We start from the raw sequence: 64,713 nt of genomic DNA, 5'->3' as shown, positions 1-64,713 counted from the left end.
GAACCGCTCTCACTGTCAGAAAGTTCTTCCTAATGTCTAGATGGAAACTCTTTTGATTTAATTTCAACCTGTTGGTTCTGGTTCGACCTTCTGGGGCAACAGAAAACAACTCGGCACCCTCCTCTATGTGACAGCCCTTTGAGTACTTGAAGATCGTTATCATGTCCCCTCTCAGTCTTCTCCTCTCCAGGCTAAACATACCCAGCTCCTTCAACCTTTCCTCATAGGACTTGGTCTCCAGACCCCATCACCATCTTTGTTGCCCTCCTCTGGACACGTTCCAGCTTGTCTACATACTTCTTAAATTGCGGTGCCCAAAACTGAACACAGTACTCTAGGTGAGGTCTAACCAGAGCAGAGTAAACTGATACCATCACTTCGCGCAATCTGGACTCTACTGTTGATGCAGCTACCAAGATTTGCCTTTTTAGCTACAGCATCGCACTGCTGAATCGTGCAGTGTTTGGTCTACTAAGACCCCAAGAACCTTTTTGCACACTACTGCTAAGAAAAATCTCCCCCATCCTATAATTATGCATTTGATTTTTTCCCCCTACCTAAATGCAGGACTTTACATTTATCTCTGTTGAAATGCATTTTATTGGTTTTAGCCCAATTCTCCAGCTTGTCAAGATCATCCTGTCTCCTGGCTCTGTCTTCTACTGTATTTGCATCCAGTGGCTCCATCCTAACCGCCTCCCCCCTCCTTCTGAACCTCAGGATCCCTCCTCGGACTCGTGGAGACGAGAATGAGCGTCGGGAAGGACAGGGAAGGGAGGGGGGTTGGATCCGGTCCCCCCTTTGCCTCCCTTTGCAATTAAACCGGAGTGAGGCTCGCTGGGGAAACCGCTGCAGCCTCTGGCGGGGCGAAGCAAGCAGGGGAGCTCCTCTTTTGCAAAGGGCAGAGAGCCCATCTGTGTGATTTGGGTGGGGGGTGGGGGTTGTGCATTCCGTGCATTGTGCAGGGGGTTGGACTGGATGGCCCTGGGGGGTCCCTTCCAACTCTATGATTCCATGGATCGAGGGTTAAGGGGGGGGGGAGGTTTCCATTCCTAGAGAGGCACAGACCTAGAAGGTGACGTGGCCTGCTGGTGCTTTTCCGGTGATGGGGAGACGAGGCGGCGCCAGATGTTTTGGAGCCAGAGGTGAGCCGTAAAATGAGGTTTCTTTTGCAAAACGCCTCCCTGGTTGCGAGCGCGGAGCAGCCCGGAGGAGGAGGAGCTGCATTGGGGGGTCTTGCAAAAAAAGCCCTGCAGACCCCAAACTGCAGCAAGAATATCCTCCCCCTTTAACATCTATGAACAGGCGGGCTCCGTTTCCCAAAGCCCCCTTTCCCCTGGTTGCTGTCTTGGCATCTCCTCCTCCTCCTCCTCCTCCTCCTCCTCTTCTTCTTCCCCGGAGGCCGAGCTGGAGCCTCTTTCCTTCTGCAATCCGGCTTCTCTCTCTCTCTCTCTCTGCACGGGCAGCTGCGGCTCTTCTTGCTTCGGCCCGTCCGGCTGCTCTGTGCAAAACCTCCGACAAAACCGCCCCTCCCTTTTGGGCCATTTCTTGCCATCCTGCCCATCAGCCTGGCTTCGTTGTGGGGCAGGCGGAGGGTCCCGAAAGGCGTGCGGGTTTTTCTTCTGGCTGTTCGGGAAGAGCAAACATGAGTGGGTTTTTTAAAAGGCTTCCTTCTCCACTTCTGCAGCTTTTGGCACACTTTGGGTGGCCTTTTTGCCAGTGCCAGATCTCTGCCTCGCTGGAAAGCTGCCTCTCCCCTTGGGGGGTTTGCAGGGACACCTGGGGAAGGTCCAACCCCCCCCCCCTTCTTGATGAGCCACCAAGACCTCCAAAGTCAGCCTTGGGTTACTCAAACCGGCCACAAACTCCGAAATGTCTCTGCCTCGCTTTGCTTTCTTGTAGGGTAAAAAATATTCACTTACAAATGGGGACCCGCAGGGAATGGTGGGAGGCCTCTCATGGGCCCCCCTGTATTGCCTCTTTCCTGAAAGCCCCCATAGCCTCTCCCCCTTTCCTGCCTCCTCCTCGCCTTCTGGGGTTGCCAGCCTCCAGGTGGGGCCTGCAGATCTCCGGGCACCACGACAGATCTCCCAACTAGAGAGATAAGCTCCCCTTTACTGTTGCCAAATCCAGGTTGGGAAATTCATGGTGATTTGGGGGGTGGGTGGACCCTGGGGCGTGCGTGGTTTGGGGAGGGGTGGGACCTCAGTGGGTTGCAATATCAGAGTCCACCCCCCGAAGCAGCCACTTTCTCCAGGGGGAACTGATCTCTGTAGTCTGGAGATCTGTTCTAATTCTGAGAGATCTCCAGCCCCCACCTGGAGGTTGGCAAGCTTAGTTCCCCAGGCGGAAATGGCCTCTTTGGAGGTTGGAGGCTATGGCACTATACCCCTCTGAGGTCCCTCCCCTCCTCAATCCCCACCCTCCCCTCCTCAATCCCCACCCTCCCCATGCTCTACTCCTCCCAAATGGTAACCTGGAGATTTTGGCAACCCCGTCTCCTTCCTACCCAACAGCCAACCTACTTTTATCTGCCCATCTGTCTCCACCCCCAGGCCGGCAGCCCCCACCTAGGAAAACTTTGGCCCGGTTGTCTGGTGTCTGCCACTGGGCCAGGCCCTCTTGCAAGCTAGGGATCCCTCAAGGGTTTGTGGGGGGGGGTGGCACCTCACTTTCCCCTGCATCCCCCCCTCCCCACGCTATTTCTTGTTTCCATCCTCCTCCCGTCACCATATCTTCTCCCTTTTCCCTTCCTCATTTATATCCCACCTTTCTCGAAAGCAGCTCACATTCTCCTCTCCTCCTTTGTGTCTGCACAACAACCTTGTGAAGTAGGTCTGGCTGAAAGTATGTGACTGGTCCCAAACCACCCAGTGAGCTTCCATAGCCCGATGGGGATTCGAATCTGGGTCTCGCAGGCCCTGCTCTGAAGCTCGAAACGCCACACCAGACTGGCTTTCGCAGGGGAGCTGCTGTTGAACAGTTTCAAGCAGCCAGGCCTAGCTGAATCATGGAAGTCGGGTGGCATCAAGTCACTCAGAGGTTGCTGCCAGGCCTGGGGGTGCCAATCCCCAGCTAGGACCTGGAGATCTCCCAGAATTACACCTGAACCCCAGATCACAGAGATCCGTCCCCCTGGAGAAATGGCTGCTTTGGAAAGTGGACTCTGTCGTGGGCATGGGACCTTTCAGAGTTCAAAATCAGATCTTCCTGCCCCTTCAGCTCCTACACAGCCCGGCTGGTTTCCGTGAATAAGCCCAGCTGCTTGTTGGGTCTTCTGCAATTGTTTGTGGCAGGACTGGGGCCATCCGGCGCCTCTGGGACTCGAAGCACCTCCATCCTGGTGTAGTGGTTAAGAGCAGTGGTTTGGAGCGGTGGAGTCTGATCTGGAGAACCGGGTTTGATCCCCCCACTCCGCCACATGAGCGGCGGAGGCTAATCTGGTGAACTGGATTTGTTTCCCTGCTCCTACACACAAAGCCAGCTGGGTGACCTTGGGCTAGTCACAGCGCTCTCAGACTCACCTACCTCACAGGGTGTCTGTTGTGGGGAGGGGAAGGGAAAGGTGACTGTAAGCCGGTTTGATTCTGCCTTAAGTGGCAGAGAAAGTCAGCATATAAAAACCAACTCTTATTCATCCTGCATCTTGTTCCCTGTATGCCGCTTTCCAAGGTAAAAGTTGTCCCCTATGCAAGAACCGGGTCATTACTGACCCATGGGGTGACGTCACATCATGATGTTTACTAGGCAGACTCTGTTTGATGGGGTGGTTTGCCATTCCCTTCCCCAGTCCTCTACTCTTTACCCCCAGCAAGCTGGGTACTCATTTTACTGACCTCGGAAGGATGGAAGGCCTTGAGCCGGCTTCCCACTCTGTGCCACTTAACTCTCAGGGAGTCCAGTCCCCTGGCCCCAGTCATCTTTGTTTCATGTTTCTAATATCATGTATAGTTCTATTTTTCTCCCCAGTGGGGACCCAAAGAGGCTTGCCATGTTCTCCCCTTCTCCGGTTTATCATCACAACAACACTACAAGGTATGTCAGCCTCAGGGCGTGTGACTGGCCCAAGGTCACGCAGCAAGCTTCTGTGGCAGAGAGGGGGGATTCGAATCTGTGTCTCCCTCATAGAATCATAGAGTTGGAAGGGACCACCGGGGTCATCTAGTCCAACCCCCTGCACAATGCAGGAAATTCACAACTACCCCACAACCCCCAGTGAGCAGAAGATGGCCAAGATGCCATCTAACCTGACAGTTGCACCACTACACTGCATGTCCCCTCCTACTCCACACCCTTGAGTCTAGTATGAGTTTTCGTGAATCACAGCTTGCTTCACATATGAGCGTGTATGTATGTACATACAATGTATGTACATATGTATGTATGTATGTACACTGTACATACAATGTATGTATGTACACACAAACTTCAAATCTCAATCCAAACATCAGTCTTTCCTTTGCAGGTGGTCAGAAGAAGAAGAGTTGGTTCTTATATGCCGACTTTCTCTACCACGTAAGGGAGAGTCAAACCGGCTTACAATCACCTTCCCTTCCCCTCCCCATAACAGACACCCTGTGATGTAGGTGGGGCAGAGAGGGTGACTCACCCAAGGTCACCCAGCTGGCTTCATGTGTAGGAGTGGGGAAACAAATCCAGTTCACCGGATTAGCCTCTGCAGCTCATGTGGAGGAGAAAACATAAATCACTGTTGGTTTATACAGTTTACAGGTTTCCAATGTTTAACAAAATTTCTACTAACATATATATTTTGTTAAATCTAACATCTTTTTGTTAGTTATACAAAAGAAAACACAAAATATAGCCTACTAGTACACAGGTTCAAAATGATATATTCTCTTATTGGAGTGAAATTTCTCATCAGACTGAAATCTTATTCGCTAAAATCAGCAAGTGGTTAATTCATCAGGTAAAGTTCAGAAAGGACAAAATGCTATATTGTCTTTTCAGCTTTTCACACACACACACACACACACATCAAATCTCAATAAAAACCTCAGTCTTGGCTTTGCAGATGGTCAGAGATCTGGCTCTTGGCTGTACAGAAGAATCTAGCAGAGGAGGAAGGTGATCTGTCAGTCCAGGTGGAACCTCTTTGGAGAGGAAGGGAGGATGAGGGGAGAGCCAGACCCAGCTGTCCATGAATCAAGGAACGGCCTTGATGCCTCTGAGGCTGGGAGCAGAAAGGAACTGTGGGAAGGAACCATGCAGAAGAGCCCAGAAAACAACCTCCTCCCTCCAGATATGCAGTGCCAGCAATTCAGGCACTTCCGCTACGAGGAAGCTGAGGGCCCTCGAGTGGTTTGCAGCCGACTCCACCGACTTTGTCTCCAGTGGCTGAAGCCAGAAAGGCACAAGAAGAAGGAGATGCTGGACTTGGTGGTCCTGGAACAGTTCCTGGCCATCCTGCCCCTGGAAATGGGGAACTGGGTCAGGGAATGTGGGCCAGAGACCAGTTGCCAGGCGGTGGCCTTGGCAGAAGGCTTCCTCTTGAGCCAGGCAGAGGACAAGAATCGGGACCAGCAGGTGAGACGTTTTCACCAAGGTAGTGGGGTGTGGGGCATAGGATAAGATCCATTATGCCCTCAAAATCAACATGGGTTGCCTCACCTTTATGGAACCCATGTCAGCATGTTTTCTCTTCCTTTTCTCATCAGTCTTCCCTTTCTGGGATCATAGAATCATAGTTGAAAGGGACCGCCAGGGTCATCTAGTCTACCCCCCTGAACAATGCAGGAACCCCACAACTACCTCCCCCCACACCCAGTGACCCCTACTCCATGCCCAGAAAATGGCCAAGATGCCCTCCCTCTCATGAATTGCTTAAGGTCATAGAATCAGCATTGCTGACAGATGGCCATCTAGTCTCTGCTTAAAAACCTCCAGGGAAGGAGAGCTTACCACCTCCCGAGGAAGCCTGTTCCACTAAAGAACCGCTCTAACTGTTAGAAATTTCTTCCTAATGTCTAGATGGAAACTCTTTTGATTTAATTTCAACCTGTTGGTTCTGGTCTGACCTTCTTGGGCAGCAGAAAACAACTCGGCACCCTCCTCTACATGACAGCCCTTCAAGTACTTGAACATGGTTACCATATCCCCTTCTCCTCTTCAGGCTAAACATACCCAGCTCCTTCAACCTTTCCTCATAGGACTTGGTCTCCACACCCCTCACCATATTTGTTGCCCTCCTCTGGACACGTTCCAGCTTGTCTACATCTTTCTTAAATTGTGGTGCCCAAAACTGAACACAGTACTCTAGAAGACCCCAAAATCCTTTTCACACACACTACTGCTAAGACAAGTCTCCCCCATCCCATAATTATGCATTTGATTTTTCCTACCTAAACGCAGAACTGTACATTTATATCTGTTGAAATGCATTTTATTAGTTTTAGCCCAATTCTCTAGCCTGTCAAGAGCATCCTGGCTCTGTCTTCCACCTCATTTGCTATCCTTCCCAATTTTAGAATTACTTGCAAATGTAAAGTGCTAATAAAAATGAAAAATGTTAGATATAAGATAAAAGATTATGTAGAAAGTAGTTTGTATAATATTTTAAAATTAGAACAGTATATTTTAAGGGGAAAGTTAGTATGAAAACATCCTTATACATGAATTGGTATATTGTTTGTATTGCGGTGTGTTCTACCCCTCCCAATTTAGCATCATCTGCAGATTTAATAAGCATCCCCTCTATTCCTTCATCCAAATCATTTATAAAGATATTGATAAACAACAGCTGAAAGATCTCAGGTCAGCAGCCTTTGCTAACCTCAGATCATTTATTTCTATTGATAAATCTAGATAAACTATGTCTACAGCATTCCCCTGAGCCAGCAAGGTAGTAGCTTTCTCAAAAAAGGAGATAAGATTAATTGACATGACTTGTTGTTGAGAAACCCGTGCTGGATCCCCACTTCTGTTTCAGGTGCAGGAGAAGATCGCGCAGGAGCGTTACCACAGAGAAGCTTTCCCAGGTAAGAATGAAAGGAGTGTTATTCCCATTGCATGGCCTCCTCTAGTGAAGGTGAGCTGCTCTGATGCCCCCTGGTCGTGTGTGGGAAAGATGCTCCACTCCAGCTTCTCAGTTTACAAATTGTGGTTGGAGAAATAAAATCTAAAATCGATTTAATTTCACTGCAAGATAATTGGACAAATACAGTCAGGGAGTTGAGGGCAAAACTTCCTCCAAACACAAATTATGATGGTTAATGTCAAAAATTGTGAAAATAGTGCATTGGGCCAATAAAAGGGGGACAATATCTTAAGATTTCAGGAGCTCTTAGACCATAGTAACTTCCAACACTTTTAGGGCAAGAGCTTTTTGCTTCCCAGTTTTCAACTAGGCAAGGAGTGTTCAGAGTTGAGAAACCTCGAAAGGATGGGGGTGGAAGGCGGCAGTCGGGTGCTTTCAAAACTACTGTCAGGCTGCTATCTCGGTTTCGTTATTGCCTCTGTCTCTGCGTTGTATTGTCTGCCCCCCAAGGTCGCATACCTAGGCCTGGGAACCCAGCTCCTGAGAAACTGTATTCAGCCTGTACGTGTAATCTCCCGCCTTCCCTGCCTTATAATATCTCCCAGCTAGTGAGCCTCTCATAGCTGTCATTTTATTCGTTTGCACTGTATGCCTAATTGACCAGTAAAAGCCATCTGTTTGGACTCTATATGACTTTGTGGTGATTTCTGGTTCTGTGGGCCAAGGGCTGACATTATGACAGCTATCCCCTTCTCTTCACCATTCTACTAGCCAGGCTGGAGCCCAGGGGGGTTCGCCTGCCATTTGGATGGGAGCTGTGCTCTCCAGGTGATCTACACCCTGGAGCCCTTCTCTGAGGATCCTACTCTGTTACAAGACTTAATCGCTGAACTTTTCCGGACGACCCGAGAGGTTTGCCGCTTGAGGGGACTGGTACAGGAACAGTGGCAATCTCTTAAAGGACGTCTCTGGATGTTAACGTCGGAGGATACTGATGCTCGTCTAGATCTTCAGGACTTGGATCAATTACTGGACGATGCCCGATTGGCGACTGAGGATTTACAAATATTAACTGGACTTCTGGATAATCTTATTTCTCGAGAAACTCTTTCTACCATGGCGGGAGCCCCACCGGAGGGTTTTTCCCTGATCCCGGATGCAGCCAGCTGTCAGGCTGAGGCCAAACGAGTCGCTATTAGCACCGCTCTTCTCCTTGTGGAATGTACAAAGGACACCCCGGTAGCCACCTTGGCTCAAGTTTTGACCTCGACCTTCGGAGCCGAGGCACCCGCACTGGCGGTTCGAGTACAACCTCTGCTGGGCGGGGAACCCGACCCCATACTCTCACTCCTGGAGACAGAACTTTTGCCGTGCATTACGGCAGAGGCTGCCCTGAGACTTGAGAACGCCAAAGTTCTTGCGGATCAGCAAGCCGCCGAAGCGGCTAAGGTCGCAAGAGAGAGAGAGGCTGCGGAAGCAGCCAGGGCGGCGGCAGCAAGGATTAGGAATCAGGCGAACGTGGACACGCGCCCTAAAGGCAATGTACTAGGGCTATCAGGTCTGTCCTTTTCCCCGGCGTTTGTCCCGTCGCGCGCGACCCAACGCGCACGCCGTTTGGCTGACCGACGTCGAGACTCAGAAGAGTCTGAAGACGAGGATTTATATGGGGATAGCTCTCAATGGGCCACAAGCTTCCGGACCAGTAAGCCTCATCTTACTGGTGGCCCAAGTGAGGAGGCTCATCTCTTAAGAGCCCAGAATCGGGAGCTCTCCGACCGTGTTGATCAACTCCAGGAAGTAATGGAACGTATGCTTCAGGAGAACAGGCAATTACAACAAACCCTGATAGCTCTGAGACAGCCCGTTCCGATACCGGGTCAGGGGGTACCCGTACAGCCACCCGCTAATGTGCCTGCTCCACCCTTGCCTCCTGGAGCTCCTGTTGCTCCTCCGCCCGGACCACCCGTGCAACCACCCGCTAATGTGCCTGCTCCACCCTTGCCTCCTGGAGCTCCTGTTGTCCCTCCGCCCGGACCACCCATGCAACCGGGTCAACCTGCGCCCGGCCCTTGGAAGCAACTCAAATTGAGGACTACGTATGACGGATCTCTCGAGACTTTGCCTTGTTTCTTGCATCAAGTGGACAGTTATATGCGAGAACAGGGACAACTTTTCCCCACGGAAGACAGCCGGGTGCGTTACGTAGCTTCCCTTCTGACAGGTAAAGCGGCTGACTGGATGGTCCTCCAGTTTGACACCCGCTCTCGTGCTATTCGTTCCCTCAACAACTTCATGACTGCCCTGAGAAGGAGGTTTGAGGACCCCTTCCTGGGGGAAAGAGCCAAAACGGAACTCTTACAATTAAAACAAGGCTCTGCTACAGTTCGAGAATTTGCCGATGAATTTCAACGACTGGCAAGTAAAATTGTAGGTTGGCCCGAGACCATCCTGATCCATCATTTCAGGGAAGCCTTGCATCCTGACATTTTGAACTGGTCTTACATGCGAGGCGATCCCGATACCCTCGAAGACTGGATCCTATTAGCCGAGGAAGTGGAAAGCCGCCGACGCTTCATTTCTCTCGTCCGTCAAAAGCACAAGGAAAAAGGCACCCAAAAGCCTCAACCCAAGGCACCACTGCTCGTCCCACGAAATCCCCCACGTCCGCCCCAGGAACGTGAAGCCCGATTTCAGAGGGGTGCCTGTCTTACTTGCGGGGAAATGGGCCACTTTGCAGCCGTTTGCCCACGCCGCCAGGAAATATTTCGTCCCAGCACAACAACCCGCGCCCGAGGTCGTCCACCACGCAGAGGCACCGCGGCCACCCGCAGCGCAGCTCCGGGAAGACCCACACCCTCTGCACTCCATGCCGGGGACCCAGCCTCCCTGCCTACTACCAACGACCCCGCCGGGTCTCGGATTACAAGTGCCCCATTGGGGGACGATTTTCCCTCTTCGGATGAGGAAAATCCTTGGATTTCTCCAGCCTTAAACCTGGAATCTCCCCTCGACTTGTCAAAAAACGGCTCCGGTCTGTGGTGAATGGAGCGTCTCCACAGACCTCTCAGGATCTTCCTATCAAACCGAATGCTCCTACCAAAATTAAAGACGTGGACTCCACCGTCTACGTGGATGCAGTTTTACAGCAACTTAACGGTGGCCCACAAATCCCCGTCAAAGCACTAATTGACTCCGGTTGCTGTCGCACTCTCATAAGCGAAACCACTTTTGCTGCACTCAGAGCCGACTCTGAGGCTTTACCCGCCCCCGTCCAATTTGCCCAAATGGACGGAAGCCATTTCCAGGGGGGTCCAGTTGATCACCGCACCATAGGGGTGGCAATGGGAATTGGTTCCCACTGGGAACAAATAGACTTCACTATAGCCCCTATCCGATTTGAAGTGGTCTTGGGAATTAACTGGATTAAAGGACATAGTCCCAGTATTGATTGGGATACAAACACTATCTCCTTCGCTAGTCCCACCTGCGACCAGCATCGGCAAAACTTTGCTCTGCCATATCCGCCCGTTCCAGCATTAACCTCTACTGCCCCAGCACCACCGGCTCTACCCGCTATATACCGAGACTTTGAAGATGTCTTCGACCTTAAGGAATGTGATGCCTTACCCCCCCACCGGGCCTCAGACTGTGCGATTGAAGTGGTAAAGGACTGCACATTAACCAAGAGTAAGATTTACCCTATGAGCGCTTCCGAGCGCACTGTCCTCCGGGACTTTTTGGACAAAAACCTCGCCAGAGGGTTCATTCGCCCTTCGAATGCCCCAAACTCGGCCCCCGCGTTTTTCGTCCGGAAAAAAGAGGGCGACCTTCGCCTGTGCATTGACTTCAGAAAGCTCAATGCGGTTACCCAGACCAATGCCTATCCTATCCCATTAATATCCGATATTTTGGGACAATTACAGGAAGGCCGTGTGTTCTCTAAATTAGACTTGGTGGAAGCTTACTACCGAGTCCGTATCCGCGAAGGGGATGAGCACCTCACTGCCTTCTCTAGCTGTTTCGGAATGTATGAATTCCTTGTGATGCCGTTCGGATTAAAAGGGGCTCCGGGGGTCTTCATGCAACTCATCAATGAAATCCTACATGACCTTCTATATCGTGGGGTGGTGGTCTACTTAGATGATATTCTCATTTATTCGAAAACTATGGACGAGCATGTGGCTCTGGTCAGGGAAGTTCTGCAACGCCTGCGTAACCATCAACTTTTCGCAAAACTAGCTAAGTGCGAATTTCACCAAAGCAAACTCACGTTTTTGGGATACATCATCTCCCACCAAGGTCTTCGCATGGACCCCGCCAAAGTCCAAGCCGTCCTCGATTGGACTCCCCCCACCAACCGGAAGCAAGTCCAGCAGTTTCTGGGATTTGCAAACTTCTATCGAGGATTCATCCCTAACTTCGCCCAGGTGGCTCTACCCATTACGGACCTACTGAAAACTAAGGGAAAAATAAGCTCGGCTGCCTTGCCCTCCGCGAAAATCCTATGGACTGAGCAATGCCAAGCCGCCTTTCTAGCCCTCAAACGCCTCTTCACTTCGGAGCCGGTGCTACAGCACCCAGACCCAAATCAAATGTTCATTGTGCAAGTCGATGCTTCCGATGTAGCCATGGGAGGGGCTCTCCTCCAGCAAGGACCGGATGGTCTTCTTCACCCTTGCGCTTACTTTTCAAAAAAATTTGCGCACGCTCAATTAAACTGGCCCATCTGGGAGAAAGAGGCCTCAGCAGTTCATCATGCACTGACTCTATGGCGACAATTCTTGGAGGGGTCTAAAGTCCCCTTTGAGGTTTGGACCGATCACAAAAATCTAGCTGCCCTCACGGGGTCCCATAAGCTATCGGCGAAACAACAACGGTGGGCGGAGTTCTTTGCGCAGTTCCGTTTCACCCTGAAGCACGTCCCTGGGAAACAGAACGTTCTTGCGGATGCCCTCTCCCGTTTACCACAATATCCGGTAAAACTCGAAAGACCCACCAACTCTCTGTTCACCCCTATGCAACGTGGGGCTCTACCTATGCTGGCTGTACAAACTCGATCCCAGCATCAACACACCTTACCCAACGTACAAGCTCCGCCAGCTCAACCGGCTGCCCAGCCGCCACCACAACAAACCGGAGTTCCCGCCCTTCCTACCCCTCCGACCGCCCAGCCGCCTGCAGTCTGCGCGCCGCCGCACGTAAGCACTAGCCCCATAACTGTTTCTAAGATCTCCATGGCCGACGGGGGGGCCCCCTCCAAAATCCCCATTTCCGAGTCCTTTTTAACTGTCCTTCGGGATCAGTGCCTTTTAGAACGTTCCGCTCATACCCTACCTCCTGGTGTTTTGGAACAAGGAGGATCCTGGTACAAGGACTCGAAATTATATGTCCCCAAGGCTCTCCGAAAGGACGTTTTACATTTAGCCCATGGAGCCAAAACAGCTGGGCACTTTGGGTTCCTGAAAACCCTTCACTTATTGCGCAGACAGTTCTGGTGGGGGGGAATGCGTTCCGACATTGACTCCTTCATCCGCAGCTGTCCCGTTTGTGCCGCTGCGAAACGATCGCAGGGCAAACCCCCGGGACTGCTACAACCTCTTGAAACGCCCAGCAAACCTTGGGAAGTGATTGCTATGGACTTCATGACTGATCTCCCTCTCAGTGGGGGTAAAACTGTATTGTGGGTTGTTACTGATTTGTTTTCTAAGCAAATACATTTGATTCCATGCGCAGGAATCCCCTCTGCTCAGAAACTGGCCCGCCTCTTCGTGACGCATATCTTTCGTTTACATTCGTTTCCGCGTAAGATAATTTGTGACCGCGGCAGTGGTTTCGTTTCTAAGTTTTGGAAAGCTTTCCTCAAGTTGGTGGGAGTGGAACAAGGGTTGTCTAGTGCATACCATCCTCAAACTGATGGTCAAACTGAACGTGTCAATGCTGTACTTGAATGTTATTTACGCTGTTATGTTAACTACCACCAGGATAACTGGGTAGAACTGTTACCTTTAGCAGAATATGCCTACAATAATGCCATGCATCAATCCACAGGTTTTAGCCCATTTTTTGCTGTGTATGGACAAGATTTCAGTCCCATCGCTCCTACAGATGATATAGAGGGGGAGGGGAACCCCGACATTGCCTCCTGGGCACACGCCCTCCGTACCACTTGGCCCTGGCTCGTTAGCAACCTCGACCGAGCCAAACGTAAATACAAAGCACAAGCTGACAAACATCGCTCCCCCGGGGGTGATCTGCAAGTGGGTACTTTGGTTTACCTTTCCACCAAAAATCTCCGTTCCACCCAACCGTGCCATAAGCTCAGTGCCAAATACATTGGCCCTTTCCCCATCACCCGGGTCATAAACCCTGTCACGGTGGAACTGGCTCTCCCCAAGTCCTTGAGGCGTGTGCATCCTGTTTTCCACATTAGCCTCCTCAAACCCCATGTTGCTTCTCCACGATGGCATCCGGACCCACCTCCTGCGCAACCCATCATGGTGGGGGGGGAGGAACACTTCGAAGTCTCCAAGATCCTTGACTCCCGTGTTCACCATGGCAACCTGCAATATTTGGTCCGTTGGAAACATTTCCCCCCTGCCTATGACGAATGGGTACGTGCACGGGATGTCTCCGCCCCCGACCTCGTCGACGCCTTTCACATTGCTTACCCAGATCGGCCAGCCCCCTTGCGAACTGGGAGGGGGCCTTGAGGGGAGCAGAATGTCAGGCTGCTATCTCGGTTTCGTTATTGCCTCTGTCTCTGCGTTGTATTGTCTGCCCCCCAAGGTCGCATACCTAGGCCTGGGAACCCAGCTCCTGAGAAACTGTATTCAGCCTGTACGTGTAATCTCCCGCCTTCCCTGCCTTATAATATCTCCCAGCTAGTGAGCCTCTCATAGCTGTCATTTTATTCGTTTGCACTGTATGCCTAATTGACCAGTAAAAGCCATCTGTTTGGACTCTATATGACTTTGTGGTGATTTCTGGTTCTGTGGGCCAAGGGCTGACAACTACGTTCCATCTGACTAGGCGTTGAGTGCCAGGGTACGAAAAGTATTGTGTCCAAAAGTGGTCTCACCCATATTTGGTAGTAGGCCATGGCTGGCCTTGTCATTCTCTAAGAATATGATATTTTGTCATCATTATCATAAATAAAATGATTAAATATTTATTATTAAAACATATCAATATCAAAACCTTTATTGGCATAAAATAAATAAATAAATACATATTAGGATAAAAACAGGTTTTGAATATTAAAACATCTTGTATAATACTCCACCTTTCTATCTGGGACTGGAGGGAGAATATACAAATGATCAATCAATAAGCAGATTAGATATTATTCAATAAGCGGATTAAGTATTATAATGTTGTTCAATTAACAGATTAGAAGGTGAGATATTTGAAATTAACAAAGATGCAATAATGTATTTGGGCTAGGACTGTAGGCTGGGGGGAAATGCAGAAGAAGTGAGGCGACTCTAATGGAGAGAATGCGTCAGTGGCCTCTCTCACTGTGTCGCCAGCTGGGATGTCAAGATGGGAAGTCTTTGGTCGTCCACCAGTCGCAAGGCTGCCTTTTCCCATCTGTTCTGTTCTTTCATACCATTGTGAGATTTAGTACCTGTGGTTCTGCCCGTGGGTTTAGAAGGACCTGTTAGTTCTTCCTTGTGAATTTTGGACAGACCACAGTTTTGTATATGATAACTGTATTAAGACTAGATTTGTCAAAAGTGTGGAAGCAAAATATTATCCGAAATACGGCTGCAAGGATAGTTGCGACCATGAGTCAATACAGGGAGAACCTTATCCTCCCCCTCAAGGAACTGAAAGGCAAAGTACTAGGAAAGCATAAAATGTCATACAGCTACCTTTTTATCCTTCCAGATGTTGCCGTAAGACCAACGATGGATTCTTTGCCGTCTCTTTCTGGCAGAGAGAAAGCAGCTTTCTTTTATCCTTATCAGGTAAGTTTGGAAATATGGCTCATGGCCTTAGTGCTTCCCCCACCCTCCATAGGTCCGGGAGAATCTCTCACTGTCTCTTTCCCTCGTCTGCTATTTCTGCTGCTTGCTGGATAGAAAATAGAAACCTCTGATGCATCAACATCCTGTTATATTCCTTTTGGATTGCACTTTAGAAGAGGAAGAATTCTTACATTATCTTTGAAGATAGAGGGGTTTCTCTCTGTGTGTCTATTCAGGATCTGGTGACCTTAGAGGAGGTGTCTGTTCATTTCACCGAGGAGGAGTGGGCTCTGCTGGATCCGGACCAAAGAAGGCTTCACAAGGAGGTCATGGAGGACAATTGTCATAATGTGGCCTCTCTGGGTAAGGCTCTCCTTTCCCTTGATTCACAGATGCTGAAGGCAGAAGTTTTTCCTTCTCAGAAGGACCCCAGCTCTGGCCTGGATGGCCCAGGCTAGCCTGATCTTGGAAGCTAAGCAGGGCATGTCCTGTTTAGTATTTTGATGAGAGACTACCAGGGAAGTCCAGGGTCACCATGCAGAGGCAAGCAATGGCAAACCACCTCTGAATATTCCTGGTAGAGCCAGTGCAGTGTAGGGGTTAAAACTAATGTAGTGTTTGATTCCCCACTCCTCCACATGATGCCTGCTGGGTCACCTTGAGGCAGTCACAGTTCTCTCAGACTCTCTCCCATGCAGAGTCATGCAACAGCAAATCACCTCCAAGCATTTCTCACCGTGAAAACCCTACGTGGCCATTATAACAACTGTGCCTTGACAGCATTTTCCACCACCACCAGGACTCTTCCAATGGACGTACTCAAAAGGGATATGAGAAAGGTCTTAACACAGGATAGGGAAGGGGTTCTCTGAATTTACTGGAGTCCATTAGTGTTGGCTTGTAAGCTAAACTATTGGTTTGTAAATGAAAAGGAAGATGACAGAGGAGGAATGCCCACCCCCTAATTGCCCATGGAGGACTGAGTGGACTCATTGTTCTTCAGGGGGAACAAATCAGTGTAGGTGAAAATCCATGGAAAGCAGGGCAGGAGGGGGATTGTCCTCAGCAACAGTTTATGGGATGTCAACAGGTCATCCTCTTTGGCCTTTCAGAGCAGCTATGGAAATGAGCATTTAAAATAAGATTTGTATTGGTACAGGGCCCTCAGTATGCATTTTTCAAAATTTGAAAAGACATTTGCTTGCCCCAAGGACATTACAGTGTCCCATAGGAATTGAGGGAGGAATAAAGGTGGGGTGGAGGAGGCAGATGGGTTGAATGGAGGTCCTTTTGCTTTGTTCATTCTACTTAGAACAGTGTAGGCTTAGGCATGGCTCACAGATTCAGTAAATGAGGCTGCAGAGCCCTGAAGAACACACCAAGAAAAACGGGATTTTATCAGGGGAAGATTGGCTGTGTCGTGATGAGCTTCACTTGCTGAATTCCTGCCTGCCTGGCTTATTGTGAATTCAGATGGGGAGGTACTATTCCCCTGTTTTAGGCTGAAGAGAAAGAGAAGAGAATGTATGTTGTTCTGTGTACTTTTCAGGTTGAGTGGTATAAAAAAATGTCCTCAATACAGAAGACAGATTTATAAGTCTTTTAAAAAATGTAAACAGGACTTTTGGGATCCATCATCACCTGTTCCCATACTGGAAGGACTGTGGGGTCTCTTCAAAGGGAGAGGAGCCTGTAGAGGAATGCAGGCACCTCCGCACCTGGGTCGCTCGTTTGGGGCAGCTAGCAAAATCACACTTTAACAAACACTGAGCAAAGAAACCCTCTAAACTCCGTAGGTAGCCTGCCACCAGCCCTTAATTAACCAGTTTAGCCTCAGGCAGAGGATAAGGGCGGCTTCTGTCTGTTGGTAACAAATTAGCAAGTAGTGCTCACCTTGCAGAGTAGGACTCTCAGCAAGGTGAAGCCACAAAAATACAAGGTTTAAGTGGACCCCACTTAAACAAGGAACTTAGACTTAGAGCTTGAAGCCAGTTAAAGTCAGGAACCTCAATAAGAATAGTTTAAAGTTTTCTTCAAAAGTTTGTGCTCGTTACAGAAAGGCAAAAGATTCGTGAATCGAAGAAGTAGACAAAATAACAAAGCTTTTAAGCAACTAACTACACAGTAAGGTTTCCTTGGTTCAAAGTCGCACAGCATTCAGTAAGGCATTCCAAAGGTTCAGTTTGGCAGAGTCCCGCCCTAAAAGACATCAAGAAATCAACAGGGGTTTTGATGGAGTCTCCATGCTGCCTGCATGTCAAGACACCACAAACTATAGCTAAAACTGGTCACCTTTATTCCCAAGAACCTGAGTGGGGCGAGCTCAAAGACCCAATCAGGTTCCGAGAATGCCAATAAACCAGGTGATTAATGATATATCGAAACATTGACCAAAAGGGTTGCATCAGATGGGCCAGAGGTGAGAAGTGCCTGCAGAACACAAATCACCTGGAACCCATCAGTGACAAGGTAAGAGCCTAATTGAGAGAGTTATTTCCTTGGTAACCAATTGACCTTCAATTTAGGGAGGACTCAGGAAGGAGGCAACATAAACACCCCACAGCTGGGTGTTATCTGTTAGAAGTGAAACCTTTCTCACAGTTGTAAATTAAGACCTTGCATTCCAGAATGCCCAGTTTGATATCACAAATGGTCAGGCCACAGCCTGAACCAACGAAAGCAGCAGCAAGGGATTGTGGGGAACACAATTCCTCGACAGAGCCCTTAGACAGTGGCCCTTTGTCAGAGCCTCAGTGGACTTGTATGTCGGGTCTAGCTTGCCTTGGGAGGGGACTAAGAACCATCTCCTGGTGGCTCTGTCTGGGCTCAGGCTTTGTTTAAAAATCTGAATATTTCTTGGAGTTGGAATGTCTGGAAGTGACCAGTCTGTTTCTTTCCCCCAAAGAAAGACTTCTGGTTCCCAAACCCGATTGCATATCCTCAGTAGAAGAAGCAGGAGATCCGCTTGTCCAAGATGCAGAAGAAAGAAAGAGATCAGCAGGTATCTGCTTACTTGTGTGGCGGAAGTGGATAGGACTCCTCTTGTGTGGAGAAATTTCTCAAGAGGCAACAGGCCAAGAATGGCCAGGAAAGCTTTCTGAAGGGAGAGAAGTTAAAACGGGGAATGGGGATGGAACGCTGCCTTGTTTATACCGAAGCTTGGCGGGAAATGTTTATAGAATGCTCGGCTTGATTTATTTGTAAGCTGCCTCTCCACAGACCTCAGTTTGGCTCAAAAATAAAAACATTAGCATGAGATCCTAAATTCTTCCTAACTGTTCAATTTAAAAAGCCATGGGCACAAAAAAGCATCAAATAGCCACTGAGCTGCCTCAAAAATATCCTGAGAACATTCCTCAGGTCAGAAGAAGACCATAAAACAACTAAATTGATAAATCCCAAAGTTAAAGCCTGTTTGGAAAGACATGCTTTGGCCTTGCTCTGAAAAGATAGGAAGGTAAGGTCCAGTTGAGCTTCAAAGGGAAAGTCATTCCCCAGACGAGGGGCCACCAGTGAAAATACTCTGATTCTAGGCACCACCTTTTTCAGCTCTGCAAGCAGGGCCCCAGAACACAGGGCTTGGGAGGCCTAATTTACCTGGGGGTCGAAAGTGTGGTGAGCTTTATTAGTTCGGAGCTCAGATTGGGATTCCATAGTTCAGGAGGATACCTCTGCTCCAAACTCACTCTGCAGTCAATGCAGTCATTTCTGTGTTCGAATCCAGGAAAAGATTGGCCAGAGATCCCTGAAGTCCAGTCTCCACTGCCACACAGTGGTCAACAAGAGTCCCTGGAGGTGCAGATCCAAAGCATCTTTCTTTAGCGAGAGAAGACTGCCTCTAAACATTGAGTTTCCACAGAGTCGCCTTGTCTCTGATGGAACTACCCTTCAAAGAAAAAATCAACAGCAGATTAATGAAGGGCAGAATTTGTGTCCCCTTCAATTGATTACTGTTATCTCATTATCAAACACAGTAAATGGCCTACTATTCTTGATTTCGCTTTGGCTGGAAGGTCTTACCAGTCTTTTCTCTTTACTCCAGAGGCTGATTATCCACAGAAGAAATCTGAGGAAGAACCAGAACACCTTCTGTTCGACATAAAAGAGAAGAAAAGCACTGGAACAAACCAGAAGAGGGGGAATGAACGGTCTGCGTCTGAGGGTGCTGAATCCCAGGTCTTTGATACTCACCGAAGAATTAATACAGCAGAGAAAGCTTATAAGTGCTTGGAGAGTAGAAGGAGTTTGGGTTGGAAGACAGTCCCTTCTGGCCATCAACGACTCCACGGCGGGGAGACACATAAATGCCTGGAGTGTGGAAAGAGCTTTGCTAAGAATTGCCTCCTTGCTGCTCATCGACCAATCCACACTGGCCAGAAACCATATAAATGCTTGCAGTGTCAAAAGAGCTTTGCTACCAAGACAGTACTTTCTGTCCACCAACGTATCCACACAGGGGAGAAACCATATCAATGCTTGGAGTGTGGAAAGAGCTTTGCTTCAAGTTCACACCTTAGTTACCATCAACATATCCACACAAGGGAGAAACCACATAAATGCCTGGAATGTGTAAAGAGCTTTGCTACCAAGACACAACTTACTGTACATCAACGTATCCACACAGGGGTGAAACCATATAAATGCTTGGAGTGTAAAAAGAGCTTTGCTCAGAGTTCAGACCTTACTAAACATCAACGTATCCACACAGGGGAGAAACCATATAAATGCTTGCAGTGTGGAAAGAGCTTTGCTATCAAGGGACAACTTACTGTCCATCAACGTATCCACGTGGGAGAGAAACCATATAAATGCTTGGAATGTGGAAAGAGCTTTGCTACCAAGGGACAACTTGCTGTCGATCAACGTATCCACATGGGAGAGAAACCATATAAATGCTTGCAGTGTGGAAAGAACTTTGCCACCAAGATACAACTTAATGTCCATCAACGTATCCACACAGGGGAGAAACCATATAAATGCTTGCAGTGTGCAAAGAGCTTTGCTACCAAGATACAACTTACTGTCCATCAGCGTATCCATATGGACGAGAAACCATATAAATGCTTGGAGTGTGGAAAGAGCTTTGTTCAGAGTTCAGACCTTACTAAACATCAACGTATCCACACAGGGGAGAAACCATATAAATGCTTGCAGTGTGGAAAGAGCTTTGCTACCAAGATAGAACTTACTGTCCATCAACGAATCCACACTGGGGAGAAACCATATAGATGCTTGCAGTGTGGAAAGAGCTTTACTACCAAGGGACAACTTACAGTCCATCAACGTATCCACATGGGGGAGAAACCATATAAATGCTTGCAGTGTCGAAAGAGCTTTGCTACCAAGTTACAACTTAATGTCCATCAACTTATCCACATGGGGGAGAAACCATATAAATGCTTGCAGTGTGGAAAGAGCTTTACTACCAAGGGACAACTTACTGTCCATCAACGTATTCACACAGGGGAGAAACCATATAAATGCTTGGATTGTGGAAAGACATTTGCTCAGAGCGGTAACCTAGCTAATCATCGAAGAAGCCACACTGGGGAGAAACCATATAAATGCTTGGTTTGTGGAAAGAGTTTTGCTCAGAAGAAACAGCTTACTTGCCATCAACGTATCCACACGGGGGAGAAACCATATAAATGCTTGGATTGTGGAAAGAGCTTTAAACAAAGTTCAGACCTTACTAAACATCAGCGTATCCACACTGGGGAGAAACCATATAAATGTTTGGAGTGTGGAAAGTGTTTTGCTCGGGGTTCAAACCTTACTTACCATCAACGTATCCACACTGGGGAGAAACCTTATAAATGCTTGGATTGTGGAAAGAGCTTTGCTTGCAGTGTAAATCTTAGGACCCACCAACGTATCCACACAGGGGATAAACCATATAAATGCTGGGATTGTGGAAAGAGCTATTCTTTGAGTTCATACCTTACTTACCATCAACGTCTACACACTGGGGAGAAACCATATAAATGCTTAGAGTGTGGAAAGAGCTTTGCTATCAAGACACAACTTACTGTCCATCAACGTACCCACTCTGGGAAGAAACCATATAAATGCCTGGATTGTGGAAAGAGCTTTGTTCAGAGTTCTGACCTTACTAAACATCAACGTATCCACACTGGGGAGAAACCATATAAATGCTTGGATTGTGGAAAGAGCTTTGCTCAGAAAACACAGCTTACTTACCATCAACATATGCATGCAGGGGAGAAACCATATAAATGCATGGATTGCGGAAAGAGCTTTGCTAGGGGAGGTCACCTAGCTACTCATCAACGAATCCACACTGGGGAGAAACCATATAAATGCTTGGATTGTGGAAAGAGCTTTGCTCAGAAGACACAGCTTACTTACCATCAACATATGCATTCGGGGGAGAAACCATATAAATGCTTGGATTGTGGGAAGAACTTTATTAGGAGAGGTAACCTAGCTACTCATCGACGAATCCACACTGGGGAGAAACCATATAAATGCTTGGATTGTGGAAAGAGCTTTGCTCAGAAGATACATCTTACTCATCATCAAAACAAACATGTGGGGGAGAAACCATATAAATGTTTGGAGTGTGGAAAGAGCTTTGCTGAGAATTCAGGCCTTACTAAACATCAACATAGCCACATGGGGGAGAAACCATATAAATGCTTGGATTGAGGAAAGAGCACTGCTTCGAGTTCGCAGCTTCCAAGACAGCAGTGTATCCACACTGGGGAGAAACCATATAAATGCTTGGAATGTGGAAAGAGCTTTGCTCAGAGGTCAAACCTTAGTTACCATCAATGTATTCACACTGGGGAGAAACCATATAAATGCTTGCAGTGTGCAAACAGCTTTGTTCAAAAGGCACATCTTGGTACATCAAAATATTCACACGGGAGAAACCGTATAAATGTTCAATCATGTTTTGCATCAAATAATTCACCGAGGAGAAAAACCTGACAAACATTTCCAGTGTTCCTAATTTACCTAAAAGACTCGATCATTAAATCATGGCAACAACGGTTAAACAAGTTTGTTTGGAGTGGTAAAAAAACAAGGTTTAGATTTAAAGTGCTTCAAGATGAGAAAAAAATAGGCGGCTTGGGACTACCTAACATAAAGTTGTATTACCAGGCAGCATGTCTAGTTTGGATTTCAGACTGGATTGTAAACCCCGAGGACAGAAAGGACAGGCTTGAAAAAACTGACATTATGCAAGGATTTCATTTTCAGCTATGGAAAAAGAACGATCCCAGGATATTACGATCTATAAATGCTGATGATTGTAGCATCTGTAGTCATCTTTTAAAAGTATGGAACTTACTGGAGATTAGACTTAACCCTACCCCGCCAATAATTATGTCATGAATTGAAGGTTATTTGGACTTAGACGATAAAATGAATAAAAATTATTTAACTTATAGTGACTTGATAACGAAAGAAGGGAAAATCAAGATACTTGTCAGGAGCAGGCCATGAGGATGGTATGCGATTGTGCTGCTTGCAGGTGCTGTTGGGCTATTCTGTCCAAGGCCAGTCTATGTTCCGTGTTTAGTCTTCATAGATTCCCATACTGTGGGAATCGCCAAGTACTCCTTCCTCTGGGAAGGGGGTTGCCTGGTTAACCAGTTATCTCCTTTTGCTCTTCCATATATGCTATGTATCTTGCCTTTGACCCTCACTAGTGTCCTTTTGAATATGACTTCTGAAACCTGTCGATTCTAACCAATAAAACTGCTTTCGTGGATTTGCCGTCTGCTGGAATCTGTTTATAGGTTTGCAGCAGGACTAGAGCTTACAATACTTCAAGACCTACACAAGACGGGTATGAAAATTTCATGGTTCACGTATTGCCAAATAGTTGACCGATTAAAGCCAGATTGTTTAGCAGGTGGACCACCAAGGGAAGTCAACAGAATTTGATTCAATAATATCCAAAACTAAAGGTCACCTATTGACAAACATATACCAACTTCTTTTAAATTATGATACGGAAGCAGAACAAGTAAAAACATGTATGATCAAATGGATGCACAACTTTAGAGAGATGATTCCAGTTAAACAATGGGAACTATTTTGGACATTGGAGAGCATAGAATCCAGAGTCATCCAGTCCGACCCCCTGCACAATGCAGAAATTTCACAACTGCTTTCCCCAAACACCCCCAGCGACCCCTACTCCATGCTCAGAAGATGGCCAAGATGCCCTCCCTCTCATGAACTTCCTCAGGTCACAGAATCAGCATTGCTGACAGATGGCCATCTAGCCTCTGCTTAAAAACGTCCAGGGAAGGAGTACTTACCAACTCCCGAGGAAGCCGGTTCCCCTGTGGAACTGCTCTCACTGTTATAAAATTCTTCCTAATGTCTAGACGGAAACTCTTTTGATTTAATTTTAGCCCGTTGGTTCTGGTCTGACTTTCTGGGGCAACAGAAAACAACTCAACACCCTCCTCTATATGACAGCCCTTCAAGTACTTGAAGATGGTTATCATATCCCCTCTCAGTCTTCTCCTCTGTGGGCTAAACATGCCCAGCTCCTTCAACCTTTCCTCACAGGACTTGGTCTCCAGACCCCTCACCATCTTGGTTGCCCTCCTCTGGACACGTTCCAGCTTGTCTACATTTTTCTGAAGTGGTGGTGCCAAAATTGAATACAGTACTCTAGGTGAGGTCTAACCAGAGCAGAGTAAAGCGATACCATCACTTCACGTGATCTGGACACTATACTTCTTTTGATGCAGCCCAAGATCGCATTTGCCTTTTTAGCTACCGCATCACACTGCTGACTCAGGTTCAGTGTTTTGTCTACTAAGACCTCGAGATTGTTTTTCCACACACTACTGCTAAGACAACTCTCCCATCCTATAATTATGCTTTTGATTTTCCTACCTAAATGCAGAACTTTACATTTATCTCTGTTAAAATGCATTTTATTGGTCCAAGTCTCCAGCCTGTCAAGATCATCCTGTATCCTGGCTCTGTCTTCTACCCTGTTTGCTACCCCTCCCAATTTAGTATCTGCAAATTTAATAAGCATCCCCTCTATTCTTTCATCCAGGTCATTTATAAAGATATTGAACAACACAGGGCCCAGGACAGATCCCTGAGGAACTCCACTAGTCTCTTCTCTCCAAGTGGATGAGGAACCATTAACGAGCACTCTTTGGGTTCGATCTGTCAACCAGTTACAGATCCACCTAAAAGTAACAGGTTCTAAATCACATTTTCCCAATTTGTCAACAAGAATATTATGGGGAACCTTATCAAAAACCTTACTGAAATCTAGATAAACTATATCTACAGCATTCCCCTGATCCAGCAAGGTAGTAACTTTCTCAAAAAAGTAGATAAGATTAGTCTGACATGACTTGTTCTTGAGAAACCCATGCTGCCTCTTAGTCATCAGATCCATCCTTTCTAAATGTTCAAGGACTGACTGATGATTTGTTCAAAAACCTGATGGGTTGGTAGTTACCCAGATCCTCCTTTTTCCCCTTCTTGAAGATGGGGACAATATTTGCCCGCCTCCAGTCTTCTGGCACCTCGCCTGTTCTCCAAGAATTCTCAAAAATAATGGTAAGAGGCTCAAAAATTACATCTGCAAGTTCTTTAAGTACCCTTGGGTGCAATTCATCCGGCCCTGAGGTCTTTGTTTCATTTAAAGAAACTAGGTGTTTGTGCACTACCCCAATGCCAATCCTCAGCTGCACATCCCTTCCCTCATCATGTGTTCTGATTACGCCATGTTGAGGACTGCTCCTCTCACAAGAAAAGACTGAGGAAAAGTAGGAATTGAGGAGTTCTGCCCTCTCTTCATCTCCTGTTACAATTTCACTTTCTGGTCCCCACAATGAGCTTATCTTGTCCTTGTTCTTATTTCTTACTCTGTACATAGGAAAAGAACCGGTTTTTGTTGTGTTTAGCATCCCTCTTTAGCCTAAGCTCATACTGAGCTTTAGCTTTCCTAACACTCTCCTGACAAGCACTAGTTATTTGTTTATATTCCTCTTTGGTGATAAGGCTCTCCCACTTCCTAAATGAGTTTTTTATTTCTCAACTCTGTAAAAAGCTGTTTATGGAGCCACCCTGGCCTCCTTAGGCTCCTCCCATTATTCCTTCTCATAGAAATGGTTTGTGATTGCGCCTTCAGTATTTCATTTTTAAGAAACACCCACCCTTCTTCAACTCCCTTCTCCTTAAGTACTTCTGACCATGAGATTCTACCCAGCATAAGTTTAAGCTTGTTAAAATTTGCTTTCCTAGTCCAACCAATATAGCAGCTAGGAGGGCTGCTTTCGTTTTGCCTTGGTTCCCCTGGTCGTGTGCCAAGGGCCGGTATGGCTCCCAAGATGCCGTTTAAACTGTGTCCAAAGTACGCAACCAAGGTACCGCACACGGACCAACATGATCTGTACCTACTTTGCCTGGGCGAGGGACATAATGTCTCCGCGTGCAAAATTTGCCAAAGGTTTTCCACCCGCGCCCGCAATGCCCGGGCTGACCGCCTCAACACGGAACTATGGAAGAAGGCGCTAATGGCCCCCTCCCCTTCAGCGGGCTCTAGAACACCTCGAGATGCACAGTCTGTTCGATTGGTACCCCCCCCCCCCCAGGAGCACGCGGTGGGTTCGGCGGGAAGCCGTCCGCGGCTGAGGGGAGGGGCATCCCCTTTAGAGGTCTGAGGCTAATAAAGTTTCCGCTGGCAGGCCTGCACACAGGCGCAGTCCCATATGTGTGTGTGCACCAAAGACTTCAATGAACAGCAGTTACAGGTAAGTGCAACTCTGTTTTCTAAGGGACATGTGACATATCTTTGTTAGGAGTTCAGCAAATTCCCATTTGAGTTCTTGAAGAACTCTAAATTGAATACCATCTGATCCCTGTGACTTGTTAGTTTGCAGTTTGTCTAGACATTCTAGGACAGGGATGAGGAACTTCAGGCCCGGGGGTCGTTTAAGGTTCGCTGAATCATTTGGTCTGGCCCTTCGTGGGTCCTGGCAGATCTTTAGCTCAGAAGGATCTAAGACTGGTGATCTGCCCCTTCCCATGGACAGGAATAGCCTCTACTCAAGGCAGATGTGAGTTTGTTTTGCTGAGAAAAGAAAACCTTTTCCCCCTTGCAGAAGAGTTGTTAGCTATGGAGCTGCTAGGACCGAGGAAGCCTGATCCACTGAGGAACTGCTTTTTGTATTCTTCCTAATGTCTAGATCAGTGATGGCAAACCTTTTAGAGACCGAGTGCCCAAACTGCAACCCAAAACCCACTTATTTATCGCCAAGTGCCAATACGGCAATTTAACCTGAATACTGAGGTTTTAGTTTAGAAAAAACAACTCATACATTCACATATTTTGCCTTAAAAGAGAAACACAATAACAGAGCTTTCAATGATTCAAACAACTTTTTATTGAAAGGTAAAAGTTTGCATTTGGCATGCATCTCTCCAGGACTCATCCTCTGCTCAGCCACCGGACATTATTGTACATAAGTAAACAATTATACTGTGCCTGAACCTCCTCAAGAAGTGCTTGAAACTGTCGACAATTCAGAGCACGAGCCATGATGTAATTCACCATTTTTGTGATATCTTTGAAGACATCATCAAATTTTTTGAACAATTAATTTGATTTTCGCTGTTGTGTGGATGCTGATAATTTGTCTACCCTGGGCTCATACTTTGTAAGTTTGAGAACAACACATGTGGCACTCAGGTCATCTGTTAGCCTGTTTCTGGTGTCAGATTTGATATAATTCAAAGCTGAAAACAGCTGCTCACAAGCATAAGATGATCCAAACAAAGTAAGGAAAGCAATCCCAAGTGCTTTCATTGACTTAAAATTATTTGGCAGAGAATTCCACACTTTAAGGATTTCTTTTTCAGAACTAACTGTGCTGTCCTTTAGCATCCCTTCTATCTTCTCAAGTGTTTCACGCAGGTCATAGAATTTATTTTTCCAGTTCTCTTGGAACTCTCTCAGTCCACACAGAAGCTGGCAATGGGCAAACCACCCCCAAAGGTCTCTTGCCTTGAAAACCTGTGGGGTCGCCTTAAGTCAGCAATGACTTGACTGCACGCATGCACACGCACACAACCCTCCACAAAGGAGAACTGAAGATGATTCCCCACTTCTACATGAGAATTCCTGGAAGCAGGGAAATAAGAAAGGAGGAATGTGGGGGGAATTTTTCCTTACCCTCCCCCTTTCCCTCGGTCCCTTGTGATTAGCTATCTCTCTGCCTGCTACTTACCAGGTGCAGGGTTCAGAGAATTTAACCTTGCACACAAGCCACTCTTAAACAGCACACAGAACAGATAACAGTAACCATGCAGTTTTATTGGATTCACAAAAGAATATAAGACATAGGGAAAGGTAATACTTAACTAAATATATATGACAGAATTTAACAAACTCACAGACAGATAGTAACAAAGGCCTTTGGGTCATTCCAAAGAGAGATGGCAACCACCAAGTGGAGCTCTGGTCTCTCCATGGAAGGACAAAGGACTGGGCCTCTGGACTAGTCTTTTATAGGTTGAACTGTGTGTGAGAGGTCTCAAATGGCCCCCTCCTTCCAAATTAGTCAGGAGATGAGTTTTCACAAATCATGGCTATAAGTTGTTTGGAAAATCTTATGTTCCATAATAATTCTTTCAATGTCCAGGTCTGATAACTGATTGTTTTAGTACATTGGCTGACAGACAGAACAATCTCCCCCTAAATGAGCAGAATGGCCTTGCCCCTCTGAACGTTGGAGCACTTAATGTGCTTTGGGTGACTAGCTCCTTAAGTTAAGTTAAGTGCTGTCAAGTCGCTTCCGACTCATGGCGACCCTATGAATGAAAGCCCTCCAAAATGTCCTATCTTTGACAGCCTTGCTCAGATCTTGCAAATTGAAGGCTGTGGCTTCCTTTATTGAGTCAATCCATCTCTTGACTAGCTCCTAGCAATGCAATTTCCTATGACCCTTTAGGTCAGAGTCCTAACTGGAACTAGGGTTAACTAGGGTTAACTAAAAGTCAGATCTTCATATGGTTCCTAAGCTATAGGTTAGTAAAGGCTACAGATTAATAAAATTGTTTTTTCTTAACACAAATGTAATTTAAAATATTCTCGCCACAAAGAACAGGAAGGATCCATAAAAGAACAGGGGCTTTTTGTTCCATTGCAGCCTTGTCTCCTCTTTCCTGTGAACTACAATTCCCAAAAACCCTTGCAAGTGAGTGAGAGAGAGAGGACTGAACCCTCTGAAGATGGGTGGGGCGCCCCGACAAACAGCTGAGCTGCCCTGCTCAGCTCAGCTGAGAGGGGGGGCATGGCAAGGTGCTCAGCCACAGCCTCCCCTGTCCAAACTGAAGACAGCCAGGGTGCCCGACAAACAGCTGAGCTGCGGCCGCTGGTGCAAGGAGAGGGAGGGCGCCAGCGCAGGCTTGGGGAGCATGGGCTTGGGGAGAAGGAGCACCACCCTCAGCGCCCTCACCACGGCAACACGATACAGCCCTAGGCAGAAGCCCTCACGGGGGCCCACAAACTGTCTGCAAAACAGCAACGTTGGGCGGACTTCTTTGCTCAATTCCGTTTTGTGCTCAAGCATGTGCCTGGAAAGCAAAACGTGCTGGCTGATGCTCATTCCAGGCTTCCTCAATATCCAGTGAAAATTGACCGTCCCACGGTCTCCTTATTCACCCCAGCACAAAGGGAAGCTCTACCAGTTTTGGCTGTACAAACTCGGTCCCAAACTCTACTCCAGTCCCAGCCCCAAATAACGGACGCAAGGGCCTCTGTCAGGAAATCAACTGCCTCACCGGACCCACCTACAACCCCTACGCCTATTGCCCCAGATCAACCAGTTCTCCCCTCCACCTCATCGCCGCAACCAGCAAGCCCTGCTTCGCCCCCCTCCGCGGTGGGGGTTACCCTGCCCGACTCCTTCCTGGACTCCCTTTGGGCCCAGTGCCTAGCCGAACACACCGCTCAAGCGCTGCCTCCAGGTTTGTTGGAACGGAATGGGTGTTGGTACAAGGACTCGAAATTGTATGTGCCCAAAGTACTTCGGTAGGAGGTCTTACGTTTGGCCCACGGAGCCAAAACCGCAGGACATTTTGGCTTTTTGAAAACTCTCCACTTATTGCACAGGCAGTTCTGGTGGGCGGGCATGCGTACCGACGTGGACTCCTTCATCCGCAGTTGTCCAGTCTGCGCTACTGTCAAGCAATCCCAAGGGAAGCCCCCTGGACTATTGCAACCCTTAGAGGTGCCTTCTAGACCCTGGGAAGTGATTGCTATGGATTTTATGACTGATCTCCCGCTCAGTGAGGGGAAAACAGTTTTATGGGTTATTACTGACTTGTTTTCTAAACAGGTGCATCTTGTCCCGTGCGCTGGTATTCCCTCCGCCCCAAAGTTGGCCCGCCTCTTTGTGTCACATGTCTTCCGACTGCATTCGTTTCCGCGCAAGGTGGTCAGCGATCGCGGAAGTAGTTACGTTGCCAAATTCTGGAGGGCTTTCCTCAAACTAGTCGGGGTGGAACAAGGTCTCTCTAGTGCTTTCCACCCCCAAACTGATGGGCAAACCGAACGGGTCAATGCAGTCTTGGAATGTTATCTCCGCTGTTATGTTAACTACCACCAGGACGATTGGGTTGGGTTGCTGCCTTTTGCGGAATATGCGTATAACAATGCTGTACACCAATCCACTGGTTTCAGCCCCTTTCAAGCTGTATATGGCCAGGACTTCGGTCCTATTGGCCATGTTGACGTTTCAGGGGAGGAGGGTTGTAAGGAGGTGACAGATTGGGTGAACATAATCCATACCACCTGGCCCTGGCTGGTGAAAAATCTGGAACGGGCTAAACGTAAATACAAGGTTCAGGCGGACAAGCACCGATCTCCTAGCGAGGACTTTAAAGTGGGAGATTTGGTCTATCTGTCAACCAAAAACCTCCGGCCCACCCGCCCGTGTAACAAGCTCAGTGCCAAATACGTGGGACCTTATCCCATTTCTCGAATCATTAATCCGTTCACTGTGGAAATCTCCCTTCCCAAAACACTGAGGCGTGTTCATCCAGTATTCCATGTCAGCCTCTTGAAACCTCATGTGGCTTCCTCGCAGTGGCATCCCGAGCCTTTGCCACCTCAACCGGTGATGGTGGTGGTGGGGGAGCATTTCGAAGTTACTAAGATCCTGGATTCTCGTATTTGTCACGGCTCTCTTCAGTACCTGGCTCATTGGAAGCACTTCCCCCCTGCTTATGACGAGTGGGTACGTGCACAAGACGTATCTGCACCTAGTGCTCGCTTTCCACACAGCCTACCCCAACAAGCCGTCCCCTTTCCAGGATGAAGGGGGGCCCTAAGGGGAGCAGAATGTCAGGCCTGCTCGCTGCCTCTGGGATAGTTTCGTTTTCTGTCAGACTCCCGTTCAAGGATTGTTTTTCTAACGCTTGCATTCCTGTTCCTTTGAAGCTAGAGGCTGCCCGTGGGAGCCTCAGCATTGCTAGACTGTTTGGGGTTATCTCATGAGACTGTATTGCTGTTGCCTTCTGGTGTTCTCTATAATCAAGTGAATACCTATTCCCCCCCCCCCCATTCCTGTCTTTGGATCTCTAAGTTCTGCTAGCCTGTGAAACCATTAAACCATCTCTTTTGGACTACTGAGTCTCGTGGTGTGGCTTTTGGTTTTCGATGGGACAAGTGCTTACACTAGGCCTGGCTGCTTGAAACTGTTCAACTGCAGCTCCCCTGTGAAGGTCTGTCTGGTGTAGCGTTCAGAGCAGGGCCTGCGAGAGCCAGATTCGAATCCCCATCTCGCTACGGAAGCTCACTGGGTGATTTTGGACCAGTCACATACTTTCAGCCTAACCTACTTCACAAGCTTGTTGTGCAGATACAAAGTTGGAGAGGAGAAATACGTGAGCTGCTTTTGTCTGCATTGCGGAGAAAGGAAGGGTATAAATGAACCAAATAAATAAATGTAGCTGAGGTGCCCCCCCCACAAGTCCTTGAGGGTTCCCACCCATGCAAGTGGGCCTGGCCCAGTGGCAGACGCCAGACAACTGGGTCACACTTTTCCTAGGCAAGAGCTGCTGGCGGGGCAGGGGGGAGGGCTGAAGATAAAGGTAAGTTAGCTGTTGTGTGGGAAGGAGATGGGGCTGCTATCTCCAGGTTAGTATTTTTTTGTGGGGGTGGGTAGAGCCTGTGGCAGCTTCATGTGTGTGAAGGCGAGGAGGAGGCAGGAAAAGGGGAGAGACTAAGGGGGCTTTCAGGAAAGAGGAGATGCTGGGGGGGGGGGCATGAGAGGCCTTCCACAATTCCCTGCGGGTTCCCATTTGTAAGTGAATATTTTTTACCCTACAAGAAAGCAAAGCGAGGCAGAGACATTTCGGAGTTTGTGGCCGGTTTGAGCGACCCAAGGATGACTTTTGAGATCTTGGTGGCTCATCGAGAAGGGGGGCTGGATCTTCCCCAGGTTTCCCTGCAAACCCCCCCAAGGGGAGAGGCAGGTTTCCAGCGAGGCAGAGATCTGGCCCTAGCAAAAAGGCCACCCAAAGTGTGCCAAGCTGCAGAAGTGGGAAAAAGGAACCCTCCAAAAACCCAAGCTTGCTCTTCCCGAACAGCAAGGGACAAACCTGCAGGCCTTCTGGGACCCCCGCCTGCCCCACAACAAAGTCTGGCTCATGGGCAGGATTGCAACCAGATGCCAAAACGGAGGCGATTTTGCTAGAGTTTTTGCAGAGAGCAACCGAGGAAGAGGAGCTCCCAGAGAGCAAGCGGGAAAAGGCTTTGCAAAGTGGAGCCCGCCGGTGCATGGGTGTTAAGGGGGGGAAAGGGGTCTTCTTGCTGCACTTTGGGGTCTGCGGGGAGTGAATCCTGCAGGGTTGTTTGCAAGACCCCAAATGCAAGACCCCAAATGCTGCTGCTCCTCCTCTGGGCTGTCTCTTGCTCGAAACCAGGGAGGAGTTTTGCAAAGGAAACCTCATCTCACAGTTTACCTCTTGTTCCCAACCTTCGGGTACCGCCTCTTCTCCACTTCACCGGAGGAATACGAGGGAGTCCCCTGGTCTTCTCGGTGGCTGCCTCTCTAGGAACTCAGGATTTCCCTCCTTAACCCTTAGATGGACTCTCTGCACTGGTCAGAGGCTGCCTCGTTTGACCCAGCGAGCCTCACTCCGGTTGAATTGCAAAGGGAGGCAAAGGGGAGACAAAGGGATTCGACCCCCATCCCTTTCCCACCCCAGCTGATGGACAGTCCAGCCTCCACCAGTCTTAGAGCAGCACAGCCGATGCCTGCGTGGCTCAAGCCAGTGAGCCCGGCCAGAAGCTGCTCCGCATCCTCCACGCGATTCTCAGGGAACAGAAGAGGGCCTTTTCCTGACCCACAAGCAGCTGGGACTCCTTTGCATCCAGTGGCTCCATCCTAACTCCCTCTCCTCCTGAACCTCAGGACCTCAGGACCCCTCCTTAGACTCATGGAGACCAGAATGAGCATCGGCTAGGATAAGGAAGAGTTCGAATCCAGTCTTCCCTTTGCTGCCCTTTGCAATTAAAGCGGAGTGAGGCTCGCTGGGGGACAAACAGTTAGCCATAACCAAAAGACTGGAATGGCTAGGGCATAAACTTTTGACAATGAAGGAAACTCCAGCAATGCAGAGCATGCCCTTCTTTCTGGAACGGGACACTAAAGACATGGATCCAGCTGATCTAGCTATAAATACATCCCTTAGCTCAGCTGTAACTAAAGTTGGGGCCCAGAAGGAGTTACCTAACGGTTATTCGACGGAGCATGAGCTGGGCATGCACCTTTCTGAACCAATTCATCTTGATCTTGCAACCTCCACAAGAAACAGCCATTTTTATCACGATCCAAGAGAAGACCTGAATAAAATCCTGGAAGATTGATTATTAAAGATGCTGTCTTGGAATCTAGGAGGGTGGCACATCAAATTCCTGTTTTTTAAACTCCCTGTGTAACTGGGACATCTTATTTTTACAGGAAACTTGGATCTGGGAATCAGCAGTTCTATTAAAGTGGATGCGTTTTGTGTTGGTCTTGCACCTCTGACCTTAACAGACACCTTTCAGTCAAAATGGGAAAGGACCCTTTCAGAGAAATTGCAGTCTATTAGATATTCTCCTAGCAGCTGCTCTGAGCCTGGCTTTGGCCGGGAAGAGCGGGATAACAAATGGAAATAATAAATAAATAAATAACAGCCCTTGGTTACTATAAAAGCTAAATCTGAAATTAAGCAAAGGATCTGGGATACTGAACTTCAACACCATTTCAAAATGCCATCTTTTTAGGAATGAGAGGTTTGTGCCAGTAAACTAGTTGGCTAATTTATCTGTCCATGAATACAGGAAACCTTTCACTCTGGCCCGTTTCAATGTTCTCCCATCTGCACTCTCAGAAGGGAGATTCCTTGGTTTGCCACTCCATGGCCACATTTGCCCTTGTACAAGTGGGGAAATTGAAACAAGTTGGGCACGCTCTGCCGCCCTCCTCCTCCTATAGAGATCTAAGATATGCATTCATTGTGCTCATTCCATAAACTCTGGAAGATGAGAGGAACGGTATACCTCCCTTCTTCTTGCAGACCTTGGACCTGGAACCATGGACAGAGTGGCTAGATTTTGTGCAGCCGCCAGAATCCACCGTGGTTCAGTGCTGATTCAGCAAAATGCATCTGCTATTTGTACACTTTTTATGAATGGGCTTTCTGTGATTTTCCTTTTTTTAATGTATGTTTTATACTGCTGGTCCATGACAGTAACAGATAACTGACTGCCTTAGCCGTGCAGGATGTCCCCTTACAAACATTCCCCTCCGGCACTCAACACCCCAACGGCGTGACTCGCTTTGCAGCAGACCTGAATCTGAGATCCCGCTTCGCATGTCCCTGACCAAGCTCCTCAGCAGGGGATTCTTCAGTCGAGGACAGGGTTGGAAAGAGTGAGTTGGGGGGAACCGGAGAGGTCATCTAGTCGACCCCCCCTGAGGTCAGCAGGGGTGGTGGGCAGCTCTCATATCCGGCCGATGCCTGGGAAATGCTCTGCGTGGCTCAAGCCAGTGAGCCCGGCCAGAAGCTGCTCCGCATCCTGCACACTATTCTTAGGGCCTTTTCCTGACTCCTATGCAGCTGGGATGGCATCCAGTGGCTCCATCCTAACCGCCTCCCCCCTCCTTCTGAACCTCAGGATCCCTCCTCGGACTCGTGGAGACGAGAATGAGCATCGGGAAGGACAGGGAAGGGAGGGGGGTCGGATCCGGTCCCCCCTTTGCCTCCCTTTGCAGCTGAATCGGAGTGAGGCTCGCTGGGGAAACCGCTGCAGCCTCTGGCGGGGCGAAGCAAGCAGGGGAGCTCCTCTTTTGCAAAGTGCACAGAGCCCATCTGTGTGATTTGGGGGGGAGGTGGGGGTTGTGCATTCCGTGCATTGTGCAGGGGGTTGGACTGGATGGCCCTGGGGGGTCCCTTCCAACTCTATGATTCCATGGATGTAGGCTTAAGGGGGGGGAGGTTTCCATTCCTAGAGAGGCACAGACCTAGAAGATGACGTGGCTTGCTGGTGCTTTTCCGGTGAGGGGGAGACGAGGCGGCGCCAGGGGTTTTGCAGCCAGAGGTGAGCCGTGCAGTGAGGTTTCCTTTTGCAAAACGCCTCCCTGGTTTCGAGCGCGGAGCAGCCCGGAGGAGGAGGAGGAGGAGCTGCATTGGGGGGTCTTGCAAAAAAAGCCCCGCGGGATTCACCCCCTGGAGACCCCAAAGGGCAGCAAGAATACCCCCCCCCTAGCCTCCCTGCACCGGCGGGCTCCGTGTTGCCACGCCTGAGCGCCTCTTTCCCCGCAGACAGAGCCCAACTCGCCCCAATCCGCCCCTCCCTGTGGGACTTTTCTTGCAATCCGCCCCATCGGCCGGGCTTGGTTGTGGGGCAGCCGGGGGTCCCGAAAGGCCCGCGGGGATTTCTCTTGCTGTTCCGGAGGAGCAAACATGAGTGGGTTTTTTTTTTTTAAAGGCTCCCTTCTCCTCTTCTGCAGCTTGGCACACTTGCCACATTTCTGTCCACGTGTTTATTAACGGAGGCAAATCGTGGTACCAAGGCAGGAAGTCCTAGAAGTCTAGACAAACTGCAAACTAACAAGTCACAGGGACCAGACGGCATTCACGCTAGAGATCTTCAAGATCTCAGATGGGCAATTGCTGAACTTGTAACAAAGATATGCAACATTGTCCCTTCGGTCAGCCTCTGTCCCAGAGGACTGGAGAATGGCCAATGCCACACCCATTTATAAAAAAGGACCCAGGGGGGACCCAGGAAATTACTGTCCAGTTAGCTTAACGTCCGTTCCAGGAAAATTAATGGGAAGCATGATTAAAGATAGAATTGTCAAGGGCAAGGTCTGCTGGGCAAACCCCAACACGGCTTCTGTAAGGGTCGGTCCTGTCTCACTAACTGATTAAGAGTTTTTTGATAGCGTCAACAAGCATGTGGGCAGGAATGAGCCTGTGGATATTGTGTAGTTGGATTTCCAAAAAGCTTTTGACAAAGTCCCCCACCAAAGACTGCTAAGCAAACTTCATAGTCACGGGATAAGAGGACAAGTCCTCTTATGGATTGAGAGCTGGCTGAAAAATAGGAAGCAGAGAGTAGGAATTAATGGTCAGTTCTCACAGTGGCGGGATGTGAGCAGTGGGCTGCCTCAGGGATCTGTGTTGGGACCGGTGCTTTTCAACCCGGTCATCAATGACCTGGAGTCGGGGTTCAACAGTGAAGTAGCCAAGTTTGCAGATGACACCAAATTATTTAGGGTGGTTAAAACAAAATTGGACTGTGAAGAGCTCCAGAAGGATGATAGTGATGGCTGCCAGCTTGGAGGGCTTTTAGAGGGGAGTGGACATATTCATGGAGGAGAGGGGTATTCATGGCTATTAGTTAGAATGGATACTAGTCATGCTGCATACCTATTCTCTCTAGTATCAAAGGAGCATGCCTATTATCTTAGGTGCTGTGGAACCCAGGCAGGATGGTGCTGCTGCAGTCGTCTTGTTTGTGGTTTCCTAAAGGCACCTGGTTGGCCACTATGTGAACAGACTGCTGGACTTGATGGGCCTTGGTGTGATCCAGCAGGGCCTTTCTTATGTTCTTATTGACACTTTCAAAAAACTCTAATAGGTTAGTGAGACAGGACCTACCTTTACAGAAGCCATGATGGGTTTTGCTCAGCAGCTCTCATTCCCTGGAGGTTTTTAAGCTGGGCATGGAGTAGGGATCACTGGGGGTGTGTGTGGGGGGAAGTAGTTGTGAGTTTCCTGCATTGTGCAGGGGGTTGGGCTAGATGGCCCTGGTGGTCCCTTCCAACTCTATGATTCTGTGAACAACCTCCAGGGAAGGAGGGCTTACCTCCTTCCAAGGAAGCCGGTTCCACTGAAGCAGAAGTACAGAAGACCAACACCCTTGATTCTAATATGAGCTTTTGTGAATCAGAGCTCCCTTCTTCAGATGCATATGTCACGTATATGCGTGGAAGTATGTACACACGCACACAATCTCAATGCAAAAACCAGTCTTTGTCTTGCAGGAGGTGAGAGATCTAGCACTTGCCTTTATGGAAGAATCTGGCAGAGGAGGAAGGTGATCAGTTGGTCCAGGTGAAGCCTTTTTGGAGCAGAAGGAAGGATGAGAGGAGAGCCGGACTCAGCTGTCTCGGAATCAAGGAAAGGCCCTGATGCCTCCGAGGTTGGGAGCAAAAGGGAGTTGTAGGAAGGAACCGTGCAGAAGAGCCCGGAAGAGGACCTCCGTCCTCCAGATGTGCGGCACCAGCAATTCAGGCAGCTCCGTTACCAGGAGGCCGAGGGCCCCCGAGAGGTTTGCAGCCGACTCCACCATCTGTGCCGCCAGTGGCTGAAGCCAGAAAGGCACAGCAAGAAGGAGATGCTGGACCTGGTGGTCCTGGAGCAGTTCCTGACTGTGCTACCCCCGGAGATGGGCAACTGTGTCAGGGAATGCGGGCCAGAGACCAGTTGCCAGGCGGTGGCCCTGGCAGGAGGCTTCCTCTTGAGCCAGGCAGAGGACAGGAATCAGGATCAGCAGGTGAGAGGGATTCATCTTTGTAGTGTTGTGGAAGGCGGGGTGGGGGCAGGATATGATCCAGGATACCTGCAAAATCCACATGGGTTGCCCCACCTTTTTGGAACCCATCTTAGCCTATTTCCTCTTCCTTTTCTCATCAGCCTCCCCTTTTCTGAGATCCCCATTTCTGTTTCAGGTGCAGCAGAACATCGCGCACGAGTGTTTCCACACAGCAGCTTTTCTGGGTAAGGTCGAAAGGGGTGCACTTCCCAATGCATGGCCTCTTCGAGTGTAGGTGGGCTGCTCTGATGCCCCCTGGTCTTGTGTGGGAAAGATGCTTTGCTCCAGCTTCTCAGCATAGAAATTATGTTTGGGGCAATAAAAACTTCATTTAATTTCACTGCAAGATAACAGTCAGGGAATTGAGGTCAAAGCTTCCTCCAGTCATATGTCTATTATCTTAGGTGCTGTGGAACACAGGCAGGATGGTGCTGCTGCAGTCGTCTTGTTTGTGGGCTTCCTAGAGGCACCTGGTTGGCTGCTGTGTGAACAAGACTGCTGGACTTGATGGACTGTGTTCTGATCCAGCAGGGCTTTTCTTAGGTTTTTAAAATTGCAAAATTTGTGCACTAGGCCAATAAAAGGGGGACAAAACCAAGGATGCAAGGATAGTTGCAACCATGAGCCAATACAGGGAGAATCTGTCCAGAGGAGGGCAACAAAGATGGTGAGGGGTCTGGAGACCAAGTCCTATGAGGAAAGGTTGAAGGAGCTGGGTATGTTTAGCCTGGAGAGGAGAAGACTGAGAGGGGACATGATAACCATCTTCAAGTACTTGAAGGGCAGTCATGTAGAGGGTGGTGCCAAGTTGTTTTCTGTTGCCCCAGAAGGTCGGACCAGAACCAATGGGTTGAAATTAAATCAAAAGAGTTAGACATTAGGAAAGAATTTCTAACAGTTAGAGCGGTTCCACAGTGGAACAGGCTTCCTCGGGAGGTGGTAAGTGCGCCTTCCCTGCAGGTTTGTAAGCAGAGACTAGATGGCCATCTGTCAGCAGTGCTGATTCTATGACCTTAGCCATTCATGAGAGGGAGGGCATCTTGGCCATCTTCTGGGCATGGAGTAAGGGTCACTGTGTGTGTGTGGGGGAGGTAGTTGTGAAATTCCTGCATTGTGCAGGGGGTTAGACTAGATGACCCTGGTGGTCCCTTCCAACTCCATGATTCTATGAAATAATGATGACAATAATAATTAAAATAAGAATACTATCTATATTTGTATAGGGTTTTCAGTAGCATTTTATGAAGTTCTGAAAGTCATTTGCTTGTCCTGAGTCCATTTCAGCCTCCCATGGGACTTGAGGAGGATACATGTGGGGCGGAGTGGGCAGAGGGGAGGAATGGTGGTTCTTCTGCTGTGTTCATTCTGCTTACGCCAGTGTAGGTTTAGGCATGGCTCACAGATTCATTAAAACGAGGCGGCAGAGCCCTGAATAACAAATGAAGAAAAATGGGATTTTAGCAGGGGAAGTTTGGCTCTGTGTCATGATGAGCTCACACTTGCTGAATACATTTGTACATTCTACTTATGCCACTGTAGGCTTAGGCATGGCTAACAGATTCAGTAAATGAGGCTGTAGATCCCTGAAGAACACACCAATAAAAACGGGATCTTATGCCATGATGAGCGTGACTTCCTGAATTCCTGCCTGGCAGGCTTCTGGGCAGATGCTGTTTTCCTGTTCTGGGCTGGAGAGAAAAGAAAGATGATGTATTCCTTGTGTGCGCTTTTCGGGTTGAGTGGTATAAAAATGTTCATACATAAGATAGATTTGTAAGTCCTAAAAAAATGTAAATAGGAGTTTTGGGGATCCATCACCACTTGTTCCCATCCTGGAGGGACTGTGGGGTCTCTTCAAAGGGAGACGAACCCTTAGACAGTGGCCCTTTGTCAGAACTGCAGTGGTCTCGGATGTCAGATCCTGCTTGCATTGGGAGGGGGCTAAGATACCTCATCCTGGTGGCTCTGTCTGGGCTCAGGCTTGGTTTAAAAATCTGAATATTTCTTGGAGTTGGAATGTCTGGCAGTCACTGGTCTGTTTCTTTCCCCCAAATAAGGACTTCTGGTTCCCAAACCCGATTGCATATCCTCAGCGGAAGAAGCAGGAGATCCACTTTTCCAAGATGCAGAAGAAACAGAGAGATCAGCAGGTAGATGTATACTTGTGTGGTGGAAGTAGATCCCCTTGGGCTAAATTTCACCAGGTGGAGAACAGAGGGATTTTTCAAGAGGCAACAGCTCCATGTTCATGGAGGAGAAGAGTATTCATGGCTACTAGTTAAAATGGCTACTATTCACGATGCATACCTATTCTCTCCAGGATCAGAGGACCATGCCGAATATATTAGGTGCTGTAAAAGAACACAGGCAGGATGCTGCTGCTGCAGTTGTCTTGTTTGGGGGCTTCCTGGAAGCACAGGGCTTGGGAGGCTGGACATACCTGGGGGTGCGGAGTACGGTGAGCTTTATGAGTTTGGAGCTCAGACTTGGTCTCTATAGCTCAGGAGTATAGCTCTGCTCCAAACTCACTCTCCAATGAGTGCAGTCAGTTCTGTGTTTGAATCCAGGAAGAGATTGGACAGAGATCCCTGTAATCCAGCCTCCCTTTTCACTCTGTGGTCAACAAAAGTCCCTGGAAGGTTCTCAAGAACAAGAGCAGATCCAAAGCATCCTCTTCAGAGAGCGACTGCTCCTAAATATGGAGGTTCCACTGTCTCTCATGAAAGTACCCTCAGAAAGAAGACTCAACAGCAGATTAACACAGGGTGGGATTTGATCCGCCTTCAAGTGATTTCAGTTTTGTAATTATCAAGAGCAGTTAATTGCCTTCTGTTCTTCATTCCTCTTTGGCTTGAAGGTCTTACCAATTTTTTCTTTTTATTCCAGAGGCTGATTTTCCACAGACGAAGTCCGAGGGAGAACTAGAACACCTCCTATTAGAGACAAAAGAGCAGAAACGTAACAATGGAACAAACCAGAAGAGGGGGAAGAGTAGAAGGTGTTTTGGCTGGAAGGGAGACTATCCTGGCCAGCAACGACTTAATGGCGGGGAGACACATAAATGTCTGGACTGTGGAAAGAGGTTTGCTAAGAATTTCCTGCTTGCTGCTCATCGACGAATCCACACAGGGGAGAAACCATATAAATGCTTGGAATGTGGAAAGCGTTTTGCTAGGAGTACAAATCTCAGGACCCATCAGCGTATTCACACTGGGGAGAAACCATATAAATGCTTGGAGTGTGGAAAGAGCTTTGTTAGCAAGTCACATCTTACTGTCCATCAACATATCCACACTGGGGAGAAACCATACAAATGCTTGGATTGCGGAAAGAGCTTTGGTTTGAGTTCGCACCTTACTAGACATCAACTTATCCACATTAGGGAGAAACCATATAAATACTTCAATAGTGGAAAGAGCTTTGCTCAGAAGACTCAACTTACTTACCATCAACATATCCATATGGGGGAGAAACCATATAAATGCTTGGAGTGTGGAAAGAGCTTTGCTACCAAGACACAACTTACTGTCCATCAATGTATCCACACTGGGGAGAAACCATATAAATGCTTGGAGTGTGGAAAAAGCTTTGCTCGGAGTCAAGATCTTAGGACTCATCAACGTATCCACACTGGGGAGAAACCATATAAATGCTTGGAGTGTGGAAAGAGTTTTGCTTGGAGTAAAGATCTTAGGACTCATCAACGTATCCACACTGGGGAGAAACCATATAAATGCATGGATTGTGGAAAGAGCTTTGTTCGGAGTCAAGATCTTAGGATTCATCAACGTATCCACACTGGGGAGAAACCATATAAATGCTTGGAGTGTGGAAAGAGTTTTGCGCGGAGTCAAGATCTTCGGGCTCATCGACGTATCCACACTGGAGAGAATCCATATAAATGCTTGGATTGTGAAGAAAGCTTTGCTAGGAGTAAAGATCTTAGGACCCATCAACATACTCACACTGGGGGTAAACCACATAAGTGCTTGGATTGTGGAAAGAGCTTTCCTTGGTATTCAAAGCTTATTATCCATCAACGTGTCCACTCTGGGGAGAAACCATATAAATGCTTGGATTGTGAAAAGAGCTTTGCTTGGAACTCACAGTTTACTAAACATCAACGTGTCCACGCTTTGGAGAAACCATATAAATGCTTGGATTGTGGGAAGAGGTTTGCTCAGAGTTCACACCTTTCTTCCCATCAACATATCCACACTGGGGAGTACGCATCACAGACACTGAGGATTAATACATTATCTTCTTCAGGTCTAGGTTCTCTGCCCCTCTTGCTCCCCACAGCATATTTAATGATAGTTTGATTACTGAATGAGCAGTTCAGCTTCCCGCAGGAAGTGCAGTAGCTATACTGGATAAACTAATGGCCAGAGAAATCATCCTTTTTGCCAAACTATACCCAAAAATTTATTTATAACCTGCCTGTTCCCCCAGCAGGGACCTAAAGTGGCTCATAGAATTATAGAGTTAAAAGAGGCCACCAGGGTCATCTAAACCAAACCCCTGGACAATGCAGGAAATTCACAGCTACCTCCTGTCCACACTCCAGTGACCCTACTCCATGCCCAGAAGATGGCAAAAAAAAAAAAAAAACCCTCCAAGATCCATAGCCAATCTGTCCTGGACAAAAATTGTTTCCTGACCCAGAAGTGATGATCAGCATTTCTCTGGGCATATAAGAAAGGCCATGAGAGCCAAACGCTGATGCAAACCTTCCTGCCCTTCCTCTCATGATCTGCCTAAGCTCATAGAATCAGCATTACTGACAGATAGCAATCTAGCCTCTGCTTAAAAACCTCCAGAGAAAAAGAGCTGACCACCTCCCGAGGAAGCCTGTTCCACTGAGGAACCGCTCTAACTGTTTGAAAGTTCTTCCTAATGTTCGGATGGAAACACTTTTGATTTAATTTTAACCTGTTGGTTCTGGTCTGCCCTTCTGAGGCAACAGAAAACAACTCAACACCATCGTCTATATGACAGCCCTTCAAGTACTTGAAGATGGTTATCGTATCACCTTTCAGTCATCTCCCCTCCAGGTTAAACATACCCAACTCCTTTAACTTTCTTCATAGGACTTGGTCTCCAGACCCCTCACCATCCTCTGGACACGTTCCAGCTTGTCTACATCTTTCTTAAATTGTGGTGCCCAAAATTGAACACAGGACTGTAGGTGAGGTCTAACCAGAGCAAAGTGAAACCACTTCATGTGATCTGGACACTATACTTCTGTTGATACAGCCCAAGATCGCATTTGCCTTTTTAGCTACCGTATCACACTGCTGACTCATGTTCAGTGTTTGACCTACTAAGGCCCCAAGATCCTTTTCGCACACACTACTGCTAAGACAAGTCTCCCCCATCCCATAATTATGCATTTGATTTTTCCTACCTAAACGCAGAGCTGTACATTTATCTCTGTTGAAATGCATTTTATTAGTTTTAGCTCAATTCTCCAGCCTGTCAAGATCATCCTGTATCCTGGCTCTGTCTTCCACTTCATTTACTATCCCTCCCAATTTTAAAATTACTTGCAAATATAAAGTGCTAATAGAAATGAAAAATGTTAGCTATTAGATAAAAGATTATGTAGAAATTAGTTTGTATAATATTTTAAAATTAGAACAGTATATTTTAAGGGGAAAGTTAGTATGAAAACAAAATGTTATATTGTCATCCTTCTTATACATGTATTGGTATATTGTTTGTATTGCGTTGTGTTTTTGTTCTGTTATGATGTATTGTATGTTTGCCTGTATTTTAATGGTTAGAAAATTTAATTTTTTTAAAAAAAACATCCCTGAAGAAAAATGTTGTTGCCAATTATTGCCCTGTCTAATTCCACTTCCTGGGCAAAGTGATTGAGAGAGCAAACCCCCACAAACATGTGAACATACATTCAGATTAACATGGGACATTAGCTTGAGTGTTTGTGCAGGGCAAAAGAGGTGGGTTTGAGTAGCAATTATCCCAATTAATATCACAACCATAACCAAACATTCAGCATAGCTACTCCACTTTGGAGCAGGAGTTAATCTTTGAGCTCAAGGTGTATGTGTGTGGAAAAGGGGGAATAGTATTTCAGAAAATGGGGGTGAGGATAGATGAAGAGGGAGAGCAAAGATTACCTGTCTTATTCTACAAAGAAATGAGATGGAAGGAGGAGGGATCCAGTATGCGTTGGGAGCCTTTTGTCGCAGTTCAGTTGGTATCCAGGATCAGACTCTCCTTCCAGGCTCAAAAGCCAGGCTAGTTATACCCTTTTGGGCTTGTAGCATAAAATGGATTCTGTACAGAAAACAAAAGATGACAACAGAGGAGAAAGGGAATACTTGGAAGTTGGGCAACTAATCAGGAAATATGAACTGACTTACAGTGCATTCCTAAGTGGAATGCCTGCACCGGGCTTAGGAGGCAACACAGCTGTGCTGCCTCCAAAGGAGGTTTTGACACCGCTGAAATCTCCTTCTGGCGCAAAAAATCTATGCAACCCTCATAGGGTCTACATCTCATAGGGTTGCACGGGAGATACGCCACCTAAAAGGCTTGTGAAACGTATCTCGCCAAAAATAAAAAGGCGTTCCTGGGTCGAAACGGCTTTGGAGGCTGCCTAAAGGCAGCCCTGCCCCCAGACCGGCACTGTAATGCCCCAGCAATGTTTCCCAGGATACTGTTATGCCCCAGGAATGCCTGCTGGGATGCCGGCGCGGCCTGTTACGTTCGGACACCGCCGGAAGGCCCCGTCGACATCCCAGGCCAGCGCTGCATGACCGGCGTCCAGGCCTTCCCGCCGGCATTTGGGTTGCGAAAGCGTTAGCTGCCAAGATGCCAGTGTTAGCTGTCTGGACGCCGATGTGGGGCCCCCGCACGCCGGCACCACGCCTTCCTGGCTTCCTAAGGGCTTTCGCCCTGGAGGCTCAGGAATGCGCTGTAAGTGGCTCCGAGAAAGTGGGGAAGTGCAACAGGAAGGGCAGTTTCTGATTGAATTATAATTCAAGATTACAAAAGCAGAGACGTGAAGCTGAGTCATGTTGTGCCTAGAAAACGCTATCCAGATAGGTCAGATCAAAGATAGCGCACTGGAGATCAAGAATTATTTTAACAGCTTACTATTTAATGGTACCAAGGTTTAAACAATAGAAGCTGGGATCAAATCTCTCCAGCCTAGACTCCAGAGAGTCACACTGCAGAAAAAAATCACATTGCTGTTTTGAATTGCTCAGTTTTATACACTTCTAACAATAATGATACTTTTCTTGAATCACCTCACAAGCTGTCATTCTAAAGCCAGTGCAAAGCAGTTCTTTTCACGAAGGTCTTGGTAATGAGATAACAGCCTAGCAACGCAGAGGACGCCTCTGTGTTTGCGATGTTGCAACTTAAAGAAGGTTATTGTAAGTGCTCTTATTCAGACTGAGTGAAAAGCAAGAAAGATAGAGAAGGGGGGGTGGGTTCTTGACACGCATTCATCTACATGGTGTCACGTCTAAAGGGGAATTCCTGCACCTGCTTATGTACACAGTCAGTTAATAGTGCCACAGGTAAAATACCTTTATTGTGGGCACTTCAGTCATATATGCGGCAGGAACTTTGGGGACAATGAGAAGATTTGGATCAGAGGTTCCAGACTGTCACAGGAGGGGCACTCAAATGTTCAAGTCGCGTTAAATGGTCAGTGACGGACTATCATGTAAAAGAACCAAAGAAAAAAGGGGGTGGGGAACTCAACCTTAAAAGTAAGGAGAAACCAAAGGGGTAGAGCTAAACACTATGTAACAACAAATAAATATACTGTTGTTATATAGTGTGCACAATTGTATTTAACAAATCAAGGGCCTAAAATACAGGCTTCCTAAAAAGCACAAAAATGAAACAGTTACAAATATTACATACACATGCACAATGGATTCTAGTACATAAATGACCAAAATCTGTCCAGACGTGTTTCGGCCTTCCTCAGTGGTCATACAGTACACATTGTGACATATACACAAATACGGTACAAGATAAGAAAAATATATAAAAGCCTTAAGAAAGGAGAAAAAATGGAGGCATGAAAAATCCAATTAGTATTACCTTAGTTAACAATGTAAAAAAACATTTTGAGAGCCAGCGTGGTGTAGTAGTTAAGAGCGGTGGTTTGGAGCAGTGGAGTCTGATCTGGAGAACCGGGTTCAATTCCCCACTCCTCCACATGAGCGGCGGAGGCTAATCTGGTGAACTGGATTTGTTTCCCCCACTCCTACGCACGAAGCCAGCTGGGTGACCTTGGGCCAGTCACAGCTCTCTCAGCCCCACCTACCTCACAGGGGAGGGGAAGGGAGGGCGATTGTAAGCTGGTTTGATTCTGCCTTAAGTGGTAGAGAAAGTCGGCATATAAAAACCAACTCTTCTTCTTGTATTGCAAAAATATTGACATTACATATTTTACCTTTTATTCTGTGTGGCTTTATGTAAAATATAGTTAGTCCATGTGTTGTATAACATGGCTTTTGGCTCACACCTGGGTCAAGATAACAAAACATATTTTAAAAATCTTAAGTTATAATGCCCATAATTTTGTTTTCATGTAACAACCCTCCAACTACCTAGAAATATCCCAAGTTTCCAATTAAAACGGATGTATATGGGTGTCCAGCGTTACAGGATGTGCATTACATCAACTAACATGACGATACGTTTCCTGCTATAGGCAGCAATAAATCTAAATTAAGGATGATGCAATCTCCCCCATATATTGCCTCATGACACATACATGTTTGTGTATATGTTGGGATGTGTATTGTAAAACTGTGTATGTCTGACCACTGAGTAAGGCCTCTAAAAAGCTGAAACGCATCTGGTCAGATTTTGGTCATTTCATGTACTAGCATCAACTATGTATGTATTTCTGTCATGTAAAAGACGATACAGGAAGAGGCATCTGTGTCTTCCAGCCCGGCGAGACTTCATTGCCACCTTGAAGTCTCCCAAAAAGGCTTCCTTGGAAGCATTTGCTGCGGTCGTTGTTCCAGAATCCTCTGCTGTGTTCACCGCTGCAAGGTTCTCTCTGGGACACGAAACATAACCGTTGCTCCCCTTGTTCTGGACGGGCTTTGTGTGGGGGAGAGACGGCTTCTGTGCCCGGGCAGCAGGCTGGCTCTGCAATCCCAGGGGGCAGCTGCCTACTGCCCCTCCCCAGCCAAAGCGACCTGGAAGGGAGGGGCACACTGTGTGGCACATGCAGCCAGCCTGCTGCCAGGCTGAGGGGTGGGCTTAGGAGAGTGCATCCAGCTTTGCCAAACCGAAAAAAGTGCCTTTGAACAGCAACCAAAAAAGGTGGAGAAATTTAGCTCTGTTTTCAGATTTTTATGGGTCGCCAGCTACTGTTATTGGCGGCCAATAAAACTGGACTCCCGAACCCAATCTCTACCAAACTTGCAGGATCGTGTAAGAAGAGTTTCCAGCACCCATAAAGCCATGATTAGGTTTGCCAGCTACAGGTTGGGAAATACTTGGAGAATCTGGGGGTGGAGCCTGAGGGAGGTTTGGGGAGGGGAGGGACTTCATTGGGGTATAATACCATAGGGTCTACCTTCCAAGGGGGCTATTTTCTCCAGGGGAATTGATCTCTGTCGGTTGTAATAGCGGGAGATCTCCAGCCACCACCTGGAGGTTGGTGACCCTAGCCATGACCCAGGTCTGTGGAAGGGGGGGGCGGTCAGCCATCCAGCACCCTGAGAATGTGAATGTGTGAAGCCATTCGCTGCGTCCCCTGCTTGAAAAGGAAACCAGCAAAGAGCCTCTACCTGTCCCCAGATAGTGGATTGATGGATGGACTCCACCTTTGCAGCCGGCAGACAGATGATGACTGCAAAGGGACGACCGTGTTGGTCTGTCCTTCACAAAATAAACCCAAAATCCAGTGTTGAAGGCTGACACTTTAGGAGAGCCCAAAGGAGCCGGTGGTGGAGCGACCCGACTGTGGACTGACTTCGCTGTGCAGGAGGTCCCCTTACAAACATCCCCCCTCTTCCACTCCCACATCAAGGGCATGGCTCACTTTGCAGCAGATTTAAATCTGGGATCCCCCTTCTCCTGTCACTGACCAAGCTCCTCAGCAGGGGATTCTTCAGTCAAGGGCAGAGTAGGAAACTGAGGTTTGGGAGGAACCTCGGAGGTCATCTAGTCGAGCCCCGAGGTCAGTGAAAGTGGGGGGAGTTCTTGGATCGATGCCTGGGAACTATCCTGGGTGGCTCAAGCCAGTGAGCCCGGCCAGAAGCCGTTTCGCATCCTCCGCCCAATTCTTAGGGAAGAGAAGAGGGCATCATTTCCCCGACCCTCGCGCAGTTGGGATTCCTCTGCATCCAGTGGCTCCATCCTAGCTGCCTCCCCCCCCCCCCCGGACTCTCAAGGGCAAGACTGGGCATCATCAGCTGGGGTGGAGGAGGGTTCGAATCCGGGCTTCCCTTTGCAATGAAGTCGGAGTGAGGCTCGCTGGGGAAACCGGTGCAAACCCTGGCAGGGCGAAGCCAGCAGGGGAGGGGGGGCTTTTTTTTTTGCAAAGTGCAGAGAGCCAGCAGCCTAAGGGTTAACTTTTTTTGGGGGGCGGAGTCTCCACTCCTAGAGAGGCATCCACCCAGAAGGCCAGGTGACTCCCTCGTGCCCTTTCCGGGGAAGGGGGGGGGACCGGGCGGCGCCAGAAGATTTGGGGCAAAAGAGGTGAGCTGGGGGGGAAAGAGGTCTGTGTTGCAAAAACGCCTCCCTGGTTTCGAGGGCTGAGCAGCCCAGCGGGGGAGCTGCATTTGGGGGTCTTGCATTTGGGGGTCTTGCATTTGGGGGTCTTGCAAAGAGCCCTGCAGGATCCACGCCCCGCAGACCCCGCAGTGCAGCAAGGATATCCCCTTCCCCCCCTTAACACGCATGCACCGGCGGGCTCCGTTTCCCAAAGCCCCCCTTTCCCCGGTTGCTCTCTTGGGATCTCCTCTTCTTCCCTCTGCAACCCGGCCTCTCTGCTCTCTCTCTGCACGGGCGGCGGCTCTTTGGCTTCTGCCCGTGCAAAAGACTGCTCTGTGCAAAAACGCCTGCAAAAACCGCCCCCCTTTGGGCATTTTCTTGCAATCCTGCCCATCAGCCTGGCTTCGTTGTGGGGCAGGCGGGGGGTCCCATGTTTTCTCCTTGCTAAGTCCTGGAAGAGCAAGCTTGGGTTCTGCGAGGGTTCCTTCCTCCCCTCTGCAGCTTGCGCATTTGGGTGGCCTTTCCTAATGCAAGATCTTTCCTTGCTGGAAATCTGCCCCTCCTCTTGGGGGTCAGGGACACCCAGACTCTTGACGGAAGGCACAGATGTTAGTTGCACAGCTGTCAAGAGGTGGGAGCTCGCGCCCCCACCCCAGAGCTGCCTGCCCAAGCCACAGGACCATAATACCATTTATACCCCCACTGACCTCCCCGGTGGGGCCCCAAAGTAGCTGGCCGGGTTTTCCTCACAACAACCCTGTAAGGTATGTGAAGAGCTCCAAAAGGATCTCTCCAAACTGGAGGAATGGTCATTAAAAAGGCAAATGATCCAAAAGGATCTCTCCAAACTGCAGGAATGGTCATTAAAAAGGCAAGTGTAAAGTGATGCATATTGGGGGGGAGGGGAGTCTTGTCCAAAGGTGGTCTCACCCATGTTTGGCAGTATGGCATCAATGGCCTTGTCATTTTCTATTTTGTGATCCTTATCAATAAAACATATTTATCATTCATAATATGTATAATAGGTTCCTTTATACTCCTCCTTCCTAACTGGGACTTGAAGCAGAATATACGAATGATGACAATTATATTATACTGAATATTGGTTCTTGTAGGTTATCCGGGCTGTGTAACCGTGGTCTTGGAATTTTCTTTCCTGACGTTTCGCCAGCAAGAAAATTCCAAGACCACGGTTACACAGCCCGGATAACCTACAAGAACCAATGAACTCTGACCGTGAAAGCCTTCGACAATATACTGAATATTATTCAGTAAACAGATTAGATAATATAATGTCGGGCAATCAGCAGATTAGATGGTGAGATATTTGGATTTAACAAAGATTCTCAGTAAGACACAAAAATGTATTTGGGCTAGGATTGTAAACCAGGAGGAAATCTAGACGACGGCAATCAATTATAATTAAGAGGATGTGTTAGTGGCCCCCTCTCACTGTGTCACCCAGCTGGGATGTCAAGAGGGGAAGTCTTTGGTACTCCACCAGTGAGATTTAGTACCTGTGGTTCTGCCAGTGGATTTCGAAGGGCCTGTTAGTTCTTCCTTGTGAATTCTGGACAGACCACAGTTTTGTGAATGATAATTGTATTAAGACTAGATTTGTGGCAGCAAAAAATTATCCAGAATAAGAACATAAGAAAGGCCCTGCTGGATCAGACCAAGGCCCATCAAGTCCAGCAGTCTGTTCACATAGTGGCCAACCAGGTGCCTCCAGGAAGCCACAAACAAGACGAATGCAGCAGCACCATCCTGCCTGTGTTCCACCGCACCCAAAATAATAGGCATGCTCCTCTGATACTAGAGAGAATAGTCATGCAGCATGACTAATATCCATTCTAACAGCCATGAATACCCCTGTCCTCCATGAATATGTCCACTCCCCTCTTAAAGCCCTCCAAGCAGGCAAAGATAGTTTTTCCCATGAGCCAGGGAGAACCTTATTTCCCCTACTGGTACTAAAATGCTGCTATCTGCCATGCTCACTAGATAGAAAATGGAGAGAAACATTTGACGGTTTGAGTTTTGAAGGGGAATTACATTATCATTGAAGATAGAGGGGTTTCTCTCTCTCTGTCTATTCAGGGTCTGGTGACCTTTGAGGAGGTGTCCGTTCATTTCACTGAGGAGGAGTGGGCTCTGCTGGATCCGGACCAAAGAAGGCTTCACAAGGAAGTCATGGAGGACAATTTTCAGAATGTGGCCTCTCTGGGTAAGGCTCTCCTTTCCCTTGATTCACAGATGCTGAAGGCAGAAGTCTTTCCTTTGAAGAAGGACCCCGGCTCTGACCTGGATGGCCCAGGCTAGCCTGATCTCAGAAGCTAAGCAGGGTCTGTCCTGTTTAGTATTTTGATAGGAGACCACCAGGGAAGTCCAGGGTCGCTACACAGAGTGACAGGTTCAGGCGTTTACCCCTAGCGTCGCTTAAAAGCAAATTCATCCAGGCTAGTGGTCCTGAAGCAATAATACTTCATTAGGAGCAAAAAGGTAAATAAAAGGACTGACTGTCTTCAAACAGGAGAAGGCTGTTAATAACGATACAGAAAGAAGTACAAGCTTAAGAACCCTCTAGCTAGTGAAACCAAAACGAGGTGAGGTAAACCCGAGATAAGAGTTCCCAGGCAGCGTAGACCAGTTATCCCCACAGCTGCAGAAAACAGGACGGAAAACTACACAGATATACCAGCATGAGAGCCAAGACCGACTGACACGAAGCATGGGAACCAAGGCCATCAGGCCTAGTCGAGACAGGAGCAAAGGCCTGAACCAGTGAAGGCCTGACACCAAAGCAGGCAATGGCAACTCTACAGGGTTGCCATTAATCAGCTGCGACTTGACAGAACTTTTCACCAAAACTAAGAAGGACCCTGGTAGAGCCAGTGTGGTGTCGTGGTTAAGAGCAGCTGGGCTCGATTTCCCACTCCTCCACATGAAGCCTGCTGGGTGACCTCGGGCTCTCTCAGCCCACGTAGCTGGTTTATTTTATTGGTATAGGGGGCCCTCAGTATATATTTTCCAAAGTTTAAAAAGGGATTAGCTTGCCCTGAGGACATTAAAATGTCACGTAGGAATTGAGGGAGGATAAGCGTGGGGTGGAAGGGGCAGAGGGGATGAATAGTGGTCCTTTTTGTACATTCTAGTTATGCCACTGTAGGCTTAGGCATGGCTCACAGATTCAGTAAATGAAGCTGTAGATCCCTGAAGAACACACCAATAAAAACGGGATCTTATGCCATGATGAGCGTGACTTCCTGAATTCCTGCCTGGCAGGCTTCTTTTGAAATCAGTTGGGCAGGTGCTGTTTCCTTGTTCTGGGCTGGAGAGAAAAGAAAGAAAATGTATGCAGTTCTGAGCACTTTTCAGGTTGATTGGTATAAAAAATATCCCCAGTACAGAAGACAGATTTATGTCCTAAAAAATGTAAATAGGAGTTTCGGGATCCATCACCACCTATTCCCATCCTGGAGAGACTGTGGGGTCTCTTCAAAGGGAGAGGAGCCCTTAGACAGTGACCCTTCATCACAGCCGCAGTGGACTGGAATGTCAGAAACCGTATCCTGGTGGCTCTGTCTGGGCTCAAGCTTGGTTTATAAATCTGAATATTTCTTGGAGTTGGAATGTCTGGAAGTGACTGGTCTGTTTCTTTCCCCCAAAGAAGGACTTCTGGATTGCAAACCAGAATGCATATCCTCAGTGGAAGAAACAGGGGATCCATTTTTCCAAGATGCAGAAGAAAGAGAGAGATCAGCAGGTATCTGCTTACATGTGGGATGGAAGTGGGTAGGACTCCTCTTAGGCTTGTTTCATTTGTGACGTCTTGCTTAAGCTCTTCCCCTCTCCGTTGGTGTGCTTTCATTGGTCGCTGTCCCATCGTGTTCCTCTCTTGAAAATGGAAGGCTCAACCCGAACCGCAGTGCAGTTTTTTTCTCCGTGCCCCACCTTCCTACAAAGGAAAGAGCATGTGGGGGTTTGCTGGCTGAGCAGGTAGTTGAATACTTGTGTGGTGGAAGCGGTTAGGACTCTTCTTGGGCTAAAGTTCACCCAATGGAGAACAGAGGGATTTCTCAAGAAGAAGAAGCCCAAGAATGGCCAGGAAAGCTTACTCAAGGGTGAAGGAGAAGTTAAAATGGGGAACAAAATGCTGGCTTGTTTCTACCTTCTCTTGGCGAGAAATGTTTATAGAGTGCTTGGCTTTAATACATGATTTATTTATATGCTGCCTCTCCAGAGACCTTCTCAAGTTGGCTCAAAAATCAAAATCCTAAATTCTGCCTAAATGATCAATTTATGAGAGGCAGAGGCACAATAAGATCATCCAAATAGCCACTCATCTGCCTCAAAAAACAAACAAACACAATCCTCAGGTCAGAAGAAGACCATGAAGGAGCTAAATTGATAACCCCCAAAGTTAAAGCATGTTTGGAAAGACATGCTTTGTCCTTGCTCTGAAAAGATAGGAAGGGTAAGGTCCAGTTGAGCTTCAAAGGGAGGGTCATTCTGCAGACAAGGGGCCACCAGTGAAAAAGCCCAGTCTCTAGGAATCTCCTGCCACCCCTCTGCAGGCAGGGCCCCAGAACACATGGCTTGGGAGGCCAAATATACCTGGGGGTCGAGAGTACGGTGAACTTATAAGTTTGAAGCTCAGATTGGGGCCCTTATTGCACCAACAATTTACAGCAGCTTATCATTGTGTTTGGTCTGTTAGTTTTGGATGCATATTCACAATTCCTAATTGCACCGTGCTTATTTTGCCGGTGTATAGATACGTATTCATTCATTCAAGATGTTTTATTTTCAGTTCACACTTCCAAAGTTAGAGTGACATGGTCTGGGGGGAGCATGGGGGAGCGCCGCATCAGATATACATCGCAAAAGCTCCCTGCCTTCTCCTTTTTTGTTTTGTTTTTACGCATGTTCACTAGCATTGGTGCGAAGGAGCAATGTGATTTGTTTTTCCTGGATAGTGTCATTTGTGATGTCTTGCTGTATGCTCTTTCCCTCTACGTTGATGTTCTTTCATTGGTCGCTGTCCTATCGTGTACCTCTCTTGAAAACGGATGCCACAACTTGAACCACAATGCAGTTGTTTTCCTCCTTGCCCTACCTTCCCCCGAAAGAAAGCATGTGGGGGTTTGCTGGCTGCCTCCCACTCTTCCTCCCTTCCCTGCACTGGAGTTCTCCGCAGCGTCCCTGCCTGCTCTCATTGCCCAGAAGTAAAGGAGAGCAAACTCCCAGGATGAGTTAGGAGATCTCGCGTCATGCCTGGTGAAGCTAGGCTGGGAGATCGCCTTGAGCACCACCATCTCCACTCCTCTCCCTCCAAAATGTCGAGTCCTGATCTTCCATGGGAAGCAAACCATACTCTCTGGCTCAACAGTCTCCCCTTCTTCTAAATCACCCGGGGAGGGGGGATAACTTTGCCTCTTTTGAGCTGCCTGGCTCCAGCCAACTGCCTGGGATCTCTCCATCAGTTGGGCGCTGGCCATCGGAAATGTCCCCACCCTAGTTGCTGCTGGCTGCCCAGAGAGCCAAGCGAGCCAGAGGTCGGCAGCTGCTGGAGCGGGGGTTGGGGGGAGAGCCAGCTATTTCTCTTCTCTGCCCCATCGGTTTTTGTCTCTCCTTCCCCTCCCTGGTGTCGGGTAACTTTTTCAAGCCAAGCAGCGGAGATTTGACTGAGGACAATTGACCAGAGTTAGTGAGAGAAACCCCCCCCCCCCCCGCGAGTGCAGCCAAGTCCCTTCATCGCCAGAGGAAACACTTTGGCTGCTGTCTCAGAAAGGGGTCGAGCTGAAAGCAGGACCACAGGCAGAGAGCTTCTTTTCTGGAGTGGGAACCGAGCTCAGTGTCTGGGGAGCTTCCAGCCTTTTTTGTGGGGGAGGGGCAGGTTCTGCAGAGCCAGAAATTGGACTGCAAAGATCTGCGGCTGTTCTGTAAACTAGGGAGGGATAAAATATTGTCGAAGGCTTTCACGGTCAGAGTTCATTGGTTCTTGTAGGTTATCCGGGCTGTGTAACCGTGGTCTTGGTATTTTCTTTCCTGACGTTTCGCCAGCAGCTGTGGCAGGCATCTTCAGAGGAGTAACACTGAGGAGAGACACTGTCCTTCAGTGTTACTTCTCTGAAGATGCCTGCCACAGCTGCTGGCGAAACGTCAGGAAAGAAAATACCAAGACCACGGTTACACAGCCCGGATAACCTACAAGAACCAATGAACTAGGGAGGTATAGTACAACGCTCCAACGTGCAAACATCCAAGCATCCCAATGTTCCTGCACTACTTCAAATAAGCAGATAAAAAACAATAAAAAGCAAAGAAATGGTTTGTGGGAGGAGGGAGAATGGAGGGGTGGGGCAACAAACTGGGTGTAAACAGCGAAGAGATGGAGAAATGAATACCAATGAAAGTAGCATCTCCAACTTGTCTGCACTGCAGGCAGAACCATGTTTACAAAGGCAGAATAAAATACTTCATCATAAAGGCATTTGTTGATAAGATAAACATTACACGATTGGAAAATGGCTCCCACACCAAACAGGAAGAAAAAAGTGTAAATGCGAAACAATAAAACGTTTCATTAAACATTTTTAAAAGTTGGTGCTGTAATGGCCTGGGTCACCGTAGCTCAGGAATATTATTCTGCTGCAAACGCACTCTCCAGTGAATGCCGTACGTTCTGTGTTTGAATCCAGGAAAAGATGGGCCAGAGAGCGCTGTAGTCCAGCCTCCCATTTCACTCTGTGGTCAAGAAGAGGGGCTGGAAGGTTCTCAAAAAGAGTACAACCAAAACATCCTTTTTAGAGAGAGAGACTGCCTCTAAACATGGAAGTTCCACTGAGCCACCTTGTCTCATGGAAGTACCCTCCAAAAGAAGAATCAACAGCAGATTAACACAGGCTGGGTTTGTCTTGCCTTCAAGTGATTTCTGTTGTGTTATTATCAAGAGCAGTTGACAGCCTTCTGTTCTTGGTTCTGTTTTTGCTTGAAGGCCTTACCAGTCTTCTCTTTATTCCAGAGGCTGATTGTCCGCAGACGAAGTCCGAGGGAGAACCAGAACACCTCCTCCTGGACACAAAGGAGCAGAAACGCAACAATGGAACAAACTGGAAGAGGGAGAACGAATACTCTGCCTCTGAGGGTGCTGAATCCCAGGTGAAACCTGATAAATGCTCGGAGAGTAGAAGGAGCTTGGGTTGGAAGAGAGACCATCCTGGCCATCAACGACTCCATGGTGGGGAGACACATAAATGCCTGGACTGTGGAAAGACGTTTGCTAAGAATTTCCTCCTCGCTGCACATCGACGAATCCACCGAGGGGAGGAACCATATAAATGCCTGGATTGTGAAAAGAGCTTTCCTTGGCGTTCACATCTTACTGTCCATCAACGAGTGCACACCGGAGAGAAGCCATATAAATGCTTGCAGTGTGGAAAAAGCTTTGCTTCAAGTTCGCAGCATACTAAACATCAACGTATCCACACTGGGGAGAAACCGTATAAATGTCTGCAGTGTGAAAAGAGCTTTGCTTGGTCTACAAAGCTTATTGAACATCAACATATCCACACTGGGGAGAAACCATATAAATGCTTGGATTGTGGAAAGAGCTTAGCTTCGAGTTCACAGCTTACTAAACATCAACGTATCCACACTGGGGAGAAACCATATAAATGCTTGCAGTGTGCAAAAAGCTTTGCTTCAAGTAGGCAGCTTACTGCACATCAACGTATTCACACTGGGGAGAAACCCTATAAATGCTTAGTGTGTGGAAAGAACTTTGCTTGGTCTTCACAGCTTATTGAACATCAACACATCCACACAGGGGAGAAACCATATAAATGCTTGGATTGTGGAAAGAGCTTTGCTTCAAGTTCACAGCTCATGAAACATCAACGTATCCACACTGGGGAAAAACTATATAAATGCTTGCAGTGTGGAAAGAGCTTTCTTTGGAATTCACAGCTTATTATCCATCAACGTATCCACACTGGGGAGAAACCATATAAATGCTTGGATTGTGGAAAGAGCTTTGCTTCAAGTTCACACCTTACTAAACATCAACATATCCACACTGGGGAGAAACCATATCAATGCTTGCAGTGTGGAAAGCGCTTAGCTTCAAGTTCTCAGCTTAATATTCATCAGCGTATCCACACTGGGGAGAAACCATATAAATGCTTGGATTGTGGAAAGAGCTTTGCTTCAAGTTCACACCTTACTAAACATCGACGTTTCCACACTGGGGAGAAACCACATCAATGCTTCGAGTGTGGAAAGAGCTTTGCTTCAAGTTCACACCTTACTGTCCATCAACGAATGCACACTGGGGAGAAACCATATAAATGCTTGCAGTGTGGAAAGATCTTTGCTTCAAGTAGGCAGCATGCTACACATCAGTGTATCCACACTGGGGAGAAACCATATAAATGTCTGCAGTGTGGAAAGAGCTTTGCTTTTTCTACAAAGCTTATTGAACATGAACAGATTCACAGCAGGGAGAAATCATATAAATGCTTGCATTGTGAAAAAAGCTTTGCTCGGAAGACGTATCTTAGGGCCCATCAACGTAACCACACTGAGGAGAAACCATATAAATGCTTGGAGTGCGGAAAGAGCTTTGCTTGGAATTCACGGCTTGCTAAACATCAACGTGTCCACACTGGGGAGAAACCATATAAATGCTTGGAGTGTGGAAAAAGCTTTGCGTGGAGTGCACAGCTTACTAAACATCAACGTGTCCACACAGTGGAGAAACCGTATAAATGCTTGGAGTGTGGAAAGAGCTTTGCTCAGAGTTCACACCTTACTTACCATCAACATATCCATGTGTCACAGACACTGAGGACTGATACATTATCTTCTTCAGGCGTAGGTTCTCTGCCCCTCTTGCTCCCTGTGGCTTATTTAATGATAGTTTGATTACTGAATCAGAGGTTCAGCCTCCTGCAGGAAGAGCAGTAGCTATCCTGAATAAACTAATAGCCAGATAAATCATCCTTTTTGCCAAACTTTACCCAAAATTCTATTTATAACTAACTTTATATCCCGCTTCCCCCCCCCCCCCAGTGGGGATCAAAAGCGGCTCATGCTATTTTCCTCTCCTTTTTATCCTAACAACAACTCTACTGAGAGGGAGGTTAGGCTGGGAATGAGTGGCTGGCCCAGAGTTCGGAGAGGAAATTTCATTGGTAGAGGTGGGATTCAACCCTGGATTTCTTAGTGCGAAGTCAGACCTTCTGATGACTGCACCACAATGTAAAGTGCAAATAGAAATGAAAAATGTTAGATATAAGGTAAAAGATTATGTAGAAGGTAGCTTGTGTAATATTTTAAAATTAGAACAGTATACTTTAACGGAATAGGTGGTATGTAAACAAAATGTTATATTGTCAACCTGCTTAAGCATGTATTGGTATAGTGTTTGATGTTTGTACTGTGTTGTGTTTTTGTTCTGTTATGATGTTGTGTATATTTGCCTGTATTTTAATGGTTAGAAAATATTTTTAAAATGGTTAAAAAAAAGAGAGGCTACTATCCGTCTGCTACTATAAAAAATCCCTGAAGAAAAATGTTGTAGCCAATTATCGCCCTGTCTCTAATCTGCCCTTTCTGGGCAAAGTGACTGAGAGAGCACACACCCACACACACAAAAACATGAACATACATTCAGATTAACATGGGTTATTAGCTTGCGTGTTTGTGCTGGGCACAGAAAACCGGGGTCTTTTACCTAAAGAGGTGGATGTGAGCAGCAATTATCCCAACTAATATTGCAACAACAACCAAACGTTCAGCACAGCTACTTCACTTTGGAGCAGGAGTTAATCTTTGAGCTAAAGCTGTACGTGTGTGGAAAATGGGGAAGAGTATTTCAGAAAATGGGGGTGAGGATAGATCAAGAGGGAGAGCAAAGATTACCTGCCATATTCTGCAAAGAAATTAGATGGAAGGAGGAGGGATCCGGTATGTGTTGGGAGCCTTTTGTCGCAGTTCAGTTGGTATCCAGGATCGGACTCCTTCCAGGCTCAAAAGCCAGGCTGGTTGAACCCTTTTTGGCCCATAGCGTAAAATGGATTCTTTGCAGGAAACAAAAGATGACGACAGAGGAAAAAAGGGAATACTTGGGAGTTGGGCAACTAATCAGGAGAAAATTGTAGAACTGACTAAACAGCTCTGAGAAAGTGGGGAAGTGCAACAGGAAGGGGTGTTTCTGGGTGAATTATAATTCAGGATTACGAACCCAAGACGTGAAGCTGAGTCATATATGTGGCAGGAGCTTTGGGACAATGGGAAAATTTGGATCGGAGGTTCCAGACTGTCACAGGAGGGCACTCAGCGTTCAAATTGTGGTAAATGGCCAGTGATGGCCCATCATGTAAAAGACAATGCAGGAAGGGGCATCTGTATCTTCTAACCTAATTATTGTTTAATTGCTGTCCTCCTGTTGGCACCCCCTGACAGCTCCCAAAAAGGCTTCCTTGGAAGCCTCTGCTGCGTTCACCGCTGCAAGGCTCTCTCTGAGACAGAAAACAGGGCATTTGTTTCTCATGTTCTGTGTGTGCTTTGTGTGAGCCAGCATGGTGTAGTGGTTAAGAGCGGTGGTTTGGAGCAGGGGAGTCTGATCTGGAGAACTGGGTTTGACTCCCCACTTCTCCACATGAATGGCAGAGGCTAATCTGGTGAACTGGATTTGTTTCCCCACTCCTACACACGAAGCCAGCTGGGTGTCCATGGGCTAGTCACACTCTCAGCCCCACCTACCTCACAGGGTGTGTGTTGTGGGGAAGAGAAGGTGATTGTAAGCCGGTTTGAGTCTCCCTTAAGTGATAGAGAAAGTCGGCATATAAAAACCAACTCTTCTTCTAGTGGATGAGAGTGGCAGACTCTAATCTGGAGAGCTGGGTTCGATTCCCCGCTCCTCCACATGAAGCCACCTGGGAGACCTTGAGCCAGTCACTGTTCTCTCAGATCTCTCAACCCGTGTGCAGGCAGGCCATGGCAAACCACTTCCAAACATCTCTTGCCTTGAAAACCCTATGGGATCACAATAAATCAGATGTGACCTGAGGGGAATTTCCACCAGCAGGGCCCCAAACCCTGGATTTTCACTTACTGTGCAGACAAGAACTCTGAATTAGCTAATCAGATTGAACAGGATTGCATGCCAAGTAAAAATGAGGTTTTTGAAGGTTACCTTTTAATTTAGGAGTTAATAACACTCTTAATAACAATCTTGTATGTTTTTTATTACATTTTGCTTTTTAAGTTTCCTCAGGCAAGTTCTCTGTAGAGGCAGCATAAACATCCTTTAAATAAATCAATTTTTTTTGTCATACAAGAAAGTAAACCAGGCAGAACTCTTTCAGAGTTTGATTTGAGAATCCAAAGTCCAACGTAATTTCGGAGAGCTTGACGACTTTTTAAGAAGGATCGGATTCTCCCAAGCTTCCCGGATTGCAAGAGGAGAGGCAAATTTCTAGAAAGCAAAGATCTGAGGTTAGCAATGGCTGCTGACCTGTAATCTCTCAGCTTTTGTTTGTCTCCCTGTTGTCATTCAGGACCTACTTTATCTGTATGGATTGTAAGAAGAGGAAACCAAACAAAAACTGCCCTCCCAATTTGAATCAAAGAATCATGAGTTGGAAGGGACCACCAGGGTCATCTAGTCCAACCCCCTGCACAATGCAGGAAATTCACAACTACCTCCCCCCACCAAACCCCCTGTGACCCCTACTACATACCCAGAAGATGGCCAAGATGCCTTCCCTCTCATTCTTGTGTGTGCAAAGCTAGCTCTGTGATTGGAAGGGCTCAACCTAGAGGAAGAGGTTACATAGTTTGGGGCCCAAGTTGAAAATTTGTGCGTGTGTGTGCGCACACCCCTAGATGGGTTCGAAGAAGCAGGAGGAGGTTTGTATACCCCGCTTTTCTCTCCCTTTTAAGAAGTCTCAAACTGGTTTACAATCTTCCCACAACAGGCACGTTGTGAGGTGGGTGGGGCTGAGTTTGGAGAGAACTGTGACTAGCCCAGGGTCACCCAGGCGGCTTCATGTGGAGGAATGAGGAATCGAACGTGGTTCACCAGATTATGTGCCAATCATGCTCTGCAACTGAGCCATGACTAGGGTTGGCACCTATGGGTTGAGAAATACCCGGGATAATTTGGGGGTGTAGCCTGAGGTGGGAGGGATTTGGGGAAGGGGATGGACCCTCATTTTGGTGTGATGCCATAGAGTCCGCCTTCCAAAGTGACCATTTTATTCAGGTGATCTCTGTCCCCTGGAGATCAGTTGTAATAGTGGAAGATCTCCAGCCACCACCTGCAGGTTGGCGACCCCAGCCATGACCCAGGTCTGTAGAAGGGGGATGAGGGGGCTGCCATCTGGCTCCCTGTGAATGTGTGAAGCGGTGCCAGTCGCTGTGTCCCCTACTTGAAAAGGAAACTGGCAAAGAGGCTCTACCGGTCCCCAGGCAGTGAAATGAGGGATGGACAACCGGCTCCCTCTTTGCACCCGGCAGACCGATGATGACTGCAAAGGGATGGTCCTGTTAGTCTGCCCTTTACAAAATGAACCCAAAATCCAGTGCTAAAGGCTGACAATTAGGGAGAGGCCGAAGAAGCAGGTATTGCAGCCACCGGACTGTGGTCTGACTTAGCCGTGCAGGAGGTCCCCTTACAAACATCCCCCCTCTTCCACTCCCACACCAAGGGCTTGACTCGCTTTGCAGCAGACCTGGATCTGTGATCCCACTTCACGTGTCACTGACCAAGCTCCTCAGCAGGGGATTCTTCAGTCAAGGACAGGGTAGGAAACATTTGGGAGGAACCTCGGAGGTCATCCAGCCAAGCCCCCAGGTCAGGGATGGAGGGGGCAGCTCTCATTTCAGGCTGATGCCAGTGAGCCCGGCCAGAAGCTGCTCCGCATCCTCCACGCGATTCCCAGGGAGCAGCAGAAGAGGGCATCATTTCCCCGACCCACGTGCAGCTGGGACTCCTTTGCATCCAGTGGCTCCATCCCAACTCCCTCCCCTCCTGAACCTCAGGACCCCTCCTCAGACTCGTGGGGGGGGGGACCAGAATGAGCATCGTCAGCTGGGATGGAAAGAGGAGGGGGGGGGTCGAATCCGGTGTTCCCCTTTGCAATTAACCCGGAGCGAGGCTCGCTGGGGAAACCGAGGCAGCCTCTGGCGGGGCGAAGCAAGCAGCGGGGAGGGGGTCCCTTTTTTTGCCCCGTGCAGAGAGTGAGCCTAAGGGTTAAAGGGAAGAAATGTCCATTCCTAGAGAGGCATCCACCGAGAAGGCCACGTGAATCGCTAGTGCTCCCCCCCCCCCATCTCTAAAGAGGAGACCCGGCGGCGGCAGAAGTTTTGGAGCAAGAGGTAAGATGCGCATTGAGATTTCCTTTTGCAAAACGCCTCCCTGGTTGCGAGCATGAGACAGCCCGGAGGAAGAGCTGCATTGGGGGGTCTTGCAAAAATAAAAGCCCTGCAGGGTTCTCCTCCCCCCCAGGAGACCCCAAAGTGCAGCAAGAATATCCCCCCCCTTAACACGCATGCACCTGCGGGCGCCGTTTCGCAAAGCCCCCTTTCCCCAGGTTGCTCTCCTGGGATCTCCTCTTCTTCCCCGGGGGCCGAGCGGAGCCTCTTCTCCTTCCCTCTGCAGTCCGGCTTCTCTGCACGGGCGGCGGCGGCTCTTCTTGCTTCTGCAAAAACTCCGGCAAAGTCGCCCCTCTGTTTTTGGCATCTGGTGGCGACCCTTCCCATCAGCCTGGCTTCGTTGTGGGGCGGGCGGGGGTCCCAGAAGGCCTGCAGGGTTTCCCTCTTGCTGTTCCAGTAGAACAAACTTGGGTTTTTGGGAGGGTTCGTCCATTCATTTATTGCCCGCCCTCCCCAGCCGGCTCATCATTCCCCACTTCTGCACCTTGGCACCCTTTGGGTGGCCTTTTTGCCAGCGCCAGATCTCTGCCTTGCTGGAAACCTGCCTCTCCCCTTGGGGGGGTTTGCAGGGACACCTGGGGAAGGTCCAGCCCCCCTTCTCGGTGAGCCACCAAGATCTCAAAAGTCATCCTTGGTAAAATATTGTCGAAGGCTTTCACGGTCAGAGTTCATTGGTTCTTGTAGGTTATCCACGGTCACACAGCCCGGATAACCTACAAGAACCAAAGTCATCCTTGGGTTGCTCAAACCAGCCGCAAACTCTGAAATGTCTCTGCCTCGCTTTGCTTTTGTTCTAGGGCAAAAAATATTGATTTCCAAATGGGAACCCGCAGGGAATGGTGGGAGGCCTCTCATTGCTCCCCCCTCCCCCAGTATTTCCTCTTTCTTGAAAGCCCCCATAGCCTCTCCCCTTTTCCAGCTTCCTTCTGGCCTTCTGGGGTTGCCAGTCTCCAGGTGGGGCCTGCAGATCTCCTGGCATCACAACAGATCTCACAACTAGAGAGATCAGTCGCCCCTTAGGGCTGCCAGCTCCGGGTGGGGGAAATTCCTGGAGATTTGGGGGTGGACCATGGTGTGTGTATGTGGTTTGGGGAGGGGGTGGGACCTCAGCGGGGTACAATATCTTTCTCCAGTGTTGCTAAATCTTCCTCCTCAAGTCCACCCTTTCTGAACATCATCCTCTAGAGCAGTGATGGCGAACCTTTTAGAGACCGAGTGCCCAAACTGCAACCCAAAACCCACTTATTTATTGCAAAGTGCCAGCACGGCCATTTAACCTGAATACGGAGGTTTTAGTTTAGAAAAAATTCATACATTCACATCTTTTGCCTTAAAAGAAAAACACAATAACAGAGCTTTTTTTGCTGTACTCATTTTTGGGTGTTCAAGACTGCAGAATAAGATACAACTGCAGAATAAGATACAGGAACTGAAACTGCAGGACGCGCAACTCGCGTACAGTTCAAACCATTAGTCAACCGTTCTCCGTGACCCCCCCCCCGATGCCCGAGGGAGGGGGTGTGGGGGAGGGGGACCCCACATCCCTCCCTACACGGGAGACGGGCAGAATGTCTCAATCTGGGACCGCATTAGAATTAAACCCAGTTTATTTTCCGGCTCTGATGGGGAGGGCAGAATACCCTGGAATGCTTTAAGAGAGAGGGGGGCACAACTGGGGGGGGGTTTGTGCGTTTCCTCCTCCCGCCCTACAGAAGGAAGGTTTGGGGTTTCCAGGCTGCTGCAGGAACAGCTGGGTGGCGTCTGGTGAGCTGAAAGGTCTCTTGGGAGGGGGAGAAATGTAGGGCCAGGGTCTGCTGTGCAAGACCCAAAGTGTAGACAGAGGACGGGGGAGTAATGAATTGGGAAAAGAGCTCCCTCCCACCCCCAGTTCACCCACCCCCTCCCTGGCACATGAGCGGGGGGGGGGTAGCCTGTTTCCTGCTCCCTCCCTACAGAAAGCTCCCTGAGATGATGGACCGGAATTGCAGGCTCTCTTCAGGGTCAGCAGTGCCGGAGGGAAGAAGATAAGACACGGCCCCCCGTCACTCCCTTGACCTGATTCGCAGAAGCCGTGGGCACAAACTTTCTCCTTGCCGTTCTAGCTTTCTGTGTGCGGGGTTGGCGTCTCCCATCTGACCCCTTGAGCCAGAGCACTTAGCTTTAGCTCCTAACTGGTGGTTATGGACGTGATACGTAATTTGATTGTCAACCTGGAGTGATTCAATAATGAATGCCCCTGAGGATCCGTGATTTAGAACTCTGTGTTTTTGCATGGTTGTGGCGCCACAAAGCAGTGCATCCATGGTTCTTTTTTTACTCTGGGGGTATGGACTTAATATATGATTCGATAGCAAGTTTGGGGTGACCCAGTGTATCTCCATTCCCTTTTGTTTTCCTTCTGGCACAGTTGCTATCTGTCCCCCTTTCCCTCCCCCCCCCCGCCCGCTCAGCACGGAGAATCCTCTCTTCACAGCCAAGTGACTAAAGGGATCGGTTCACAGTCGGAGGCGCCCCAATAGAAGGGGAAAGAGATGGAGGAGCAGGACCCAGGAGGACCTGGACCTGGCAAGAGAGCAAGGAAAGGCCCCCATCCTGACCAAGCTGGGAGTGGCATTGACTTCTGGGAAAGAGCTGTGCCAGAGATCTGGGATCAGGAGCCCCTGAACTCAGAAGTACATTGCCGACGCTTCTGGCAGTTCCGCTACTGTGAGGCCGATGGGCCCCGGGAGGTTTGCAGCCAGCTCCATGGTCTTTGCAACCACTGGCTGAAGCCAGAGACACACACCAAGAAGCAGATCCTGGACCTGGTGATCCTGGAGCAGTTCCTGACCATCCTGCCCCACGAAATGCAGCGCTGGATCACAGGCTGTGGCCCAGAGACCAGTTCCCAAGCGGTGGCCCTGGCCGAAGGCTTCCTTCTGAGTCAGGCAGAGGAGAAATGGAGGCGCAGGACCCAGGAGGACCTGGACCTGCCAAGAGAGCAAGGAAAGACCCCCATCCTGACCAAGCTGGCAGAACAGGTGAGGGCTTTTCTGTCCAGGTATTTAAATTCAATCCACAATATATGGCGTTATCCATGCCTGATGTTTGCCCAAGGGTTAATCATCCAAATGGGAGGTTGAACAACCTACTTCAGCAGCCACTTCTTCTAGGGAATTTCTTGTCCCTCCAGATAATTCCCCAGGGTCGGAAGAAAACCCTAGGTGCAGAGTAAGGGAGTGGGTTCCTTGGTGTCTTCCATTCCATCTCTTACCTGTCTCCCTCGCTGCTGTTTCAGAGTTGGGGTCCATCCGTGAAGATGGAAGCTGAGCTCTGTGCGATGGAAAGAGCTCCCTTGGAGGAAGGGCAGCCGGCCCGAGCCCAAGAGCGCGCCCAAGGTGCCCTCTCTTGCGGTAAGGACTCCTTGTGCCTGGATGGGATTGGGGCACCCAGTTAATTTGATGGGTAGAAAG

General features: G+C 48.2%; 2 protein-coding genes across 2 annotated transcripts in view; both read left to right on the top strand.

The window, feature by feature from the left end:
- The first annotated feature begins 5,226 nt into the window (after positions 1-5,226).
- LOC130493269 (zinc finger protein ZFP2-like) lies at positions 5,227-22,753 on the top strand. Its single transcript, XM_056866969.1, has 8 exons — positions 5,227-5,547; positions 6,950-6,998; positions 14,888-14,967; positions 15,204-15,330; positions 19,010-19,115; positions 19,602-20,887; positions 20,960-21,238; positions 22,737-22,753. The coding sequence occupies exons 1-8, from the start codon at positions 5,227-5,229 to the stop codon at positions 22,751-22,753; spliced, it is 2,265 nt and encodes a 754-aa protein (XP_056722947.1).
- A 31,679-nt stretch (positions 22,754-54,432) lies between these two features.
- Positions 54,433-64,713, top strand: part of LOC130493267 (zinc finger protein 345-like) — an 11,152-nt gene continuing 871 nt past the window's right edge. Inside the window, exons 1-5 of the mRNA XM_056866967.1 lie at positions 54,433-54,496; positions 54,816-56,265; positions 56,350-56,692; positions 64,189-64,281; positions 64,539-64,653. Of these exons, the coding sequence (XP_056722945.1) occupies positions 54,433-54,496; positions 54,816-56,265; positions 56,350-56,692; positions 64,189-64,281; positions 64,539-64,653 (2,065 nt within the window). The remainder of the gene's footprint in view (positions 54,497-54,815; positions 56,266-56,349; positions 56,693-64,188; positions 64,282-64,538; positions 64,654-64,713) is intronic.

The sequence above is a fragment of the Euleptes europaea genome, chromosome 1, assembly GCF_029931775.1.
Source record: "Euleptes europaea isolate rEulEur1 chromosome 1, rEulEur1.hap1, whole genome shotgun sequence".
NCBI classification, from domain to species: Eukaryota; Metazoa; Chordata; class Lepidosauria; order Squamata; family Sphaerodactylidae; genus Euleptes; species Euleptes europaea.
The sequence above is the reverse complement of the archived record's forward strand: the minus strand, read 5'-3'. Positions and strand labels throughout refer to the sequence as shown.

Excerpts from the sequence above, each read along its gene's own strand:
- LOC130493269 (XM_056866969.1), top strand. The coding sequence starts at position 5,227 with ATGCAGAAGAGCCCAGAAAACAACCTCCTCCCTCCAGATATGCAGTGC. Across the intron at positions 14,968-15,203 it reads CTTTCTTTTATCCTTATCAG|GATCTGGTGACCTTAGAGGA; the intron begins GTAAGTTTGGAA and ends GTGTCTATTCAG. Across the intron at positions 15,331-19,009 it reads TCATAATGTGGCCTCTCTGG|AGGCTGATTATCCACAGAAG; the intron begins GTAAGGCTCTCC and ends TCTTTACTCCAG.